General features: G+C 35.3%; 1 protein-coding gene across 1 annotated transcript; it reads left to right on the top strand.

Moving 5' to 3' along the window:
- Positions 1-31,006: 31,006 nt before the first annotated feature.
- Positions 31,007-31,981, top strand: LOC127126860 (ethylene-responsive transcription factor 1). The gene has a single exon (XM_051055864.1). It carries the CDS (start codon positions 31,078-31,080, stop codon positions 31,702-31,704), a length of 627 nt encoding a protein of 208 aa, XP_050911821.1. The 5' UTR covers positions 31,007-31,077; the 3' UTR covers positions 31,705-31,981.
- The last annotated feature ends 40,108 nt before the right edge of the window (positions 31,982-72,089 follow it).

The following is a 72,089-nucleotide window of genomic DNA, read 5'->3' as shown; positions in this document are numbered from 1 at the left end:
ATCTCTCCATATAGAGTCAGCCCCGTAAGCAGAAAATGTTGTCTTTTCTTCTGCAGTTCCCCACTGAGATATATCCTCGTGGATGACGGTTTCTTCCGTATCCTCCCAACACATATATTGGGATGGATTTTCCTATTTGAGTTATATCCTCATTAGGACGTGTCTTTATTCAGTCTGTCTTTTCGGATCATTCCCGAATCGGCTATTTGTCAGATATCTTGTGATTCCCAGTGGGTTGTTCCCCAGCGGAATGTTTTTGGGCCTCTGCCTACAAACAGGTAGTTATAAGTCCTACTTTTCCTGGCTTTCTTGACAGAATTTGTGGTTATACACCTTTTATTCTCCAGCCAGAGTTTTTGGTTTTCTACCTCATGCCCGGTAGTTGTAAATCCTATTTTTCCTGCTCTTCAGCGGTTTGTGGTTTGTTATGACCCTATTTTGGTTTCCCGTGCGGATTTGTGATTTGTTCTGTCCCCACGCGGAGTTTTTGGTCTTCTACCCCGTATTTCGGTAGATGTAAACCCTAATTTTGTGGTTATCTTCATCTAGTCTTTGATGATGATTTTCCTTTCGCTTGTATAAGTTGCTCAGATCAGCACTTATATCCCTAGCAAGTCTTTTGTGGATAACTGCCGTATGCTAGCAATTTTATCCCCAGTGGGTCTTTTCACCGTATGCTAGTGATTGGTTCCCCGGATCATTGTTTGTTTATCAATGTATCCCCAGCTAGTCTTCTGTCGATAATTGCCGGATGCTTGCAATTTATCCTCAGCAGTTCGCCTTTCATTTACCCTTTCTGTCGGTAATGTCTGTTGCTCTTTTTGATTGGTCATCATTATATACCTAATTTGGTATCCCGATGCCTTTCTGTTCGGTTGATTTATCCTTTGTAAACCCAGTAACCGGTTGTGGATAATCTTCCATGCTAGTATATTATTCACGGTCTGCCGGTAATGAATAGTATATCTCATGCACTCTTCAGTCGAAGCCTTTTTTGTGTTTCCCCGGTCGAGTAAGATTCGTTATTTCCCTTTGTGGAGTTGAATATTCTTGTTGACGGATAATTGCCAGATGCTTGCAATTTATCCCTTTGAGTTGTCTTTCGTTTACCCGTATGCTTGGTATCGATTGTCTCTCTTTTTGGTTAGTCACCTATTATATACCCAGTAACCGGTATCTCTGGTGTCTTTTCCTTTCGAGTGTATTATTCACGGTCTGCCGGTAATGAATAATATATCTCATGCGCTCTTTGGTTGGAATCCTTTGCTGATTCTCCCCAACTGAGCAAGATTCGTATTCTTTGTAGAATCGAATAACCATCCTTTAACCAGTTTGTGTTTTGGATGATGAGTGTCTTGGAAGTGAAAACCAATTCACGTTTTCGGTAGATCACCTATTATATACCCAGTAACCGGTATCTCTGGTGTTTCTTACCATGCGAGTTTATTATCTACGTTCTGACGGTAATAGATAATATATCTCATGCGAGTATCTTATCCACGGTCTGCCGGTAATGGATATCATATCTCATGCACTCTTTGGGTTTGTTTCCCCAATTGAGTAAGATTCGTTTTCCCGTTGTGGATTCGAATGTCCATCCTGTAAGTCGATTTGCTTTTTCAAGCCCTCCTTTCGGATGATGAGTGTTTTGGAAGTGAAAACCAATTCACGTCTTCGGACTTTATCCTATAAACAACCCAGTAACCGGTTCAGGATAATTTTTCCTTTCGAGTATATTATTCACGGTCTGCCGGTAATGAATAATATGTCTCATCTGAGTATTCTATCCACGTTCTGACGGTAATGGATATTATATCTCGTTCACTCTTGAGTCGATCTTTTGATTGTTTTCCCCTCAGAGTAAGATTCATTTTCTTTGTGGAATTGAATGTCCATCCTTTAAACAAGTCTGCTTTTCTAGCTCTCTTCAGGATGATGAGTGTTTTGGAAGTGGAATCCAATTCACGCTTTGGTTGGTCACCTATTATATACCCAGTAACCGGTATCCTTGGTGTTCCTTCCTGAGTTTGTTACCCGTATGCCTGGTAACGTCTCATTTTCTTGGTTGCCTTCCCCAGTGGAACTTTTTGTTGCTTCTCCTCAGGAGTCAGTTTGTGTTTCTCCAATGGATTTATTTTCTTTTGGAATTCTTTTCCCCAGTGTGAGTCCTTCACTCCCCAGTGAGTTCTCCAGTCTGTTTTTCTGTTTTCTAATCAGAGTCGTGTTTTAATCACGTTGTGTCAGTTTTGTTTTTTCCCCAGTTTAGAGTCGTGTATTGTCCACGCATTTCTTTTATTATCCCCATAGAGTCTTGTTAGAGTCTCTGTTCCTGGTGAGTGTACTACTCCGATGGATCGTCTTTTCTTCTGTGTGAATCATATTCCCCACAGAATTTGTGTCTTTTGCATACATACATCTGCATCATGAGGTCTCTTAGGGACCAAAATTTGTCTCATTACTGTTATTTAAGCCCATTCTACCGCGTCGAGATGAAGATTTCTAAACTTCACTTCTCCGGCTAGAATGACCTTAAATAGGGGCATCTGTAAGACCCCAATTTTGGGCCCTAAGATCCCTCATGGCCCATATCATTCATTTCATAACCTCAAGGATCATTGCATGCCTTTGCTTTCCTCTTAGTGGATAGATTGCCTTGTGGGTTTGTTTCTTGATCACCAAGCATACTTTGCATTTGTATATCTTTGCTTTCATATGTTTATCTTTCAAAAAGCACAAAAATATTGTCAGTCTAACCTTGTTGCTTGCAGTGGAAGCAATCATCAGCAATTAAGTCAAAGACAGTCATTGATCAGTCAAAGCAATGGATGATGGCCATTCTTGCAGAATTTGGGCATCATGATCATTAATCACAAGTTCGCACATCTTGAGACATCATTTGAAGTCAAGGTCTCAAGAAATTAGGGTTTGGAAATCATCAGAAGAAGTTCAATCAGTCCAAAACCCTAGAAAAAGTCAACAGAAAGTCAAACTTGGTCAACAGTTGTTTTAATCAAGATTTGATGGATAGAATTGATTTGAAGGAGCTCATTCATGCTTGTATAAGCCTCATCTATCATGTTCAACCTCATCATGGAAGAAAATCAAGCCAATCAGAAAATTTTCCAGAAATAGAAAGTGGACCCGTAATTTCAACTGCCAAAAATGGAAACTTCTTGATCCTCAACTTGCATCATGATACAAGCTTCAAATGAATTTTTGTCCAACATGAAAGTTGAAGATCTTGTTCTCCCATTTTCAAAAAGTCCAAGAACATCAAAATCCCATGTGTGGTTGTCAAGATATGATCAAATCATTTTCACCAAATTTTGAACTTCAACTGAGCATAACTCTCAAACCATAAGGCCAAATTTGGTGGGGTTTTTTCCTACACATCACATTTTTCATCCTCTTTCCAAAAATATAAGTTTCATGACCTAAAACCTTACCATTCAAAATGGCATTTTTGGACCTTTTGCATTTAAAATCAAAGTTTGACCAAACTTTGACTTTTTGATTTATGGACTTTTTCATCATTTTGCCAATTGGGAAATGTTTTAAACCATATTTGAAACTTGCTCAAAGCTTAAAACCATCATCATATCATCATTTTCACATCATTTTGAATCAAAATGCAAGCTTGGCAATTTGTGCATTTGGCTTCATACAAGTAAATCAAGTACAGCAGTACATGTACAAATCACAAACAGCAATTTGGAAAGTCTTGTTCTGCTCATTTCAGGCCCATTCGACCAAGCCATCACACCCCTTCTTTCACTTATTGCAAAATGGACAAATATGCAAATGGCTTCAAAATAGTAAAACCAGTACAGCAGTACAGGTGCAGCCACAAAACAGCAAACATACAGTCTGTATGCAGCCTGTCCAGGCCCAGCTCATGGCAAACATACACCTCCATTTACTCACTTTTGTATAATTAGCAATTGGCATTTTGATTCATAAAATTAAACAGGGATTAGCATGGGGTAATGTGGGCTTAAACAGATGAATATAAGGACATTTTCTGACATTGGCCAACCCTAGAAACCAACTGCAGCCAAAAACATAACAGAAAAATTCTCTGCTCTCATTTTTCATTTTCTGCTCAATTTGGATACGTGCTGTTGAGTCCTCAAACCCTGGAGTTTCCTTTGTTTCTCTTCATCATCTATCACTATTGTGAGCCGCTTTTCAAGTGAAAGAACCCAGTTGGATGGCCATTTTCAAGCTCTGTTGTGCTAAGGATCTTCAATGGTGAAACAAGATTTGGAAGCTTCAAAGCCTCACTGAGCGCGTTTCCTTCAAGGTTCCATCAGTCCATAACAGTGTGAGCACCTGTCTGCATTTGAATCAACCAAAACAAAACTGCAGCATCAAGTTCTTCAAACCAAGTAAGATTTTCGATTTTCTTATTTGTCTAAAACATGCCATGTACCATGTAGGTCTTCTTGTGCTGATCATTTTGAGCTACGAGTTTGTAAAAATGGTTGTGTATTTTTGAAAATATGTTGATCTAAAGTTTAATGTGCATGTGTGTTTTTGCTCGAATCTTGGTTGTTTGTGTGTTTTGATGGAAATGGCTAATGGATTTATGATGTACCATGTTGATTGAGTGTGTTGCCATGCTTGATTATTGATGATTCTGTTCATGATTGTTTGTTCATGATTAATGGTTGAACATGAAAGTGGTGAAACGTGGATGTATCTCTTAAACCCTAGTCTGTTTCCAGTTTGTTTTTCCCTCAAAATCAGGCCTGTTGTTATTGGTATTTGTTTGAACATGTTGTCACTGTTATGCTGTTTAGCCATGCTGCAAATGGATGTTGATTTTGATGAACATGAATTTCAAACCCTGCTGCTGTTGCATAAACCATACTGCTGTGTTTAAACCCTATCATGTCCAGAAATTCCATTTGTTTTGTTGTTGGTTAATGATGATGCTATTACCATACTATGGAAACATTGATTGATTGTTGAATGTTAGTGATGATGTTGCTTCATGGCCGTGTTTTATTGTTGAGGCTGGATATGTTGGCCATTCATGGTTTAGTGTTTGATTGATGAGGTGATGATGTTTGTTGCTGCTGTTATTTGAACTAAACACCCTGTCCAGAAAATCCATGTGAAATATGTTGGTTTATTTGTTTGTTTGCTGTGTGAATGATGATGATTATTGTATGCTGGTCAAATGTTGCATGAACTTGGAAATGCCATGCATGCTGCAGTGTTGAGATCCCCTAAACATAATGAATGCTGTTGTTTCTCAAATCATAGAGCCATGCTACTACAATCCTGTTGCTGTTTTGAACATTGCCCTAAGATCTATGTGAAACATTTTGATGCCATTGTTGTTTGTATTTACTGTATGATGACAGTACCTCCTTGCCATGACCTCAATGTTGATAACATGAATCATGCTAGCTAAAATCCTGATACAGTTTTGGAATATGAATGTTGTTTTGTTGTATTGGTTTATGTTTGAATGATGATGAGCCATGCTGCTATGCTGTTGAACTTTGCTATTTTCCAGCTAAAACAGAAATTCCACATGCTTTGTGTTGATTTTGATTGGTTGTTTGCATGTTGATTGCATGATGTTGTTGATGATACAATGCTAAAACCATGCTGTTGTTCATGAAACCTAACATATTTTCCCAAAAAAATCCATATGTTTTGTGCTATTGTTTTGAAACATGATGATGATGAATACCATGATGTTAACAGTGCTGTTATGCTAAAACCTGCTGTTATGATGAACATGCCATTCTGCTGTATGCTACTACCATGTTGTTGCTGTTGTTGCTCAGAATTTTGCATGAAGATTGTGTGGTTATATGCTGCTAAATCCATGTTGTTGCCAAACCATGTTGCTGTTTGAGTTTTTAATGAGCATGAAGCTAACCCTGCTGCAGTTTGTTTCAAGCCTTAAACTGTCCAGGAATTCTACCTATTAGTTGGATAAATTGTTGCTGAATAATGTGTTGTGTGTTTTGGTCGAGCCATTTTGTGTTGCTGTTGGGAACTACATAAATGTGCCCTACTAATTAAACCTTGTCCTGTCCAGAATTTTGTTTGGATGTTGCATTGATATGTTGTTGAATGATGTTGCTACACCAATACAATGTTGTTGTGTGATACTTGGTCTAGTCTTGTTCTTGATGCTGTTCTTGATTAAGCCTGCTGCAGTGTTTGAAACTTTAGGCACATGCTCAGCAAAATCCATATGAAATATATATATTGCATGCTGTTACCATTGAAATGTGGTATGATGATGATTACATGATGATAATGAACATGAATGTGCTGCTATGCTGTATATGCTCTACTGCAATTTGTTTGTTTTTTCTTTTACCTTAGAACTGAACTAGATTTTGTTTTGTTCGAATATTTGAGGTTAGGTGTGCATGAGTGTGATTACATCAATGCCATGCTAGTTGTGTGTTATTGGTTCTTTGATTGATGAACATGTTGATGAACCACATGTTGTTGCCCTGCTGACAAAACCTTGCTGCTGTTATGCTTGAACCCCAAAGAATCATTAAATGTTAATACCTTGCTGCTGTTATGCGCTGTTTGGTTGTTTTGCTTGATTTAAATGAAACATGATTTTGATGCTACATGTGAACCATTGCCGTGCTGCTGTGCGCGTATGTTAGACTTGTTTGTAAAATCCACATGATTGATGTTTGGTTGTATTGGTCGTGGATGCTCGATTTGTGTATGCTTACATATGCTGCTACTTTAAAACTCTGCTGCTGTTTAAACCTGAGGTTCTATCCAATTAAGCCGTCATGATCATGTTGTTTTGGCTGTTAATGTTCATAGCCATGTTGCTGTTTGTTTTTGTTTTGTTTGATGATGATGAAGTGAACATGTTGCCTTGCTGATTACAAACCCTAACCGCATGAAATCCCCTGAACCTTGCAGCACGATTGGTCGTTTTTGCTTGTCCCTTCTTGCATGCTACTGTGGGATTGGAATTGACCAATCACAACATTCCCTGCATTTGCCTTAAACTGCACCGTTTTGTTTAATGAAAAAGAATATTACCACAAATGCCATTTGTTGACCTTGTTTGACCATGCTCTTGTTCATACTTGTTCCAATTATTCACTCAACTTAAACAATTCATTTCTCATTCAATTTTCACTCAAAAATTATGAAATTTTTTGCATGGTGATCACAAAGATGTCTACTATTTAATCATGATTTTTAATTAATTTTTGGTTGGCTGAATTTTAATTGATAATTGATTTCTTCACATGTGTGCATAAATGATACCCTTTGCCATTTCAATTGTGAAATTGTCATATTGCATCCAATGCCTTTGAGATTTTTTGTGGTGAAACTAGACACATTGATCTTCATTTCCATATAAAGTTTGTGGATTTCCCATTTGTGGTTTGATAGATATGAATTTTTGAATTAGGGTGTGACAATTTGTGTCACACCAATGATTTGCAAATGTATGATTTTTGTTCACATGCTTCCCCTTGTCCAAATCACTTGAAATTTTGCATGAGTGATCCTTCACATGTCTAGTTTGTATGTGAATTTCCTTGGAATTAATCTTGCTGTTTTCCATTTGATTGAGAATTTTCTTCCATATGTGGTCATTTGTTGACTTTTTGTGCTATACCTTGCCAAATCCTTTATGAAATTCTCAAACCTTATTGTATGATCATGAAATTTCATATGTGATAACTAGACATCTCAAGCTTTGCATTGGTGTTAATCTCATTCATTTCTCTTCTGTTTTCAAATTGATATGATTTTTTGAAGTTGACCCATGCTTGTTGACTTTCACCATGCTTACTTGAATTTGATTTGACTTCATGATTTTTGTTGACTGCCTTCCTCTCATCCAAATGCCATGAAATTTTGCATGTATGCCATGTTAGATGTTAGGATTGAGTGTGATTTATTTCATGATTTTTTTGAAAATGTTTGAGTTGACTTTTGAATGAAGTCTTTGCTGTTGACTTTTGTATGCTTCTCTTGCCATGCTTTGCATCCTTTTGCATATGAAATGACCTTGATGCATGATGTAAGTTTGAATCCAATTGTATTTGCTTCTCACATGATTGGAGTTGACTTTGATTGAATATTGCTTGCTGCCTCGGCCTTTTTCTTTCATCTTGGACCCTAGGCTAGTCCTAGTGGTCTTCTGAGCTTACAATTGAGCTATTTGTTTCAGGCTGAGCACCAATGCCCCAAAGACCTTCCAATTTTGATTGAGTTGGTTTGTTTATCATGTGCTAACACTTTGTTTTGTAGGTGACTCATACTTGAGTCTTTGTGCCTTGCACAATTGGTCCTTCTGTGTGACTATTGGTTCATTTTCTTTTGGTTTTGACTGTTGACTTGTTTGCTAATAAGTTTGACTTTTGCAGGTACTTTAGTTGCCTAAGTTCTTTGAACTTGATTGCTTGCTTTGCTTTATAGCATTTGCTTTGAGGTATAAACCCTTCTTCTTCATGTAGTCTGGAGACCCGGTCTGTTATTTGACCGGGCAAACTGTCTGAAGTCCTCCTTAAGAGGCAATGCCTGTGTTTGTTTATATTTGTCCTAAGCAGGAAAAGTCCTTCAAGTAAGGCAATTGGTGGAAGGTAGGGATAAGTAATCTATCCCCCACTATTCAGTGTGTCCTCTCTTTGCTCCCAGTACCTGGTTGAAGCAATGAGATAAATACCCAAGATCTAATCGAGTCAATAATGTGGAGAGAGTTCCTACTTTCTGAACTCCCACACTTTCTTTGATGCTCTCTCTGATATGAGATAGAAGCAATGAGGCATACTCCTCATCTCCTTTTCATCTGCTTCACCTGAGCCCCTCAATGGCCAGGTTAAGAGCGACACTTACCTATTACAGTGGACTTTTAAAGTCAACCCTCTTGTGTGAGCCCCCCATTGTTTGGCTATAGAGTGTGCTGTTTGCTATTCATCGATTGATTGATTGCTTCATGTGCACTTGCTTGCCTGTATGCTATGCATTTATCATCATCATCAATTGCCATTAATGCATGATCATCTCATCTGTTTTGTGATGCTATCATTGTTGTTTGCCCATTGAGGACAATTGTAAGTCCATTGCTTTGGCATTTGCTCCTGTGATATGGAAGGATAGAGTGTAAGACCTCATTGGTCACTCATATCTTCTGTTCATCTGTGTATGTGAGGATACAGTTATAAGTCCCTGTAGGTTGGCATCTGTTATCCTGTGATCATAATTTGATCTGTTTGATGTTGTATGTGAGGTTGCAGTTGTAAGTCCCTGTAAGTTGGCATCTGCTTTCCTGTGATCATAGTTTGTTCATCTGTTCGTATGAGAGGTTGCAATTATAAGTCCCTGTAAGTTGGCATCTGCATTCCTGTGATCATATTGTTGCTTTTGTTCTTGTATGTGAGGATCCATTGTAAGCCCCTGTGATGTGGCATTGGATTTCCTGTGAGCATACTGTGGAGTTAACCTAAGTCCAGATAGATTGGCAGTTAACTTCCATATTTCATCTTTGTTTTTCTTTTGAGGAGATCGGTGTAAGTCCATTGAGTGGCATCTGATATCCTGTTCTGTTTTAGGAGACTGGTGTAAATCCATCTATTGGTATCCGGTATCCGCTTTTATTTCTTTACCTGTGGAGATTAGTGTAAGACCATTGAGTGGCTTCTGATATCCCGTTCTGTTTTAGGAGATTGGTATAAGACCATTGATTGGCATCCGATATCCGCCTTTGCTTTGTTTGTTTGTTATTATTAACTGCCATTCCAAAGGACACACTTGAATCATCTGCTATATGACTTCAAGAAGTGAACCTTCTAAGAAGTTTTACTATCCATCCCTCATCCATTCATCATTCATTACGTCTTAGAACCTTTTCACACTATACTTTTTAAATTTTGACATAAGTGTTGTGCAAACATCTTCATGTTTTCTAACTAAAAACCTGGACTCAAGTCCTTGACTTTTTCAAACTCCATTTCATAATACTTACCTGAATTAATCCTAATCATACCTTGACCCCATTTTCATAATCATAATCAGTAATTCCACTCATTCACTTGTTTTGGCTTTGTCCATTATTAATGCTTTCATACATGAGCTATAGGTTTGATTTATCTTAGTGGTTGATGTTAATCTCACCTTCTGTCTTTAGTGATTGAATTGTAAGTCTTCCTCGCCTATTATAGGGATAACCCCTCCCTGGCCAGTTGAAGCTGTTCTCACATGGTGGACGTTGTTGTTTGTATAAGGTTGAGTTTTCTCCCGTGGATAACGTAAGACCTAGGGTTTGTGTTTAAAATTGAACCTAACCCACTTTTGGAAATCTTTTAGCCGAACTACGGCGTTCTGATCCTTACCTTTGATGGAAGGTACGTAGGCAACGGGTTCATCCGTTCGAACCCAATAACCCAATAATAATAAAATTGTATATTCTTTTCTCACCATCCCAATCATGTTTGCACAATATTTTGTCATAACAAATAATAATTTTTACAACAAGTGTGAAAAGGGCTCCCTAGGAGTACCTAGGACGTAGTGGGTGCCTAACACCTTCCCATTGCGTAATTTACCCCTTACCCAGAATCTCCGATCTTTTTATTAGTTTTCTACGTGTAAAACTTCTTAGGCTTTTGTTCGCTTTTTAGCCAGTCCTTTGGATAAATAAAAGTGCGGTGGCGACTCGAAATTTTTCATTGTATCCCTTGCTTATGGTTTAATCAATAGATCATATAGCGACGAATACACCGCTACAGTAGCTTGTTCAACAAGTTTCGGAAGAAGGTTGATCAACATCCGAGTTGAATAATCGAGATTGGATGGGAATCCACCTTCTTTTTGTGAAAGATTGTTAAGAGATGAAGAGAAATGGTTTCTAGGTCACAAAAGATCCTTAGAGTAATGCTGGAAAATATCTAAAAAAGTACAAAAGTATGGAAAGTAAGGTATGGCTCCAAAAAGTAGCCCTTGCTACTTATAGAGCTGCTACTGAGCTGTCATGCTCGCTAGGCGAGCAGAATGGCTCGTCTAGCGAGCCCCTAAATGAGGCACCTGCGCTCAGAGAAACAACCATTGCCAGACTGACATGTTCGCTTAGCGAACAAAACCTTCGCCTAGCGAAGGTCACGCTTCAACATTCGCTCCAGCGAGCTTGAGAGGTTTTGCTACTGGAATGCTCGCTGGGAGCTCGCTAAAGGCTCGCCTAGCGAGTGAGTGCTGGCTGCGCTTTTCACCAAGTCTGGACGTGTTCGCCACACACCTCGCTGGAAGCTCGCCTAGCGAGTGTGGTGATGTTTGCCACTGTAAAATACTGGAGCTTTTCGCTGGGCTCTCGCTGGACGCTCGCCTAGCGAGTCCTTCGCCATAGCCCTCGCCTAGCGAGTCAGCTGATGAATGCTTGTTTTATTTGATCCCTTTGCCAAATTTCTTGTGTCTTCATTTTCTATTATTTCATGCCTACTTCCTGCACAATAACACACAAATCAAAGGTACCAAGATCGTTTATCATTGTATTGCATTTCATCTAAAACAAAGGTGGTTTCGAACACTTTAGCAAGGAAATGGAGTGAAAGATACCCATATTTGATAGCTCAAATAAGCACTTTTGGGTTTCTAACAACTCTCCCTAACTAGATTCTTGCTTGTCCTCAAGCAAAGTATGCCTCTTGAAGGACAAGAGGATTTGCTTTAAGAGAAAGGTTTCTCCGAAGTTGGATAAAACGGCTCAAACACAAGCGAATCAGCAGATACAATTTTCCAACGGTTCGAATAAAATAATACACAAGAACTAAGACTTAGTAGCAATGCGAAATATGTATCTATCTACAATAATTTTATCTTGAATGAATCACCCTATCTCTCCTCTTCGAATAAGGATTGAAGACATTACGCGTTTGCAACCGCGGGAATAATCTCACTCTCTAACAAACAATGAAGAAATCAGTTCAATTCATACAATGTCTAACAATTACAAATGGTAATGTGGAAGCACGAAGATCACTAAGGGCTTTTCGGTTGAAGCTTGGTTAGGTTAACAAACAAGGGTCATTTCTAAGGCCATTGAAAACGAAATTGTCGATGCAAAAGAGACATTCACTGTACATTATTCACACATCTCAACTTCGTTCCATTTATTTCTCATTTGAAACCTTCACAACACTTATTTCACCACTCAATTTTTGTTTTTCACTATTTTTCTTCCAAGCAAGCATTCATTTTTATTTTCTCTATTTTTTTCTTTTCTTTCACATCATATTTACAAAACATATGTTTCTCTTTTCTATGTTATAGATATATATATATATATATATATATATATATATATATATATATATATATATATATATATATATATATATATATATATATATATATATATATATATATATATCTTTTTTTTTTATGCTTGCTCGGTTTTTCAAGAGTTGTGGCACTTACCGATTCTCATTTTCGTTCTTCCCAACTTATTTCTTACTCACCCTAAGTGAATGCTCTTGACTTTTTACGGCAAAAGAACAATTATCAAAATTTTCCGGGTTTCAAGAAAAAGATTTTTGAAATCTCGCTTTATTTCAAGCTAAGATTCAACTGTTTAAGCTCAAAGGGGTTAACGAATACTCTCTCTGCTCATAGGTAAGTTGTATTTGGAACTGGTTGTGCTCGATAGAAAACAAGTGCTTTGATCATTTCTAATTGCTTCCACATATTCACAATAATAAAAGACAAAGCATGAATCAAATGAATCAATAAAGCTTATTAGAATCCAACATTTAAGTGTAAAATGGAGGTTTCCTCACAATTTGTGGTTTTAAGTCCTAGATGAAACATTCATTCAATTATGTTGCAAAAAGACAATACTCAATTACAAAAAAGAGTAAAGTTCTTAGTGCATTCTAAAATTCTAGCCGGAGGTAACCATGTACCTTAGCCTTGTTCACTTGTTTATTTTTATCATTGCCATCCAAGCTCGGATGCACCTTCATTGGATACTTCTTTGAGGAGCAACCAATCTAGAAGGTTTGCCACTCAACCAACCAAAAATTTGTTAAAACAAACAAAATTTAAAACGTAAATAATAATATTAACTTCAAAATTTTAAAATTGTTCATGGGGGACAAAACACCCCAAAAGTACATAGCCAAAATCAAAATACATAATTCTGAAAATACAATTCAAATAAAACATAACATGAAAAATAAAATAACTTAGCCCTCCACGGACTCATAACCCTCATCAGTACCGGCCTCAGAACCGGTAGCCTCATCATCATCATCATCTCCATCAGCAGCAACACCAGAAGACGCACCAGCACCCGCCCCCTCTCCAAACACAAGTCTATCCACAGGCCAGTTAGCGTTAAGCAGAAACTGCTCACGCGTCATCAATGAGTGATCACCGGTGAGGTCACGTCCCTGCAGCTGTAACAGTTGCATAGAATCGTGCATATCGAGCATGGCACGCTGAGTTGCCGCTATCCAGTCCCAGTTGTAATTGCAGACAACCTGCTGGTAAGGATCGGGTCCGAGAGTAGAAGTACCAGGACCATCAGAAGCCCGGGTACCCTCAGCAGCTGAACTACCTCTAACATTCTTCACCCTGCAATACTTGGCCACGTAACGGTCATCAATGGGTGGCGGGATCCTTACTTGACCCCTAGAAGGTAGTCTCACCCTCGCTTGCATGCACAAACTCATGATTAGGCAAGGGAAAGCCAGAGGACAATTCACTCGTGCCCCCGCCTTCAGCCCGCTTTGAATCACGGATTTTAATTCCAAAGCAATTATCCTCGCCACATCGATCTGGACGTTAGTGAGGATACAGTGTACCAAGTGTGCCACTAGGATCGACACGGTAGATGTGTGGGACTTAGGTTTGATGTTTGTCAGAACCAACAGCAGGATCAGTTGAGCCAAGGGAGTCATGTCCTCCCTATGGTATCTCATGGGAACCCCAGATGGGTTCAGCTCAACTGATTTCCCTCTCAAAAGCAGGGCAGCAGAAATTGCATCCGTATCCCGATGAAGCCTTAATTCTGTGTGGTAGGTGTCTCTCTCCTCGGCTCCCAGTTGGAGCGGTTCACCAAGGACGCGGTTAATAGCATCCCGATCAAAAGCAACAGGACGACCGAACACTCTAGATGTCCATGTAAATGGCTCGTCATCATCCGGAAGTGCGTTCGCATAGAACTCACGCACCATTGCGATATCGTAATGCTCCAGGGGGGAAATTAACCGATCCCACTTTTTGGTGTCTATCAACCCGGCGAATGTTCGGTTCGTGCCTTCAGGGTTGATGATGAATCTCTTCTCCGGTAGAATTTTCCGCTTTTCCAAAGCAACGTATCTTGCGGCTTGCTTCGGGCCGACAAACTTGTCGGTGTCAAATTGTATTGTTACGGGACGGGAAGTGTTCCCTCCCTTTCTCTTCTTTGAAGCTCCTGATCTGGATTCCATCTGCAAAACATAGAGAGGAAACCAACACAGCACAAAAACAGATTAGAAAGCAACACAGAATTTAAACTACTGCCATGCTCGCTGCTGCTTCGCCTAGCGAAGTGGCAGCGAATGCTCGCTACTGGTTCGCCTAGCGAGGTGCTAGCGAACCTTACGGGTTTTTGGGTTCTGCAGTATTTTCAGTGAAATTTTCCCAAAACCCAAGTCTCTCATGGTGTCAATTTCAGAACAAAAGGATCTATCAATAAAAGAATCGTTCTATGCTATATGTAATTACAAATCCACATGCAAAACCTAAAATTCCCACATGCAAAACCTAAAGTTCCCCACATGCAAAACCTAAAGTTTCCCACACCACAACTTCATCTTAAATGTCTCATGTTCAGAAATTTCAAGCAATTTTGGAAACAGAAAGAAACAGAAAGTAATGAAGAAGAGGCAAACCTGATTTTGAGATCGTTTGAATTTGAAATGCACAAGAGGTTAGGGATGCAATGTTAGGGTTTAAAGTTTAAGTGAGATGAAAAAATGATAGAGTGCTTGAATGTTCGTGAGAGCAGAGTTGTTAAAAAGAAATTTTGTTTGGGCCCAAAATGCATGGCCTGCTGAGATTTTCAATTAGTGCTGTCACGCAGCGCTCGCTGCTGCTTCGCCTAGCGAGCAGCTAGCGAATCTGCTCGCTACTGCTTCGCCTAGCGAGCATCAAGCGAGCATGGCATCATTTGGCTTTTCAAAGACAGCATTCCAGGTACATTTCAGCAAGGTTTTACAAATTGGAATCCCACTACAACAGAACAGAAAAACTTTAAATACTTACAATGTTGGGGTGCCTCCCAACAAGCGCTTGTTTAACGTCGGCTAAGCTCGACGGTGTGATGCTCACAGAGGAGCATCCAAAGGAATAGCACAACTCTCGCGATCCACATGACCGCCAAGATAAACCTTCAAACGTTGGCCATTAACGGTCCAACTGTCCTTCTTTTCCAGGTCCTCAATGACAATAGCTCCGTACTCCTTAACTTCTTTGACCCGAAATGGCCCGGACCATTTTGATTTCAACTTTCCGGGGAATAACTTCAACCTGGAATTGAACAAGAGGACCAACTGTCCCGGCACAAATTCTTTCTTTCGGAGCTTTTACCTTCTCTTTGTCCAACCAGCTTGAGTGGTATGCGGCATTGCGCATATCTTCCAACTCAAGCAGTTGCACCTTCCTTTTTTCACCGGCCAAATCATTTTCAAAATTTAAAAATTTCAGAGCCCACAAGGCTTTGTGCTCCAATTCAACCGGCAAATGGCAAGTTTTACCAAACACCAATTGAAAAGGAGTTAGGCCAATTGGAGCTTTAAAGGCGGTACGGTATGCCCATAACACTTCATCCAATTTTTGTGACCACTCTTTTTTCGAATTTGACACAGTTTTTTCGAGGATTCTCTTAATCTCACGATTAGAGACCTCAGCTTGCCCATTAGCTTGTGGGTGATACGGAGTTGCCACTCTGTGTGATACACCGTAATGTTTTAAAATGCTTTCCAACGGTGCATTACAAAAGTGTGACCCTCCGTCACTTATCAACACTCGGGGGGTTGCGAAACGGGAAAATATGTTTTTCTTCAAAAAATTTATCACCGTTTTCGCATCCGCCCGAGGTGAGGCAATCGCCTCAACCCACTTAGAAACGTAATCAACTGCGACAAGCATATACTCGTTACCATAAGAGGGTGGGAATGGTCCTACAAAATCAATGCCCCAACAATAAAATACTTCGACCTCTTGGATGTTTTGGAGAGGCATCTCGTCTCTCTTACCAATCCCACCGCTTCTTTGGCAACTACCACAACTTTGCGCATGGGTATGTGCGTCTTTGAAAATAGTGGGCCAATAAAATCCTGACTGAAGGATTTTAGTGGCCGTTCTCACCCCATTATAGTGTCCGCCGTAAGGCGAGTTGTGACAATGCCAAAGGATGCTCTGCGCTTCATCGCCAGTAACGCATCTCCTTAAAAGGTTATCACTACCCAACTTAAACAAGTACGGGTCATCCCATACGTAATACTTGGCATCCGAAAGAAACTTCCTTTTTTGGTTCGAAGTTAGGTCAGGAGGCACAAAACCACTAGCCTTGTGGTTCGCAAAGTCTGCAAACCACGACCTAACTTGAACTTTGAAAAGTTTTTCATCAGGAAATTCTTCCCGGATTTCCTTCTCTGACGCGGTAACCTCCACATTCACTAAGCGGGATAAATGATCCGCCACCAAATTTTCCGATCCCTTCTTGTCTTTGATTTCAACATCAAATTCTTGCAACAAGAGGATCCAACGGATGAGCCTTTGCTTCGAATCCGGTTTGGTGAGCAAATATTTAATCGCCGCGTGGTCGATATACACTACGACTTTAGACCCTATAAGATAAGATCTAAACTTTTCAAGCGCATACACTATCGCAAGTAATTCTTTTTCAGTTGTGGCATAGTTAATTTGAGCCTCATTAAGAACTTTACTTGCGTAATGTATCGCATGAAAAATTTTCTCTTTTCTTTGGCCAAGTACCGCTCCAATTGCATAGTCGCTAGCATCACACATTAGCTCAAAATTTAAATTCCAATTTGGAGCGACTATAATTGGAGCGGTAACCAATTTTTCTTTTAAAGTTTCAAAAGCTTGCAAACATTCATCGGTTAAGAGAAATACCTGGTCCTTAGCTAGCAAATTACTCAAAGGCTTAGCCACCTTTGAGAAGTCTTTGATAAAGCGCCGATAGAACCCGACGTGCCCCAAAAAGCTTCGGATTCCCTTCACATTCATCGGAGGAGGTAACTTTTCAATCACTTCAACCTTAGCACGATCAACTTCAAGCCCTCTTGAAGAGACTTTATGGCCAAGCACTATCCCCTCGGTCACCATGAAGTGACACTTCTCCCAATTAAGCACCAGGTTGGTCTTCACACATCTTTCGAGCACTATTTTCAAATTTGCCAAGCATAGACTAAAGGACCCACCAAATACCGAGAAGTCATCCATGAAGACTTCCATTGTTTTCTCAATAAGGTCGGCAAAAATGGCTTGCACACATCTTTGGAAAGTCGCCGGTGCATTGCACAATCCAAAGGGCATTTTTCGGTATGCGAAAACTCCAAACGGACATGTGAAAGCCGTCTTTTCATGATCAGCCGGGTCAACCGCAATTTGGTTATACCCGGAATAGCCATCCAAGAAACAATAGTATTTTTGCCCCGAGAGTCTTTCGAGCATTTGATCCATGAACGGGAGTGGAAAATGATCTTTTCGAGTTGCGGTATTCAACCGCCTATAATCAATACACATTCGCCACCCCGTTGCAACTTTAGTAGGGATCAACTCATCCTTGTCATTTCGGATCACGGTAATTCCACCTTTCTTCGGAACAACATGCACGAGACTAACCCATGGACTATCCGAAATCGGGTAAATCATTCTCGCATCCAACAACTTTACAACTTCTTTTCTTACAACCTCCTTCATGGTAGGATTTAAGCGGCGTTGTGGTTGAGCTACCGGCTTAAAATCCTCTTCCATCAAGATCTTGTGCATGCAATACGAAGGGCTAATTCCTTTTAGATCGGAAAGAGTCCAACCCATGGCTTCTTGATTTTTTTTAGCACATTGATCAAGCGGGCTTCTTCATCATTTGACAAAAGGTTGCTTATGATGACCGACTTTGATTCGGTCTCATCTAGGAATACATACTTCAAAGTAGAAGGTAATATTTTCAATTCAATAGGCGCTTTTTCGTCATTAACCTCCTTCTTCAAGTCTTCCTCCTCAACTTCCCACGGTTGTAGTTCGTCTAAACCATCAAGTTCCCTTAAGCATTCCTCCAGAGCTTGCTCTTCTTCAGCTGTGAAAACTTCCAATGAGTCGTCAAGAGCTAACTCCATAGGAGATATCTCATGAATATGCTTAGAAACCTCCAAAATTGCCTCTTCGATCACATCGACGCGAAAGCTATCATTTCTATCTTTTGAATGCTTCATTGCTTCGAATAGATCGAATGTAACTTTCTCATTTTGGACTCTCACCTTCATTAAACCGTCATCAACGTCTATCATCATTCACGCGGTTTTCATGAACGGTCGGCCCAAGATGAGAGGAGCATCATCATCTTCTTCCATATCAATAACAATAAAATCGACCGGGAAAAAGAATTTGTCGACTTTAACCAAAACATCTTGGGCTACGCCATGAGGATGGGTAGTCGACTTATCTGCCAATTGCAACGTCATTCGGATGGACTTAATTTCAATGTTGCCAAGCCTCTTTATAATAGACAAAGGTATAAGATTAATGCTTGACCCCAAGTCAATTAGTCCTTTCCCGACATAGATATCACCGATTTTAACTGGCAAAGTAACTCTTCCCGGATCAACCTCTTTTTTTGGAAGCGTCCTTTGAATAATGGCACTACGGCTCGCATCTAGGACGATGGTCTCCGGTTCCGTATACCTCCGTTTTTTTGTAAGTATGTCCTTCATGAATTTGGCATACTTGGGCATTTGCTCCAAGGCTTCGGCAAACGGAATGTTGATTTGCAATTGTTTAAAAATATCCATGAACCGGGCGTAATGCCGTTCATTCTCCGTTTTGGACGGGGCATGAGGATAAGGAAGGTTTTGGATTGGAGTAGTGCTCACTGCCTCCTTTCCCTTTGCAACTCTAGAACTCCTCCATCTAGGCTTTTTCACTTCCCCCCCCCCCCCCCTTATTTCATCACTTTTATTTTTCTCAATTTCCACACTTTTTTTCTTTTCAACTTCACCATTATTTTCGTTCTTTTCAACTTCTTCCTCCTCACTCCACTCCCCCACTTCACCATCAATATTTCCTCCTCATTTTCTTTCTCATCTCCTTTTTTATTCTCACTGATCAACTCCCTCCCACTTCTCGTCATGATCGCTTTACAATGTTCCTTAGGATTTATTTGCGTGTTTGCCGAAAAGGAAGGACCGGGTTGTTGTTCCGCGAGTTGCTTAGCAAGTTGCCCAACTTGAGTCTCGAGATTTTTTATGGCCGCGTCATTGCTCTTTTGGTTAGCCATTGACATTTGCATGAATTGTGTCAATGTCTCTTCCAACTTAGAAGTTACGACCGACGGTTGATGAGGTTGATAAGGATTTTGGGGAGGGTTTTGACAGCTAGAAGAACCACCTCCATAACCTTGGTTATGGTAATAGTTACTCCTAGGTTGGAACCCTTGGTTCCCTTGGAAATGTTGTTGTTGATTTTGAGGGTGTGGTTGATAAGGTTGTTGTTGTTGTTGTCTCGGTTGGTAGTCCCTTTGGTTTGCCATGTAGTTTACATCTTCGAACCCCGGAGGTGGACAGAATCCGGTGTCATGCTCACCTTTGCAAAGCTCACAACAAGCTATTTGTTTAGCTTTAGAAGGTTCTCTCAACTCTTTTATTTGCTGCGTTAAGAGTTCCACTTGTTGTGAGATGAGTTTGTTTTGGGCAAGGATGGCATCGTTCGTCCCAAGTTCAAGCACTCCCGGCTTTTTCAAAGAGTTGCCTCGACTTTGACTATGAAGATCATTTAGAGCCATTCGATTTATGATATTTGTAGCTTCTTCGGCACTTTTAGACAATAAAGAGCCACCCGAGGTAGCATCCAACAACGTCTTGCAATTTGGTTGAAGTCCATTTTTGAAAATATGGATTTGAGTCAATTCATCAAATCCATGCCCTTTACATTTCCGAAGCATGGATTTGAATCTTTCCCACACTTCATTTAAGGATTCATTGATTCCTTGTGCAAACACTGAGATGGCCGTCTTGGATTCCATGAACCGGTTACGGGAGAAGAATCTTTCGATGAACTTCTCTTCTAACACGTTCCAGTCAGTCATGACGGCCGATGTTTGATCTAAGTACCAATCTTTTGCTTTGCCGAGCAAAGCGTGGGGAAATAATCTTCTGAATAACGGTAGCTCCTGAACCTGATCCACTCCGGCCGCCAATGCTATCTCATAAAATTTTGTGAGGAAAGCAAAGGGATCTTCATGGTCCATTCCGGTGAATGGACTTCCATATAATAAATTGAGATTTCCCGTTTTCATCTCAGCTTGCCTTCCCGTGTGGTTGGCAAACTGAGCAGTGTTTCTTGGACTGTTTATGCATGGAGTGGAAATGGGCGGTGGTGGTGGTTCCATGGTAGGTATGAACGGTGGTGGATGTGTGGTAGAAGAACTTTCTCCTTGTTCTTGACGTTGTCTAGCCTGCTGCCTCCTTCGTCTCGTTTTGCTATTAAGCCTCCTTGCGGTTCTCTCGATCTCGGGATCAAAAAGAAGTTCGTCCACAGGGATTTGCCCTCGCATAAAACGTAAGTTGCACACTAAACCAAACAAATTACAAGCACAAGTCAAAAATTCGAAAGCTAAAACTTAAACAACTATTGCGATGCTCGCAATATCAATTCACAATCCCCGGAAACGGCGCCATTTTGTTGAATGTAATTTTAAGTGTCGGGTTTTTGTTATCGTCTCCACAGGGATTGTGAGATATCACCGCCTTTCGACAGTTGTTTTAATTCTTAGCTTAAGGTAACAATGGGGTTTGGTGTTTGTCACGGTATCTTGCATAAAAGTGTAATAAAATACGGTAAAAGTTTTGGTTTGAATATTTGAGAAATATTGCCAAAGTTAGGATTCGACGATCACTTTGCATGTATATGTTCGATCAACAAAATTTATAAACTCCTTTAGATGATAAACTATTTCACAAAGTCCTCCCAATGTGTTTATCTCTAACACACATTGTGAGTTTTCCCATTTTGACCCATTATTTATCTCTAACACAATCTATCAAAATGACAACTTTTTGGTTCAACCTTATGGTGAACAAAATCATTCATTACTATCTCTAGCTAACAAACAAGATTGGATGAAAACTTAGGTTAAGAGTTGGTAAACATCTCTCGATCATAAACCAACACAAAGAGTTTTCAATAAGAACAAAGTTTTCACCATATATTCACCATTAAAGAGTTTACAAATGAAGATCCTTACATTTACACACAAAGCTAATGATCATTTACATCTAACCTTGACAAAATGAAGGACTTAGCTACTTATTTTCATGGTAGCTTGTTCAACAAGTTTCGGAAGAAGGTTGATCAACATCCAAGTCGAATAATCGAGATTGGATGGGAATCCACCTTCTTTTTGTGAAAGATTGTTAAGAGATGAAGAGAAATGGTTTCTAGGTCACAAAAGATCCTTAGAGCAATGCTGGAAAATATCTAAAAAAGTACAAAAGTATGGAAAGTAAGGTATGGCTCCAAAAAGTAGCCCTTGCTACTTATAGAGCTGCTACTGAGCTGTCATGCTCGCTAGGCGAGCAGAATGGCTCGCCTAGCGAGCCCCTAAATGAGGCACCTGCGCTCAGAGAAACAACCATTGCCAGACTGACATGTTCGCTTAGCGAACAAAACCTTCGCCTAGCGAAGGTCACGCTTCAACATTCGCTCCAGCGAGCTTGAGAGGTTTTGCTACTGGAATGCTCGCTGGGAGCTCGCTAAAGGCTCGCCTAACGAGTGAGTGCTGGCTGCGCTTTTCACCAAGTCTGGACGTGTTCGCCACACACCTCGCTGGAAGCTCGCCTAGCGAGTGTTGTGATGTTTGCCACTGTAAAATACTGGAGCTTTTTGCTGGGCTCTCGCTGGACGCTCGCCTAGCGAGTCCTTCGCCACAGCCCTCGCCTAGCGAGCCAGCTGATGAATGCTTGTTTTATTTGATCCCTTTGCCAAATTTCTTGTGTCTTCATTTTCTATTATTTCATGCCCACTTCCTGCACAATAACACACAAATCAAAGGTACCAAGATCGTTTATCATTGTATTGCATTTCATCTAAAACAAAGGTGGTTTCGAACACTTTAGCAAGGAAATGGAGTGAAAGATACCCATATTTGATAGCTCAAATAAGCACTTTTGGGTATCTAACAGAATGCTGGAAAATTTGGGTTTGATTGGTATTTTTGATGAATCTTAGAGCTACAATCAATTTGTTATCTATGTCAATCGATTGTAGGGGATGAATTTCTAGAATTCTACCCAGAAGCAATTGATTGCTTCTTTGAGTCAGTCAGTTCATCCTTTGAATTTTTTTGGGAAGAATGTACCCATCAATCGATTGCTCCTCTAAGTCAACCGATTGATCCTTTGAAAACTTTTGGATAACCCTGGCCCTAAAATCGCCTGTTTTATCAGTAAAATCAATTATTCTTCTATTTGTGCGTGACTTTCTGGGTTAATAGACCCTACAATGGATTGCACCAAAACAACAATTGATTTCACACCCTGTAACCACCATAAATGAGTTTCGTAACTCCGTTTGGGGCATGGTAGGATGCGTTGGAAAGATAGTTCAATGATTTACCCTATGGTGCTGTAAAGAATGCTTGTATGCCTTAGTTTCTGGTAGGAATTTTGAATTTCATGAACCCTAGTTGGTTTTATTGATGTTGTGATAATATGCTTGAATGATTTATCATGATTAGTTGTGATTGAGTAGCTTATGTAAGTAAATATGCTAGTTGGTCATCCAATGAAATTGGAAAAACCCTAGTTGGTTACTAATGAATGAGTGAAATATAATTATGCTAGATAATCGTATGCAAACCCGTGTTGATTTGAGTGGTTGTCTATATCTCTCAAATCAGGTTGATTAATCGCAATACCCTAGTCAGTAAATAGTTATGTGCGGATACGTTTACCTAAAAGATATTACCTTGTAAGTGGAAGATCTTTCACTTAAAAGATATTACTTATGGAAAGATGTTATTTAATCCTTTCTTATGTGTTTCTACTTACCTAAAAGATGTTACTCGGTGAATAGAGATACATAAGATCGCGTTTGTTGGAATATCATATTGGTCAAGAGTTGAGTATGATTAGGTATGTAAGTCCCCAAGGTGGGCATTTCCAGGTCTCTAGGGGGTAGGTGGGCTTAGTAAATCGCTTCGTTCAAAGAGACTAATCGTTGCTTAACATGTCCATTGAACGTGTAGTTAGGAGTCAACGTTCGTTTGTTGTGAAGCAATAAGAGCCCCATTCTTTTGTGTTGTTTACTGTGAGTACTTAAATAGTTGTAATAAGAATTATGTTCTCTGATGCATTGTGAGAATTGAATGTGGAAAGGCGGTCGTATGATAGTGCATTGCGAGAACTTAAAGGTTTCGGTTTCTTTGTTTATCCACCTAATACAAGTGTGCAGTATTAGGTTATTGAGTAGTAATATGCACCTTTAGAGTCGAGTGGACCTATAAGATAGAAAACTCCACAAATATAAAGTTATCTTACCCCAATTATATTGTTGTTTTTCAAAAATTCTGAGGAAGGATTATGAAATGACAAGAAGACTTGGAGGCTTGAAGACCTAGTTATATTAAATATTTGTTGTATTGGTTCTTATATACTATTCCATATATTTGAATTAATATAATTTCGAATGTCATGGTGACTGTAGTCAATACCAAACTTTAATGTTTTAAGTAATGCGATTCTAGATGTGTATTTCTTGGATGTTAAACCTTTCGCATTCTCTTTCATTACAAAGTGGATCACAATAATTTTTATCATTTCATAGAATATAGTATGTTTGATTTAATAAAAATGCAAGCATATAGAAAGAGCCACCCTTGCATATAGAAAGAGTCACCCTTCAGGTGTGTAATCCTAAAAAGTTTCCAAATCATTTGTTAAATGGATTTTGAATTTTCAACACATATTGCATATTAATCATATAACTTACCCATGGTTGATTCGTCCATATAAATGATAATAACATATACTTCCAACAAGTAATTTGATCGAACCATGGGATTACATATTAGGATTAACCGGAATAATAACATAATAATGTTATATAAATAATCCATTTAGCATGATTGTCAAACAACACCGTTTTGATCATTGATGTATCCTATTTGTTCATATAGTTATACTAAATTTCGAACAATAGTAAAAATGATCAAAATATTTGATTTAACTAAATTATTCAATCTCTATTCAAACATAACACTAAATTAAATAATTTATCAACAATTAATATTTAATAATAATTGATCATAATACAATTAATTAATAATTAATTATATTAATTTACATTTAATTAATTAATTAAATAATTAATCTAATAGTTAGGACTCCTTTGTCTCATAAAATATGTTTAATTTTTTACAATTTCACATGTATTAAAAAATATTAATAAAAAGTTTTTATTTTATTCAATCATGTATATTAACTATTAATGAGTTTCTACTATTATAAATAATACGTGAATAATAATTTAAGAGCAAACATTAATGAAAATTAAAAGGGGTGAATAAAATAACTAATTGATATGTGTTAGTTTAATTAAATTAGTGTAATACACTCATTCGTGGTACTAATATTTATTTATATTTATGCATTGAAATAAACTAGATCTTCATATTTATAAATCAACTACTAAAAAAATATTAACATTAAAAGAAATATATAGTTAAAAAAAAAATTGAAAATGAAAAACAATAAACATTTTTTTTACAAATATTATAGAATATGGAAATAATTTAAAATTTTAGGTATGAGCAAAAAGTTTGTTATATGGGAAAGGTTGGTAAGTGGGAGGGTCAAACGTGAGTCTGAAAACTTAAGTGGAGAAGACCTTGTTTTTGTTAGAACAAGATTTGGTTCTGCATCTATATCTTGAGTTTTGATGATAATAATGTAAGAATTTGTGTGAGAATAATTTTGGTACCGTAATGGTTTGTTATTGTGTAGCTTTAACAGACAGTTTTATTTCTGAGTTTATGACGTGCAACGTCATCACTTTCTGAATATTTGTTTTGAATTTTGCTTTTGCGCTAATCACTCATGAGAAGTTCGGAAAGACGCCAGGTTGCTGCTGCAATGTTCTTTCTGCTTCTGCGGCTGATTCACTCCTGAGAAATTCTGGAAAGACGTTATATTGCTTCTGCAATATTCTCTCTGATTCTGCTTCTGGAAGTGACTCTGATTGTCAAGCTTCTGAAGAATGGCAAGCTTCTGAAGTTTCGTTACTTAGATGAAGATTATGAAGATCTCAAGCAAGACGCTAACATGGTCAAGGTTCTGACTAAAGATTTTGAAGATTCTGATTTCATCTTTGTGTTTCTTCTTTTCATACTTCATCAACTGTTTCTTAGAAGTCAATGAATTTGAAGATAATATCAAAATGGATACGTGATCAAATAGTACATGGTACAAATAAAATATCACTTCCGCTCTTGAATTTGTAGGCAAAGGACAATATTATACATCACACATGTTACTGAATTTGTGGGCGAATGACTGTACTATGTATCACTCCTGTCACCAATCCAACAGTGGACAACTGCTCTTTTGGTATCCCGATTTTTCCCTTCAACAATCCCTTTCTTATGCTATATAAGTAGGACTTAGAGACTTGGAGAAAGCTGAGCAACAACAATTTAAAAAATCTGTTTCTACGTGAAAAGCTATCAACTTTATGCACAATTTTTCTTTAAGTGTTTGTTTTTCATTTGTGTAAAATATACTTTTGTAGAAGTAACTTGTAACACAAAAGTTATACTCAAACTTGTTTATTTGGATTTCCTTAAGGAGACTAGGTTTTAGTTGGATCCTTGAGAAGACAAAGAAATTTGTTCTTTGTGATTTTTCCTTATGGAGACTAGGTTATAGCCGGATCCTTGAGAGGACAAAGAAAGTTGTTCTTTGTGATTGTCTATAATCTGTTTGATTATAGTGGATTAAGGCCTTGTGTATAAGGAGAAATCACCTAGGAGGATGGACTGGAGTAACTTTGATTTCAAGCGAACCAGGATAAAAATCCTAGTGTCTTTCTCTCTTTATTCTCTTGTTTGTGTGGAGTTTTTGAGTTGGTAAAAGGATTTTGTTTTTAAAATCCAATTCACCCCCCCATCTTATGTTTTTCACACCTTCAACTAGCATCAGAGTTCCAACTTTGATTGAGATGAATTTTTATCAACAGTTCACTGTGTTTAGTACCGATCCAGTTTGTATGTGAGAAACAATGGTCGCTGCTAACAACATCGAGAGAGATCACTACAATGCTAAACCACCCGTCTTTGATGATGAAAAGTTTGATGATTGGAAATATGGAATCGGAAGTTTATTTCTTAGATATGATGTTGATCTCTGGGATGTTGTAATTGATGGATACGTTCACTCAATAAATGCTGATGGAAACAATATAGCAAGAAGTGCTATGAGAGATCAACAAAAGAAATATTTCAAGAATCATCATAAGGCTATAACGATATTGCTTATTGTTATCTCTTATACTGAGTATGAGAAGATAACAAACAAAGATTCTGCTATGTCTATCTTTGATTTCTTGAAAATGACTCATGAATGGGATGATCAAGTTAAGAAGACAAATGCTTTGCCTTTAATCCAAAAGTATGAGGCATTCAAAATGGAAGACGATGAAATCGTTGAGACTATGTTCTCAAGATTTCAGACGCTTGTCGGAGGACTCAAGATTCTGGACAAAGGATATTCTACAGTTGACCATGTCAAGAAAATCATCAGAAGTCTCCCCAAAAAATGGAGACCTATTGGCCATTCTAATTCTTCTTTTGGAGAAAAGAAGTAAGGTTCTGGTAAAGAGGTTACCTACTATGAGTGCAAGGAGCCAGTCCACTACAAGAATGAGTGCCCTAAGCTGAAGAAGGACAAAAGGCCTAAGAAATGTTTTTTAAAGGCAATAAGGGACTTATGGCTATATGGAACGACTCAGAATTAGAAGAAGAAGATTCTGATGAGGAATAGACCAACTTTGCTTTGATGGAAACTACAGCTGATCCAGAAGATTCTGAAGAACCAGAAGACATGATATTGTCAGAATCAAAATCAGACTCCGATTCTGAAGAGACATCCTTAGCAGCTCAGTTGAGACACCAGTCATGATATCTGGACAGTGGATGCTCGCGGCACATGACGGGAAGAAGGAATATGTTCCAAGATTTGAAACTTAAGCTTGGAGGCTTCGTTGGTTTCGGAGGAAACCAGAAAGGGAGGATCATTGGGTCTGGAGCTATTGGTAATGGTAATCTCCCTTCTATTACTAATGTACTTTTGGTCGATGGTTTGATGAATAACTTATTGTCTATTAGTCAGCTTAGTGGCAATGGTTATGATATCATTTTTATCAAAAGTCATGTAAGGCTATTAGTCAGAAAGATGGCACATTCCTTTTTAATGGAAAGAGAAAGAACGACATTTATAAAATTAGACTTTATGATCTTAAGGATCAAAATGTAAAATGCTCACATCTTAAGGATCAAAATGTAAAATGCTCACATGTAAGGTTGTTAGTCAGAAATATGGCACAATCATTTTTCACATCTTCAGTTTTCACTACTATAAATAATACATTTTATGACAAAACTTTCACCTCACCCTACCAAAAATTAAGGTAAATGGTCAAGGCGCGTCATATTTTATATAATTTTTTAATAAATGCCACATATTCCCTCAATTTCTAAATAAAACCGAGGGGAAATATATTTCAGGACATGCTTCGAATCCCAACATCAGCAGTTTATGTTTTTATTTCTCTAAAAGTGGTGTCTTGCTTTTTATTTTATTTTTAGTTTTTAGTTAACGATTTATTCATTCGGTTATATTTAATAACAAAGGGATTAGATTATCATATTTTACTATAAAAATACTCGTTAATCAGATTTTACCATAAACCTAACTTATATGTAGTCGCTCCAAAATCTTACGCATCATTCTCTAGGATGGATTGTAAGACAGAAAAAATCTTCAATGCTCTTCAATATTGAATAAAACATTATTTTTTGCCCTTACAATCTATCTCACATAATGATGTTGATGTTGATGTTGTATTTTTGTAATAAACTTCCTATGATGTCAATCAAAGAAAATATTGAGAAATTTCTTTCTTTCTTCGGTTGACAATATTGAGAAATTTATTTCTAAAAATAATTATTCATTTCTCTTTCACGTTCTCTTTCATGTGAAAACACTTGCCATGAAAATATTTCCTCAACATAATGAGATCTCTCCGGGATGAATTGCAAGTACAAAAAAAAACTATTATTTACAACATATAACTTATCATAAATTTGAAAAGATAGGTTGTTCTTCAATAATCCATTGTCAAACTCTTCATTTCTTTAAACAATTTATTTTAATATTCTGTGTAAATAATATAAAAAAAATATAAAAAAATTCTCCATTTTTTAACAGAAATCGAGAGGTATGTGGCATTTGGGTTGAAACATATTTTATTATTTTTTATTTAAAATTAAACATATTTTACACCGGTTTTGAATAATAACCGAGGTAAAATATAAGCGTGTTTATTCAGTTTCTTCATCGTTCTTAAACAAATCTTTATCGTCCATTTTATGAGTATCAACGCTCAAAAAATTGTCATTAGTGATCCTCATGAAACCTAATTATAAAAATATTATGAATATTAAAATTTGATAGTAGTGAATCCACAAGAAACCCAAACGTTGTTGTGAAACCCTCTATGTTTAATCAAAACCCTGTGAGATTTTAAAAAGTAAACGTATCAATGTGATAGATTGCAAGAGTAAAAAAAATTAGATTAATTTAATATGTGATTGTTGAGAGTGTATTTACTTTGCCAAAGATTTATGTGATGAATTGTAAGGGTAAAAAAATTGGTTCAAGGTTTGTGTTCTAAGATAATCTCTTAACTGAATATTTAATTTATTTATCTAACCTTTTTTTATATCAGAAACAAATGAATGCAAAAGTCATAGAGAACACATTGCATCCAACATTTGATCTTCTCCAAAATTCAATGAAACGAGGATCCAACATTTGTTCTTCCCCAAAATATCCAACATTTGTTATATACTTTTACTTTAATATTTTATGTAACGAATGTAATGAGTATTTTAAAAAATAATATATATATATATATATATATATATATATATATATATATATATATATATATATATATATATATATATATATATATCAGTTTTGTTATTAAACCGAGAGGTATATGATGCTACTTTGAAAAATATAAAAAAAATTATTACTGAGGCTCGAACCCATGACCATTTAAACTAACCCCTCAGTTATTTTTTAATCGAGGGGTAAAGTTCCAACTTTTCATATCACCCTTCGTTACCTCGGCATTAAACCGAGGTAAAATCTATTTTGCGTCCGACATAACATATGTTATTTGTAGTAATGCTTTTTGAAAATGAACTAGTTTTGATTTTCTCTGGGTGATTAGGGACATTACCCCTTCCGTTCACCCCGATAAGTGGTGGTCGCGTCATTCTAAGAACATTTCTTACACTATGTCATATGCATATACTTTCCTCCTCTTTCGGGAGCTTCTTAGTGATCTTCATAACTCATATGTAGAGCGAGTTCTTCCTAGTATTTGGAGTAGCTAGGTCCCCTCCAAAGTAATTGTTTTCTTTTGGAAACTTCTTCAGTATTATATCCCTATTAAAGAGAACTTACATAAGAGGGAGATCCCACTGGTCTGGGAAGGTGTCCTCCCCATCTCTATTCTAGGGATATTGAGTAGTCTTCTAATCTTTTTGTGTCCTCCTCGTCTCTTTTTCAGATGTCCTTTTTGCTTGATAGTTTGTCAAGGATTAGGTGGTTGTCTTATGATTTGACATTGATGTAACTTGCTCGATTTAAAAATCTATGATATATTGTTCTTAGGTAAATTGGTGACTTTAAAGGACATGGAAGACATGAGCATCTTTTTGGTGTGGAAATTATATTTTGGTATATGTATGTGTAACTCATGTACTTTCTCGAGAATTCTATCCTACATCTGAGTCAATAATGATTTAATCCTCCATTTGATGTGTTCTTATTGCTCATGTAAAAATCAAGTCTTTCTTCTGATTGGTGTTTGGATGGGGAGCTCTTGATTTTGGACGTTTTCAATCTATCTTGTTATTAGAGTTTTGCTAATGACTAGGTTGTTAGAGTTTTGCTGATGACTAGGTACTTCTCATTTTCTCTTTTGTCTTGGTGTATTTTAATTTATATATTTTATTTGCTTTTAACATTTTTAAATGTTTCATGATTAAAAGATATTATCGGCATAATATTAAAATGGTGCATTATTTATGATTAATAAAAAAAATACCATACATTATTTTTCCATAAAATATTTAACCGTATAAAACAAATTAAGACCCACGTGCAATAACCAACCAAGAGAGAAGAGATTAAAAATATCAATAAAAGGGGTTTTATATATTCAATTGTTTTTTTCTTTCCATAAGCATTTATTCAATTGTTGAACAACCAAAAGTGACGACCATTTGCACAACTCAATAGCCTATCTCATGATGAAGTTTCACCGAAATGACCTTAAAAGGAATATTAATTAAAAAAATGGATAACACCACGCGGTTCAAATTGTCAGTTTTTGAATAAACAATTCAATCAACAAGAGTTGTTGCTTTATATATATATAAGTAAAGTTTGTAGTATATATATAGAACTATATTCTCAAGTCTCAGTTACTCTCTAAACGGTAATCTTTATTTAGATCCAAAACTTCACTGCACTCATCCAAAACATGGCTTCTACTACCAAAGATTCAGATTTTGCATATTTGGAACATGTTCAACAATACCTTCTTTTTGATGATTCCAGCTTTCTAACATCTTATCAACCTTTTTCAAGCCCTAAAAGTGACAGTGATTCAGACAAATCTGCAGGAGCTGGTGAGGTAACCGCACCTCCAGCGTCTTGGAAGCGATACAAGGGCGTGAGGCGAAGGCCGTGGGGGAAGTTTGCAGCCGAGATCAGAGATCCTAAAAAGAATGGCGCTAGGGTTTGGTTAGGAACTTATTTGACCGAGGAGGAAGCAGCTTTGGCTTACGACAAAGCTGCTTTCAAGATGCGTGGCCAAAAGGCCAAAGTTAATTTTCCCCACCTCATTGGCAACGACGTGTTTACGTCGGAGCCAGAGAGGGTGGTGATTTTGAAACAGGATTCGCCAGAACCTTCTTCGTCAGAGGGAAGTTGTGAGTCATCTTCACCTGGGTCGAAGAGGAGAAGGGGTATGGCTGATCTACTTAACAAAATAGCAAAGAATAGAAGTCAAGTTATGGTGGTTGAGAATGACAAGTCCTTAGAAGCAAATGATTTTGAGCAATGGGTGAATGAGTTGAATGATTGCACTATAATCTGGAGCTCCTAGAGTAGTTCTGTTAAGTTTATGTTTTCTTTTTATTTGTGCAGTTTCCTAATATTTTTGCATTACCTGTTGATATTAAACAGGTGATGTTTAAGCAAAACTATAACAATTAATGTTGTTATTTTTCCGAAAGAACTTTTCTTTTGGATTTGAGGTTATGATGAAAAAAAAAGAGCATATTAGAGATGCACAAATTCAGTTCAATTTATTTTTCTAACGAAATATTGATATGCGTGTAAACTGATACTCCTTCTGTCATGAATAATATCACTTTGAGTCACTTGTATTATTATCAAAAACTTATTGAAAAAAAAAAGTTTTGCTTCTATTTGACATGCGAGATAACAAACAATATCATAAAAGTTTGTCTGTTTTTTTCTCGGTTATAATTTTATCGAGAGAAAAATTGTATTGGTTATTAGTTCGATTCACAACAACATCACTTTTGTAATTTCAAAAATGGTATCGGTCATATACCTCTCAATTTCTATTATTATTCGAGGAAAAAAATTAATATTTACCTTGATTTGAAATAATAACTTATAAATAAAACATGTATTTTTGTCAATTATAATTGTTTTAAATTTTAATTTGACTTATATTTTTTTAGACAAAACCTATATAATTTTATGATAGAATCAAAATATTTCATTTTATAACCGAACAAAATCAAATATACACAATATCAAATTACATTGTTTACAAAATTTATAATAGTATTTAATTGTCGCATCTCGAAAAATACGATTCTTCGCGAAGTTGCGGAAAAAATGATTTGAACAGAGTCGTCACCGAACTTTATTTATTTCAATGAAGAAAAGAGAAAATATTGATTAAACCTTTTAAAAGAGAAAATGGTCGTCACAAACCATATTCGGGTTCGAGAGTCGATTATGCAAGGGGAATGTATTATCATCAATCACGTCTGTTGTACTCGACAGGAACCTTTTAGTTAAATTTGCGATTGAATATTAGCTTATGTTAATTATTCTTTTCTAATAATAAAATGAAAAAGGAAACAAAAAGGGGTCTCAAAAATATTTTTATTAAGGTGCTTGACGAGATTGCGGGTGTCGCTCCTACGTATCCTCTGGTACAATGAGGAACTCAAAACTTTGTAGTTCGAGGGAAAGTTACGATTTTTTGGTTTGTGTTTTTTAATGAAGTGTTTAGATCGCATTCTGACGGTTAAACATTGACTTGTTTGCTCGCGGTAGAGACTTAAATGATAGTTTATATTCGCATTAGAAGAGACTAAATAATTTTCTTTTACAAAAAAAGGGTTTGATCGCACGGGGGCGAGTAATTAGGTTTGATTTGTTTTGATCGCACGGGGGCGAGAAAAATAGGTTTGATTGGTTTCGATTGCACGGGGGTGAGAAAAGATATGTTTGATTGGCTGAATATCTTTTAGGCGGAAGACAATTATTCAAACAGGAAGCTCTACAATAGTGTTCAAATAATCGGAGATTGAGGAAGGTCTAAACCCAATCAATATTTTTTCTTCTCAAATATTATTAAATAATGTGTGGCAAATTAAGTCATGATTCATTAACAAAAAATGATTATTCGCACAGAGAGCCCTACAGCAGTGCCTAAATAATCGGAGGCTGATGAAAGTCTAAACTCAATAAATCTTTTTTCTTCTATAAGAGAACCAAACTTAATTTTAGTAATTAAAATATTTTAGAATGAAAGATGAATATTCAAACATAGACCATCTCCAGCGGCAAAGACGAACCCAACTTAAGCAAACAAAAGAAATATAGTAAAAAAGAAATAAGACAAAATATGGATGGGGGTGGGGGTGGGGGTGAAGCAAACTAGGCATAATTAGGAGCTCATTAGACCATCTCCAACGGTAGTTTCTTTGTAGTATTTCGCCAACTGGATGCAAACTTTACTAATTAAATATTCAAATTATCCGTAAATTATCGGCCACGTAATAGTGTTGTTGCATTGTGAAGCAACGGTACAATGAATAAAATAATAATAAATTTTGTAATTGTTGTAAGTTGGTTGTTTTTTTTTTACAATTCATTTGCTTATGAATGAGACTAATTAAAAAATTTATCTGAATCTTGCAACAAGACTACAAAGAAGAGCAAGTTTTTGTGAAAAAAAAATTCATCGTCAAATTCAAGGAGATCTTGTAAAATGTATTTGGGAACATTTTGGACACGAGGATGGCAAAATTTAAATTTGACTAATTATGTGATGTTATTTATTTTTATTATTTTTAATTATATGTCATGTATTTGAAATTAACTTAAATTATTATTTTAAATTTTAAGTTGAATTTGAATTTTATTTATTTTATATTAATTTTAATTTTAATAATTTAAATATTAACATATAAAGGAAAGTTGTGGGATCCAATATGAGTTCTTTAGAGTTGCATCATTGGAGTGAAAATTGGATGAGTTGCTTTAATATGACGTGGTTTAATGAGTCTCACAAAGAATCCAAAAATGGATTGCACCATTGGAGATGATCTTAGCGCTAGTCACATAGTGTCACGTGAAGCGCTCAACATTTATAAAAAAAAAAGATGAATGGATGATGTGATTAATTCTCGGTTTCTTCAAGAACAACAACAACATGCATCCCTATTTTCGCTATAACTTGCTCAATTCGTTATAAAATTAAGAAAACTAATAATAAAAATTCATCTATTCGATCTCACGAACAACATGGAATGCTCAAAATTAAAAAATAAGCCAAAAAAAAAATTAAATCTCATTTAATCAATTTTTCTCATGGAGGTTTAAGAACACTTTAAACTCTTGATTTTGAATCAATGGAGTTTCCATGCAAAATGGTGATGATTAAGATATTAATTAAGTGCAGCAAGAATAATAATACAAAGAAAAATAAATAAAGGAAAATTAATTCACGTTTAATCACTTTTACTCATGGAGGTTCAAAAACACTTTAAACTATTGATTTTGAACCAATGGAGTTTCCATGCAAAATGGTGATGATTAAGGTACTAAATAAATGAAGCAAGCATAAAAATACAATTTAATTAAATAAATGACAAGCATAAGAGCCTACATAAAATAAAATTCAATAAAGAAAGAAAAAAATGACTTGAAGAAAAATGAAGAGAGTTTTGGCTTAATTTTTGTGAATGATTAGTGGTGTCATTTGTGAATGAAATGAGGTTGATTTATAGGCTATAGAATTAGGTTAAGGGGTGATTTATGAATTATACAAATAGTGTGGGTTCCTTCTAGAAACTTATTTAATTAAATAGTGAATAATTATGTAATATAGGCACGAAATAATGATGTAATATATGCATGAAGTATTGATATAATAAATGAGAGATATTTTGGACCTTCTAGAAACATTAATTTTTGTTTTATGATGCATGAAAATGATTAATAAATTTCAAATGGATATTTTGATGATAAATCAAATGATCATGAATTTATTTTTTAAAATGCATAATGAAAAAAAATGCAATTTTAGTCAATTTCTTCAACATGTAAAATATTGACTTTATGTTGACTTTTTTACTATATATGCATGTATGCATGATTATGGTGACTTTATTTGATGATAAAAATGCATATGACTAAAAATATAAAACTTGACAAATGGATATGTATCAGATAAATTTAAAATGTTCAGACAAAATTGGGGTATGACACTAATATACACATACAGAAAATGGTACACGAATAAAACCTATATACATATTCGAAAACATAATCATAATGAAAAAATCAAATACATGTGTAATAGAAAACATATACACAATGTTTAGAACAACCAAGAAAAACTAGTGCTATTGAGATTCATAAAAAAAATATGAATCAATCGGCCAAACGTGATCAGATATCATTTATCTCTTCTTGTGGGAATGGTGTTGGATCGTTAAATATCTATAATTTGAACAAAAATTAAATTATGATAACCTAACAACAACAATAACATTAAAGATTCAATCTCCATAAAAACAACAACATAAACTTTTTAACATAAACTTTTTTACTAGCTCACAACAACAACATTAACCTAACAACTATAAATAAATTACATGCATATGGATAAATTTAATGCGATAAACCATGAATAACTAATGTCTCTGGAGACAAGTCTAACATATGTTTCATAACATAGTATCCACATGAATATCTATTGGGTTGTTTCCGCGTCTATAAATAATTTTTATATAGTTATTAGTACACACAAAGCATAAGTAATACATTATCAAAAATAAGAGAATGTCAAAAATCACAAGTAATAGTTACTTTTGGAAAAAAGAACTTTGACTTTTTATCTCTTACTTTACGAGACATAATTGTATTCCTCCATAACTCTACATGTTGGTAACAATTAAACATGAATAAAAACTATTTAAAACTAAAGGTAAAATTTGAGCGTTACAAATAATACCACTTACACATTCAAAACGCTTGCATCGTTGAATCAAGATCACAGTGTAGCAAGCATAATATAGTTACACTATTTTCTTGGGAAATATAATTATTAGTTGCCAATATGAATTGCATTAACATCCAAAATAATTAATAATGTGTATAAAATTGATTTATAAATGAAAATACAAATTCATATTACTTATGCATGGTAAAACGGTCCTATATAACAATCTTTTTTCCTCATGAATCAACTTATTTTGTATGTACGTCTGGATAGTATATGGTCTATATTGTTTAAATGAAATATCGAACGTGTCTAAGAAATAATACTTTGTTAAGTCCTTTTCAACACACATCTCATAAATGTACCTAAAAGTTAATGCAAAGTCAAATCTTGATGTGAATCTTAATATTAGAAGTATTTTAAAATAATGAATATAAATTGAAATTACCATAAAAAATGTACTTATGTGAATCATAATTGTAGTATGATTATGTCCAACCAATTATCTCCCTTCCAAATATCCAAAACACAAATCTTTCCAAATATATCAATTTGACTTTGTTCATATTTTAATGTCATCACGAAGGTGTATAACATCTCTTGTACCATCCTTGACAGTCTTAGCATGTTATCTGACTAAGGTATTGTGGTGTCAATATTGTGTTGTGCTGGAAAAACAACTATCTTTCATGCTTACACAACCCAAAACAACTTTATCAACTATGTATAATTAATTTAAATTTGGATGGATGAGTGCATCCATTTATTTAACTTCTACATCATAAACACAACAACAACAACACAATACATAAATTTAAAGTGCATCCAGCAAATTCTATAACACAAATAAAAGTTCATCTTTACCAAATTCAATCAACTAAAATAAGTAATGTTGAAAAAAATTATCTACTTGCAATCTTATCCACAACTTCACGTGTATGAACTCGCATCCTAATCTTTTTACGTGCTCTCTTCCATTTCTCATGGCGTTATGATGGAGATGGGTTGCGATCAAGGCTTCTAGAAGGATCACCTAGATCTAGTTCTCTTTGTTTTATTTTTTCTTTAATTATTATCTATTCCACTTTATCATATCTTCCACGAGATAATCTATGTGGATAGACATTTCTTGCCATATTCACCTTTCCTTTTGACTCTTAGCCAAGAATTCAGGAGTGTTGCGAGACTTAACAAACTTATCCCAAGTGTCATTTCCAATAAATTTATACATCAAATATGGAGGCTCTAATTTAAGTTTTGGATGTCTAATATAATCACTTATGAGTTATGTCTTAAAGCTCTTCCAACACCTACCAGCATATACAATCCACACTACTAGGAAAAATACCTTTAACCTCAGTTGGATATGATGTGTTACTTTGGTTTCATATGCGAGGTAAAAAAGGGTGTTACTAAAAATGCGTCAATTTACCTCTCATTTGGAATTCCATTAACAAGAAAGGTGTAATGGTATGGGTTCGATCCCCAACGATAACTTTTTGTAATTTTTAAATGGCGAAAACACATTTCTCCCCGGTTTTGTAATTTAACCGACGAGTAATATACTATTGAGTTTATTATATCTAATGTGAATTGCTTATTTTACCAAACCCTAATTGAACATATAACCTTTCAAATTGGTTTACAAAATAATTGTATGAAAAATTATGTTATATTTAAAGAACAACTTACAATAATCAATTATTTTCGAGCATTTTGTAACACATTATTAATCCTCCGTTCTTTAACAGTTAGAATTTAGTTCAATATTTCAAGTTCTTCAATCAACACTTCCTTATCTACTAATTCATTCTTCAATGCATAAAATTGGATACTTTGCAAAACAAACAAGTATAGAAGAAAGTTGAACAAAAACTAGAAGCATTGAGTGAAATTATAATCATTAAAGAACGAGAGATGAATAATGAGTTAATGAATGCTCAAAAAATATTGATTAGTGTAAGATGTTTTTCAAATACAACATAAATTTTTATATTATAATTTTAGAAATCAATTTAATAAGTTATATGTTCAAAGAAAGGTTAGTGAAATAAACAATCAACATTAGATATAACAAACTCAACTGTATATTTTGTCACTTTAATATCCTCTTGAAATGTTCGGTTGAACAAGATGAGAGCCGCACAAAGAATCACAAAAAATAATATCGCAATCTCAATCTCAATCTCAAACTGAATAACAATAACCAAACAATAACATATAGCTTTCAAAACTTTGCTAAGCAGAACAACTAAACAACAACAACAATAATAACCTCATCAACTAAAAAACAACAATAAATAACAACAACAACAACAATAACAACAAAATTAATATTTAATCTCAATCTAAACAACAACAACAACAACAACAATAATATTAAACAACAACTAAAAAAACAATATCAATCTCAACAAAACTACATCAACATCAATAATAAACATATTACGTACTTTTCTCAACAAAAAGATAAGTACTTAATCTTTATCGTAAAATGTAATATTTGTATTAGTGTCATTTCTTTTTCAGCTTATCATCGTCTGGAAAAATAAACACTTCTTATATTTACATAAAATAGTTGATATTAGTTTAAACCAAAAAAATAAATGGTCACATATAATTGTAAAACAAATTATGAAATTTAAAATAAATTATGAAATAAAATAGTTGATATTAGTTTTGTCAATAACAACACTAAAGAGGAAAACTCATTTTTATCAACATAATCCGAATAACTTCTCTCAACATAATACATAGGCATTAAGCAATCCACAATAACAAAAACTAACATTTTTAAGTTATGTGCATGGGTAAAGTGAGTTATGTACAAAAAATGTGATAATGAAGCTTTGTTCGAGTTTAGTTGGAAGAGTTGATAGAATATGAGTTTAAGGAGTTTTCATGAAGATGAAAATCGCATAGGTTTTTTTTAAGAGAATGAAGATGAAAATAGTATTGAAAGGTAAATAAAAAGTTAGAGTCTAGTTCAGTGAATTATACATGCAAAAGGACTTTCATGTCGAGTATCAGGGCCAACCGAGGAAATATATTAATTTAAAATTTAAAAATAGAAAAGTGTTATTTTATGGGAATTTCGTGCAAATAATATTTCCCTTCGGTTGGGAAAAATAATCGAGGGAAACGACAAATTTAAAAAGAAAAATAATTAATAGAAAAATAAGTGTCATTTGAAACAATGCAACATTTAAGTAAGTAATTTAACGAAACCAATATTTTTTATTGTAAACAATTAATTTAATTTTTTTTGTATCAAGTATTTCTTTTTCATCCAAAAAATACCATTTTCTTAATTCAAAAGGGAAAGATGCTAACTGAAATAATGTAATGCTTGGTCCCTAAGCCAACTAAAAAATAAACATAAAACAAAATATGTAGTAACTAGGATTCAAAACAAGGTCCCTGATAGATATATTCCCCTGTTGTTTAATAAAATTGATGGAATAAGTTGTATTTAAAAAACAATTAAACATGGTGTACCCAGGAAATATATCTCAGTTATTTATTGGATGAGGTGAAAGCTTTGTTATAAAATATGTTATTTGTACTAGTGTTGAATACTTATATTGTTGAACTATAAGAGGAGAAGAATAACTACAAATAAATAGAATTTTGTATTATCACTTTGATACCATATATTTATATTTCTAAATACACGTCCGCCTATTGTACTCTTGATGGTAAGTATCCAATAGGTAAGTTGAGCACAAAAACTACAGGGAGAGAAAAGTTTGTAGAAGAAGAAGGATGGAAGTTAGTAGCAAGACAAAACTGCAAACGGGAAGGCATACATCAATGGTATCGAGAAGGCAAGACGCAATAAGACACAAAAAGAAGAAAGGGAAAAAATGGGGAGAGACGTCATGGTCTCAACTTTATTTGAGTTCCTATAAAATTAGTAAGAAAAGGAGATGCATGAAATATTTTTGGATTATGGAGAGGTTAATGAAGTAGTTATTCCACCAAAGAAAGTTAAACATGTGAAAAGATATGGAGTTTTAAGCACTACTGCAAATAAGTGATTTTTCCTCAGTTGGAATAAGGGTTTTATCTCGATTTGGTGGATAATGTAAAGAAGGGTGTCATGAAAGTGCACCATTTTTTCCCTCGGTTAAACTGTCGTTAAAGGGTAAATTTTGTACTGGTCATGGATTCGATCCCTAAAAATGACATTTTTGTATTTTCAAAACAAAAAAGCGCATGCCACTTTTTCTCTAGGTTGGTTTTAGTATCTGAGGTGAAAGGTAGATATTCACCTCAGATATCTCTCTTTGAAAAAATAGATAACCTTTCTCATAGGAAAGAAGAGATAACATGAATTTCAAATTTAGCAGTCAAGATCTCCCTTCAAATACTAGTGGCCTCAAAAATCAAATACCACTACCATTTATCTAGAAGATTTAAGATATCTAAGTGGAGGTTTTACACTCTAAGACCACCACTCTTTTTAGGTTTAAAAACATCCTAACATCTAACCCAAGAGATCTTGTCATTACTCATCCCCACGATAACCTTGCTTGAAGGTTACCAATTCTCTTTCACACCTTAACATATATTTTGAGGAAAGAAAGGAAAAACAGGAATCACATTCATAATTGAATTGAGAATAGTCTCTCTACCCGAAGCTAACATATCTATGATTCTAAAAGAGCAAGTGAATAGAAAGAAAAGTAGTAAGAGGTTCCCAGGTATCCTTTGAAGGTGAGAAAAATACACAAGAAAGGGGAGGTTGAATTGTATATTCCTAAAAATCTTTTTTCACTTCTAATTCTTGGAACATTAGATTCTGAATCACGTTCAAAGTCTGATACCAGAGTGAGTATGAGAAGTGAGAAGTTTACTTCCTTTTCTTCAACTCTGTTTTAGTACCTAACGTTTCAAGCTTAGATTCTGATACGAGTAAGAGGTTGAATCAGAACTGAGTCTGACTTGAGAGTTTGTTTGCACAACAGAATATAAATGCATAAGTAAATAAAGAGACACACAACATATCATGATTCCTCTCAAATCAAGATTAGTCCAGTCCCCTTGCAACACAAGATCTTTTAACTATAATCGGACTTATTACAATTGCTTAAGCCAACAACTCAAGACTTCCTACTCAATCACACCTGATCGAGACTTCCTTGCCTAAACACCATGTTCAAGACTTCCTTGCCTTAAGCTCGTGTTAAGGACATTCTGCTCAGTCATCCTAACTAACACTTCTTGCTCTGCCCACGAGCATGAGACTTCAATGCCAAGCACCCAACTCGAGACTTCCTACTCTGCCCACAAGCATGAGACTTCAATGCTTAAGGATCCAACTCGAGACTTAATGCTCTTCCCTTAAGCATGAGACTTCAATGCCTAAACAATCTGTTCAGGACTTTCCTACCTTGAGATTATGTTAAGAAGTTTTTCTTAATCACATAGAAAGAGAATTCTTTGCCTAATTAATCAAATTAGGACTTTAATCTGAGCATAACTTCTAGAGTCTTCATATTCTCTTAACCAAAAGAGTTTGGCATTAACCTTGTGTTCATTTTAGTGCTTCTTGATAAGAAGATGCAAAAAGGTTTACACTCTTGAGAAGAATGTGAGTTGTTTGCTCCTTAGCATAGAAGAATGAAATGGTCATTCTTCTTCTCTCCTTGCACATACTTTCTTCTTGTTGTGTCTTTCTGTTCTGATAATCTTCCTTGATCATTTTCACTCTGCTCTCACACACTTAAACCTTGTGGTTATATTTTCTATTTAATGTGTGTTTATTATATCTATGTTTTTCTGAATAAAACACAGTCTCTCTCTCTCAACCAATACTGTGAACTGGTATCATATCTTTGTGAATACAGTCACATATTCTTCAACTCACAGTCATCATGGTCAAGCTAGGCTATTTGAATGTTTTCAATATTTGTCTGTAAATAGATTCTAAGAATAGACTCGTTGAAGATTGAAACTACCAAAGGTAAAAGTAGCCGTTGAAGGTCTTTAGTTGTTGTACAATAGAGTGATCCAAAACTCGGCTAGCATAAAGACGTTTGGAGAATAGAGTAGAGTTTTGAGCAGTTTGAGAGATAAGATCCTAACAACATAGATTTATACTGATTAGATATAAAGTACTATATTGTTATCATGTGATCTTCTTTTGATAACTTCAGACTTGAAATCTTCTTGTAGACGTTTGTTGAAGCATGTTCAGAGTCACTCCTATCCTTTTACTTAACTTCTTGATTCATAATCTTTTTATAGAATTAGTTAAAGCTTGATCAAAAGTTGAAGTATGTCTTTAGAACTTGGTTGGAGTGAGACTTCAGAGTCTAGAGTTCACAAGTTCTAAGCTTATCTTTATCAGAGTCTGGATCAGAACTAGTCTGGATAAACACTTGTAGATTTGATGACTTGATATAGACAAATTCCTTTAAAGAAGATCCTTCAGAAGTGTTTATTAAGCACGTTCAAAATTTGCAGGGTCATTCCTTGTGACAGTGACGACTTGCTTCAAATGATTCCAGTCTTCAAAGCTTTGTTGATCTTTACGTATCAAGTAAGCTTAGGTTCAACATCTAAAAGAATTGAATAGACCTATCAGAGTCTGGAAGCTTGGTATGTTCCTTCATATTCATAAAAGATTTTCTTACTTTAATGGTTCTTCTTAGTGATTAACTTGATTTATATCAAGGTTAATGTCTTTTGATCCTGCACACAGGAATATCCATTAGTAAACCATATTGTTCTTTAAATATGTTGTTACCATCAAAACCTTTTAGGAGCTTGAATAAATCTTGCTCTAACAAATCTGATCAGTCTTCCTTTTAAATAAGCAAATCAAGATTAAACCTGATTCCAGCAACAAGCACATTTACTTTTAAGGATTAAGAAATCTTTTCTTACTCACAAGGCAAATGACTCAAGGCAGAAAAGGTTTCTTGATTTCTCCAACAAGCATACTTGTCCCACGAGTCAGTCTTAAAGATTAAAAAACCTTTCATACTCACAAAACAAGTGACTTAGAGAAGAAAAAAGTTTCTTGATATCCTTCAGCTCAACTTTCTTTTCCTTATCTAGTTTACATTTTATAACAAATGAAGAACACTTCAAGGAAAGATGAGTCGTTACTTGATTAGATTTTTCTCACCGGATCTTTTTTGTTTCACTGTCAAGTGAAATAAGCACAGTCGGGTTCTGATACGAACTAAAGGTGAGAAAAATACACAAGAAGGGGGGGATTGAATTTTGTATTCCAAAAAATCTCTTTTCCCTTTTGATTCTTGGAACATCAAATTCTGAATCACGTTCAGAATTTGATACCAAAGTGAGTATCAATAGTGAAAAGTTTACTTCCTTTTCTTCAACTCTGTTTCAGAACCTAAGGTTTTAAGCTCAGATTTTGATACGAGTAAGAGGTTGAATCATAACTAAGTCTAACTTTATAGTTTGTTTTCACAGCGGAATATAAATGCATAAGTAAATAAATATACACACAATATATCATGGTTCCTCTCAAACCGAGAGCAGTCCAGTCCCCTAGCAGCATAAGAGCTTTTAACTATAATCATACTGATTACATTTTCTTAAGCCAACAAATCAGGATTTTTTGCTCAATCACACCTTGTTAGACGGTGTGGCTAGTGATCGAGAGGGGGGGTGAATAGATCACCTCTTTTAAATTTAACGGATTTGAAATTTTATCAGAGTTTTCAAAGTTGGCGGAAAAATCAGTCCCGAATCGACTTCCGTCTATTCTGAACCGCTACTAGAAAGCCGGACACACAAGTTTAATTGCTGGATTTTAATGAGAATGACAGAACCAATTCACACCAGAATTTTAACTAATTGAATGCACTTATCATTAAAGTCTATTTCCAATGAATAGAATCTAGCTAACCGTTTTATCAAACAGTTGGTGTGTATGTGATCGATGATAAACAGCAATGGAGTTTGATTAAAGTTTTCTTGCCACTGCTGTCTTGAAAAAGAAACAATCACTACACACTAACTGAAATTGCGAAAACAGTTAAAAAAAACATAAAGAGGAGTAAGGTAAGAGTACGATACGCAGAGATTTGGTAAGGAAGTTCCCCACGTCGTCCTCGCGTGTGGGTACGTCTCCCTCTCAATTTCAAATGAAATTGAGAACTTTGATTATCAATTATTGCCGAATCCGTTGATACAAGGTTATGATACAAAGACAGAATTCTAAACTCTAAGAACCTCTTCTTGTATAAACCTTCACTTGATCTGAGCACGATCAAGATTTTCCTGCACAAAGTTGCAAACAATTCACCGGTTCCACGACCTGCTTGCGAAATCCCCCGATCTCCAAACGCAACGCTGCGGCTGAATATGTTCTGCAAATGTGACTCCCAAACCCTCAAGAACACTCCAGTTCTTGAAGGACAAACCAGTAGGTTTTTCCTAGAAACCCCCTTCAATCTTCGACTCAGCTAGATCCTCGATCGTTCCACTGCAAACCACAGCTAGATCCTTGATCGTACCACTGAACGTTATCTCGATGCTTCTTTAATCAAAAGAACAAGAATGGTTATGTGTAAATGTTCTTGAAGAAAAGTGATTGAGAAGATGAAGAAGATGAAGTCTCTTTCAGGTTTCTAAATGCTCTCAAAACAATTGCTCCAACACTGCTTTTGATCTTGTGTTCAATTGTTTTCCCTCAATGAATTCGTGTTTTTTACACTTCTGTTGTAACCTGTCTTTTATATGCTGCAAGACAGTTGCTGTTATAACATGAAACAGTTTTATGTATTGATGCATAAGGGTGTGTATCGATGCATACTGTAAGTTGTGTGAATTTTTGGTGAAATTTATTAATCATGTATCGATGCATAATTCGTGTGTATCGATGCATGTGATTATCTCACTGGTATGTATCGATGCCTAATGCGCATGTATTGATACACAGGCTGTTTCAATTGGTCATGTATCGATGCAGGGATCGTGTGTATCGATGCATAGAGTATTTTGTCTTCCATGTATTGATGCATGACTCGTATGCATCGATGCATACTGAACAGAGAGGTTTTGTGATTTATCACATGTTGTATGTATCGATGCAGAGGCTTTATGTATCGATGCTTACTGACATAAGATGCATTTTAATTGTTATTTAAAGGTAAGTATCAATGTAGGTTTATATGTACAGTTATGCAACAATAGAGTGGGATGAAAAACATAATAAAACACACATGTATCATGTAATGCAATGCACAACCAACATTTGGATGATGATCACACAATTTGCTATCATTAAAAATTAATTCAAGGTAAAGAATTCTCTCACACACCTGATCAATACTTCCTTGCCTAAACACCATGTTCATGACTTTCTTGCCTTAAGCTCATGTTAAGAACTTTCTGCTCAAACACCCTGACTGAGACTTCTTGCTCTACCCGCAAGCATTAGACTTCAATGCTCAAGCACCCAACTCGAAACTTCTTGTTCTATCCGCAAGCATGAGACTGCAATGCATAAGCACCCAGCTCGACACTTCTTGCTCTACCCGTAAGCATGAGACTTTAATGCCTAAACAACCCATTCATGACTTTCCTACCTTAAGCCCATGTTAAGGTGTTTTGCTCAATCACATAGAAAGAGACTTATTTGTCTAATTAATCAAATTAGGACTTTACTTTGAGCATAATTGCTAGAGTCTTCATTTCTTTTAACAAAAAAGTCTGACATTAACCTTATGTTCATTTGAGTAATTCTTGGATAAGCAGATAAGCAAAGGTTTACACTCTTGAGTAGAATGTGAGTTGTTTTCTCATGAGTGTGGAAGAATGAAGTGGTCATTCTTCCTCTCTCCTTGCATAAATATTCTTCTTGTTGTGCCTTTTTGTTCTGATGATCCTCCTTGATCATTTTCACTATGGTCTCACACACTTAACCCTTATGGTTGTGTTTTCTCTTTAGTGTGTGTTTCTTATACATGTGTTTTTCTGAATAAAACACAGTCTCTCTTAATGGTGTGAAAACACAAGAAATGGGGGTGGGGTGGGGTGGGGTGGGGGGTTGAATTGAGTTTTTAAAAACAAAAGTGGAGAGAACGTTGCAACAATAACCTAACGTCTCTTCAGAAACTTCTCAGGAGTGAACCAATACATAAGCAGAAAGAACATTGCAGTAGCAACTTGATATCTTTTAGAACTTCTCATGATTAACGCATAAGCGGAATTTGGAACACAATATTCAGAAACTGATGATGTTGCACGTCATAAACTTAGAATCATAACTGCTTGTTAAAGATACATAATAACAAACCTTAAGTGGGTTCTACTTAGTAGGGACATTATTTTGGAGGAATTGTCAGAAAAAATCACCATTTTAAAAGAGACACAAATATCCCAAACGAGTGGGGGAGTCATTCTTTTCTAATTGTGCTAAATCTCACTAGGAGGACACGCTTAAGAAGGACAAAATAAGTTGAAGTTATAGTAAACACACCATCGTTATAGTGATGTCACCACCACCTATCTGAATATCGAGTGAGGGCCACTTCTTGGAAAACACATATAAATTAACAATCATCTCATACGGATAGACAAAAAGGGATCTCTTCCACTTTAAATCCCAAGATAATATCTCTTTCACGCACACCCCAACCCAACTAACTAACCAATCAAATTGATCCAAAATACTACAGAGCCTAGAAAACCTGATGCAAAGAGAAGTGACCCCTACCATGATATCCTTCCAGAATGAAGTAATAAGGCCAAAATCTATTTTCTTTCTTAGGCTCTCGTCAAATCAATAAAAGGAATCCTACGTGTTAAAACTAAGAAGGGACATGTTAATAAGTATGGTTGAACCCAATAAAGATAGAAACAAAAATAAGAGATGATTGAACTGTTTTGTATTGATTCAATAATAAGACGATTTGTTATAATGAATATGTGATGCATTTTATATAGTGATCATGATCAACTTAATATATCTTAACTAAATTGTAACAAAACTAACTAACTAATAACTACCTATAGCCAACTATAACAACTAACACAACTAACTCTAATACCTTCCCTCAAGTTGGAACATGAATTAACATTTCGAACTTGAAAAGAATAATACAAGACAAGAAAAAAGAAAATAACATGCATCTCATTAAAGAAAGTTACAACAAAAATATACAACTCAGAATCATATTGGCTAAAATAGAAAAGTTGATGTCGATAGTGATGGTGACAAAGGTGCCTAACTCATAGAAGTTTCGACCTATTTTGGGTTCTTTTGAAAATCTTCCAGTGTCTACTCGACACTAACTCCAATATATTAAAAAAGAAAAAAGTGATGTTGTTAAAGGTAGTTGCGGATATGCCTAAATCATAGAAGTCTTCGACCTACTTTGGGCTATTTAAAATCTTTGGATGTCTTCTTGATGCTCACTCCAATAGAATTAATAAACTCAATATTTAGTCTTCAAATTTCAAATTTGACTAACAATGCTTACTCATCATAGGATGAAAGTATAAAAAGAATATAAGATTTTAAGTGTCATATGGTATAACATATGGAGAAGAAAAATTGCTAAACTTTTATAGGATAGAAGTACAACTTATACTCTAATGTAGAAGCATATGGAGAAGAAAAATGTTATCTACTATTGATAAAAACATTAAAGAAAGCCATGAATGGCTAAAAAAAAAAATTAAAGAATCATACCATCAAAATAATTTAGGTGATGATAAACTTCAACAAATATACGATATTTCAAAGCATTTGATAAAAAAAACTTAATTATTATCATTATATAATATCTTAAAATTACCGCAGTCTCCTATAACACCGTCTTAGATGAACTTTCTTTGAATTTTAACAATCCTCTTCAAAATCTTGACAGAAGAATATAGAAATAGCATTCAACAAAGGTTGAAAAGAACCATCCTTCTACCCATGCCATATGTGATTTTATTTTATTTTGATAAAAGCATATGTTATGTGTTAAACACCTGGTAATGTAATTCTGATTTGTGAATCTCAAGGTCAACAATAATTTATTAAGAGATTTCGTTCACTAGGTAATATAAATCCGAATATTTCGTGTCGAACGTATAATATATATTCATTCATACGAGGCCAGGAGCAGGAGATCTAGTAGAGCTTAAACCCTACTTCCCATTCATGTTTCGATGTCTTAGATTGTTTTCTTACCTTTTTTTCCCTTAAGCCGAAATCTATGCTTTGGATTTACATTCACTTGGAATTCATATTATTCATTAATATAATTAAACTCAATATATAAATTTGTGTTTAATTTTTATACAAAGTCAATGTAAAAAAGGTTATATTGTTGATAGACCACAATGATTTATGTGTATAATTTAATATATAAAATGTGATAACATTCAAACTAGTTAAGTTAAACCCTATAAAATACTCCTATATAAGCACATGTAGTGTCTATAACCAGTATGCTACACATGATTTTCTTCCTCAAAGTCCGTGAAACTGAATTTAACAAAGGTGTGAAATCATCATTTAGATTACTCATTTTAAAAATAAAGGAAAATATTTTATAAACAATTGTAAATTCAATATATTAAAAATGAAATATTATTTTTTTACTAAATATTAATTAATTTATAATTTAAAAAAAATCCACATTACTCGTCAATAATTAAAAAATCCTTAATCATTTTACAGATATATATTAGAATACGCGTACATTATTCCGCTAGGAATAATTAAAAGACATACATTATTATTATACTGTATGATTTCAATTGGTTTCCTAATTAAACTAAAATAAAAATAATTGATTCCCATTTACATATACAAAAGTACAAAAAAAAGAGTGGACACCATGTGCTGTTGTGTATAATGTCATTGTCTCATTGTATACCGATCATCAATAACTAATCTATTTAAAATATAGTAGGTTACTTTATATAGTAAGTATAAAGACAAATTATTTTGGTTGATTAAATAATTAATATATTAATTATTCAATAAATCTATAAAAAATAATTTTATATATATATATATATATATATATATATATATATATATATATATATATATATATAATATATATATAAAATAATGAAGATGGTATTAAAATTCAGAGCTATGTGTTGTGGCATCGTTTTTCTATATCAATTACAATCGTATATAACGATAAATACTTAATTATGGTTTCAATTATTTAGTATTTTTTTAGTATTTCTTTATTCTTAATTTTTTTTAATAAATTATATCATATATTAGATGTCATGTCAATAAATAAAACCTATCAATCGGCTAAGAAAATAACATCTTTTAAATAGAAATAAAATTAATATTTAAAATATAATTATCAAATAAATATAAAATGGCCAAGATCACATAATAGTGATGCTTAGGGCCAAAGTTTCATGTATTTTTATCCTGTTGGTGATTGAAATTCGGTATACTAACCCAACTGCTCTAATCTTTATTGAATAATTAATTGCTAAGAACTTTTGCAATATCTGAATGATCCGAATGATACGATTTGATTCCTGATTAAATTAGCATAATGAGACAATTATCGAATAAGATTTACACTAGGAAACAAAGTTGTACTAAGATGTTAGTTTATTTAATATACCTCTCACTTTAGAAAAAAAAAAAAAAAAAGAATTGAAAAATTGTGCGGGGCAACCCACAAGGTCCGAAACTACATAATCTTAATAGTAGTGAAAGGCGATGTTTAATAGTAGTGAAAGACTTTGTTTAACGCAAAATAGATGAACATCTCGCAGATATTATTTTAGGAGTCTAGATCGATTTATAGATGACCGCATCTTGCGCCTCCTTACATGTATTCAATTACTAATCCATTCTCTTATTTTAAGAGGCGATCACGTCATTTTTTAAGTAATGAAATCATTTCTCATTCAAATTTTATTTTTCACCTTTTACTGACTTGTGTGTTAAATTGTTAACTTTGTAAGTCATTCTTCTCTCCACCACAACGGAAGTCTTGAACCATCGTAACAGACTTGGAAACCATCATCTCTGATCATCATCTAGTTCCATAGTGCAACCTTTGCGTTGCATGTGGGAATCGACTTCTGATTCCAACAATTGTTGGAATTAAACCCAAAACTTTGAGTAATTTCGAGTCAATCTTGATGAACAAGATTCAATCAACCGATCAAATTCCAACTTGCTCTTCACTCTTCACTCTAGTGAATCAACCAACCTTTGTTGCAAGATTGTATCGCATCACAATGACGATGAAAATAAGAAAAGAAAATTGAATAAGAAAGAAGATTAGGATTTGACGGAAATTGAGGAAGAAGATGATTTCTGCAGAGTCTCTCTCTGGCCACAGTCTGTGGAAAATCTCGTTAATTTTGCAACTGCAAGTGATTACAAGATTGTTATGAAAATAGGGGCTACTCCCTCTATTTATAATTGAGATAGCTTACTCCCTAAGCTAAAGCCTAAAAATTACAAAGGCCCAAAATACCTATTTTGGTCTAAGTCTAAATCATGTGTCAAGCAACCTGCTTCGACACTTCGACCTCTAATACAACTTGACGCACACTATATGTTTCGACACATCCTTATTTCTGTCGAGCACTACATGTTTCGACACAAGAAATTAAAATTCAACACACCAACTAATTCATTGTGTCTAAGCTATATACATTCATCATAGATCTTAACTTTTTAAACATTTCGACATGCACTCTTTTCGTCATGATATTTGCAATCTGATTCTCAGTTTTGCAGTGTTCCAAGTTTAGCTTTGCTTCTGCTACCTGCTCTCGAAGATAATGGAACCTCATTTCGATATGTTTACTTCGTCCATGCGCTATTAGATTCTTCTCCAGATTGATAGCGAATATGTTGTTGATCTTCATGGTAATGGCTCCATGATTCTTCCATGTAATCTCTTCGACCAGATTCACCATCCGCGTTGCTTGACATGCACAAAGAGAAACAACTATGTACTCTGCTTCACATGACGACAGTGCTACTACTGGTTCCTTTCTTGAACTCCAAGAAATTGGTGCACCACCTAGCATAAACACATATCCAGTTGTGGATTTTCTATCCTCAGCATCACTACACCAACTTGAGTCGGTGTATCCCACTATCTTCCATTCTTATCCTTCATCAGATGTAGGAAACAAAATATCGTAGTCGAGTGTTCCTTTCAGATACCTTAGTATCCTCTTCATCGCTTTTAGGTGTGATACCTTTGGCTTCTGCATGAATTTGCTCACCATACCCACACTGTATGCTAGACCAGGCCTTGTATGACAAAGGTATCAAAGTGTTCCAATTAGTCTTTTGTAATGCGTTGGATCAACATCATCTTCATCCGTTTCTTTCGACAGTTGCAATTTGGACTCAGCTAAAGTCGAAGTTGGATTATATTCTTGCATCTCAAATCTCTTGAGTATTTCGCCTGCATATCTTCTTTGATGCATCATCAAACCTCTACCACTCTTGTACAATTCGATGCCAAGGAAATATGAGAGATTTCCCAAGTCTGACATTTCAAACTCCTCACTTAGGTCATGTTTGAAATCTTCGATCTTCTTCTTATAACTTCCTGTTATTAACAGGTCATCGACATAGAGACATAGTATAAGTAATTCATTATTGCTTCTTCTTACGTATACTCCATGCTCAGTTGTGCACTTCACAAATTTCTTTTCCCTTAGAAAGCTATATATCTTCTTATTCCAAGCTCTTGGAGCTTACTTAAGTTCATACTGGGCTTTATGCAGCCTGTATACCTTGCTTTCTTCGCCATGTTTCACAAACTTAATTGGTTGTGCAACATAAACTTCTTCATCTAAGGGGCCATTCAAGAACGCACATTTCACATCCATCTTATATGTGTGCCAGTTGTTCATGTTTTCTAGACCAACAAACAACCTGGTTGTTTTTATCCTAGCAACAGGTGCAAAAACTTCATCGAAGTCGATTCCTTCCTTCTGAAGAAATCCTTTCACCACAAGTTTTGCCTTGTGTAGAGTTACTTCTCCTTTGGGATTTAACTTCACCTTGTATACCCACTTCACATCGATTTCCTTCTTTCCTTGAGACAATTAGACAAGTGACCAATTGTTGTTGACTTCGATGGACTTGAGTTCCTCATTCATCTCTTTCACCCACTTTGAATCCTTCAATGTCTCAGCTGCATTGATTGATTCGGCATCTGCATAGAAAGAATAGTGTACCAACTCACCTTCATCATCGATCATATCATCTGATGTAACCACACATTCTTGTAACCTTGCAAGCATGTGTCTTTTTCTCTGAGGTCTACTTCTGCTTGCTTGACCTCTGACTTCTTTTTGTCAAACTTCTCTTTCGACTTTAATTTCTTGTTCTTCACATAAGATTATCACTTAATCTTTCTTGACATTTTTATTTGAATCCCATTCCTTAAGCTCATATATAATCACGTCCATGTTGATCACTACTTGGTTGTTCACTAGGTCGAACAACTTGTAACCTCCAGTCGAATGATATCCTATTAGGATTATCTGACTTGACTTGTCATCAAGTTTTCTTCTCAGTTGATCTGGCACATGTCATGTGCTATAGATCCAAAATACCTTCATATGACTTAAGTTAGGCTTGACACCAGACCAACATTCTTCTGGTATAATTCCTTCTAGCTTCTTCATCGGACATCTGTTCAAAATATATGACGTTGTCGACATAGCTTCTCCCCATAATTCTTTAGGTAGATGCTTGCCTTTCAACATATTTCTCACCATGTTCATGATGGTTCTATTCTTCCTTTTTGTCGTTCCATTCTGCTATTGAGTGCAGGGTGGCACCACCTCATGCATGATCCCTTCTTTCTCACATAGTTTGTCGAAGTATTTTAACACATACTTTCCACCACCATCAGTCCTTGAAATCTTGAGCTTTCGACCACTTTGTCTTTTAACCATAGATTTAAACTTGGCAAATACCTCGACCACTTCACTTTTCTTCTTGATCAGGTAAGTCCATAGTTTTCGACTGAAATCATCTATGAATGTGACAAAGTATATGTTACCTCCAATCGAATACACTTGGATAGGACCACACACATAATAGTATATGACTTCAAGAATTGCCTTCGACTTGCTTCTTGCATCCTTGTTGAAGTTGTTCTTGTGCTGCTTCGCCTGCACACATTATTCACACACTTCATTTGGAATGTCCATTTATTGTAACCCTGAAACCATATTCCTTTTCTTTAGATCTCTGATGTCTTTGAAATTAAGATGGCCAAGTCTATAGTGTCATATCCATTCATCCCTGCTAGCTGCAGTTGCAAGGCACTTGTGCTCCATCACATTAAGTTTAATCATGAATGTTCTATTATGAGACATTGGTGCCTTCAATATTAACCTTCCACCTGAGTCGAGAACTCTCATCATATTATCTTCGATCGACACTTTGTATTTATTTTCAACCAACTACCTTATGCTGAGAAAATTACTTTGCATGCCTGGTATGTACAGTACATTGGAAATTACTGACCTTTTTTCCATCTTTCCTCATAATCAAAACATCACCAACATCTTCAGCTGCTAGAGTATTATCATTTGCAAATTTTACCATGTTCTTCATTGAGGGTTTCATGTTGACAAACAAATCTTTCCTACCAGTCATGTGTGATGAGCATCCTGAGTCCAAGTACAACTGGTCTTGGAATTTTTCTTCATCTCTTGTTGTGACCATCAACAATATCTCCTCTTCTTCATGCTTTGCAAACTTTGCATCAGTTTCTTGATTCTTCTGTTTTTCAGGACAATCACTTGAGTAGTGACCATACTTCTAACAATGCAAACACTAAATGTGACTTTTGTTAGGTTTTCGACCACCACCTCTTCCTCTACCTGTACCACCACCTCTTTGGTTACTTTGGTATGAGGGTCTTTTCTAGTTCGGCCAATCTCTTTCTTTCTGATTTTGACCAGCCGAATTGTTGTAGCCTCATTTACCTTTATTGTCGACCCACTTCCCTTTGCCCTTATTTTCTCTTGCTGATTACGCCTACAAATCCACATTACTCTTCAACTTGCATGCAACTCTTTCAACCATTTTGTGTTCATGAGATTCAAGTGTCCCTTGAAGCTCTTCCTTTGTCAATGTTGACAAATCATTCGACTCTTCTATGGTTACTACCACGTTGTCAAACTTTGGATACAATAACCTCAAGATCTTTGAAATAACTGACCTTAATGTCAACACTTCTCCATATACCTTGATTTAATTCACCAGTTTTGTAAATCTAGTGAAAAAAATCAATTATGATTTCATTGTCTTCCATATGAAACAATTCATACGTTCTTTAGTGAGTTTCTAACCTCACCTCTTTCACCTTCTCTCTGCCTCCAAATGATTTTTTTCAGAATCTTCCATTCTTCTTTCGCTGATTCAACATCACTAACCTTTTCAAATTATCAGAATCAACATATTGATGGATTATAAAGAGAGATTTATAATCTTTCTTCTTCAATTCTTTGTGTGCAGCTTTTTCTTCATTAGTCACGTTTGCTGCAAGCGGTGTCACTCCCCCCTTCACAAGATCCCAAAGATCTTGATAACAAAAGACAACCTTTATCTGCTTACACCAATTCTCGTAATTCTAATTCTTTAAAATTGGGAGACTCTCCGTAAAATTCCCATTCGGATGATTCATCACCATTGTGTTTTGCTTCCCACGAATCATTCAGCCAATGCTCTAGATACCAGATGTTGGAATTAAACACAAAACTTTGAGTAATTCCGAGTCAATCTTGATGAACAAGATCCAATCAACCGATCAAATTCCAACTTGTTCTTCACTCTTCACTTGAGTGAATCAACCACCTTAGTTGCAAGATTGTATCATTGCACAGTGATGATGATAATAAGAAAAGAAAATTGAATAAGAAAGAATATTATGGTTTGACGGAAATTGGGGAAGAAGATGATTTATGCAGATTCTCTCTCTGCCCACAGCTTGTGGAAAATCTTGTTAATTTTACAACTGTAAGTGATTATAAGATTGCTATTAAAATAAGGGTTACTCCCTCTATTTATAATTGAGCTAGCTTGCTCCCTAAGATAAAGCCCAAAAATTACAAAGGCGCAAAATACCTATTTTGGTCTAAGTCGAAATCCTGTGTCAAGCAATCTGATTTGACACTTAGACATCTAATATAACTCGACGCACACTACATGTTTTGACACATCCTTGTTTCTGTCGAGCACTAATTGCTTCGACACAAGGGATTACAATTCAACAACGATCTCTTTGATCTAACATTTCTCAATTCAACCGAACCGCTTTTAATAGAAATCCAGATCTCCATGTCTTGATCAATTACATAAAATTCAAAGTCGAACTTTTTTCCATTAGATCCGTGTAACGATGAAAACTTTCAAATTTACTCACTATGTCATGCAACAGAAAGCCGCTGAAGCGGCTAGGAATCCTTAGCCTCTTCCTCAAGGAACAAACAATCAAGTCTTAACAATGACTCCTTTCATTCGTGTGCCGCAGAATCATGTCTAACCTAGGGAAGATCAAGGAGCTCCTAATCTTCCTCCATTACTCGGATCTATACCGCCTTTTTACCTATGCGAACCTTTATTCAGACCTCTGATACCCCCGACAATGACCAGAAAAGAAGTGGTTTCTAGATTTCATCTCTTGCAAGCTAATCTTGATATGCAAGGAAGAAATAAACTTGGCGCAGAGGCCAACTCAAATTGAAGAGAGTTTACACAATGCCAATTCGAGGAACAATGTCGTTCAAGAGGCGACATCACACAAAACAACCATTCTTGAGCAAAGGAGGAATCCATAAGAGGTAAAGAAATCTCCAAGTCGTCGATGACATATGCATTATACTTCTTCCCCTGATCCTGAAGGAAGAGAAGATAGTCACACTCCTTCAGAAGTTTTTTATTTTATGAGGAAGTAAAGGTATGAAGAAAATGCTCGTATCCATCCGCGAAAGAAGAACCATTCGTCTTCCCGCATCTTGGAGAGTCAGATCTCAAAATCACTAGAGAAAGATCATGAAGCTCTAGAGTTATAACAAGACTAGAGATCCAAATGAACATGTTGAGCACGTGGATGAATGGCTTGACTACTATAATTCCGACTAAGAAGCTAAGTGCAAGCTCTTTGCACTAACCCTAACTAATTTAGTCCAAGCCTGGTACAAGTCCCTTCAAGACAGAATTATAGATTATTGGTCGGACCTGTGTGAGGCTTTGATCACCACTAGGAAGAGACCCAACCACCATTCGCCCTGCATGGACATATTAATCGTTTCACAAAGGTCATAGTAGCTATTGAAGGCTCATATGAGCGCCTAAAGTGTTGGATTTTTTAGAAGGGCCTCAGACTGAGCTGTGCATTTTGGAAGAAGTTAGGGCAACAAAAGGCTCAAAATCTGATGGATTTGTTGAGTAGGATGTAACTCTACATTCACTATAAATAAAATATGCTATTAGATGAAGGTAGCCTGGTAACGGTGGATCTAGATGGGAATCATAAAAAGATTTTGCATTGTCCAAAGCGAAAAGTGAACCCAAACCCCACTTATGGTTTAATATATACACTCCCCTGAATAATTCACGAGAGAGGATCTTGAAGGAGTGCGTTAACACGGAGTTCAAGGAGGCTAGGATAAGGAACCCATATTCGATCAAGGAGTTTTCACGTACTTATAAGTCCAAATACTACCATTTCCATAAGATTCAGGGAAACAACACAAATAATTCATCGAACTCAAAGATGCAATTGAAGGGATAATAAAAAGGGAAAAATTGTTGGAGTATACCAAGGATGACAAAAGGGGACTAGAGAATTCTCCTAAGAAAGAACAATTCCCTAAGAAGACTGTTAAAGTTATGGTTGAGAGAAAAGGCAAAGAGGCGAGCAACAAAGAAGACGAAAGGAACAAGGGGAAGCGTCAATATATCACTTCTATAGTAGGAGGCACCCTTTAGGAAAACATTCCTTCCAAGAGTATGATGAATATAAATATTTTTGAGTTGATGGTTATTATTAAGAAGGAGGAATCACTTCAGCTGCGAGTCTAGAAAGGCAGATTCTAGATTCCACGATTGCGAAATGGTCGGGGGAATCCCGGATGAAAATCCCTTGGTGATAATGGCTTTTATTGCCATATTTGATGTTTCTAGAGTTCTGATTGATAACATCATCTGTTATGACCTCATGTACTCAGGTCTCTTCGAGAAGATGGGGTTGAAGAATGAGAAGTTATGGCCTTATGAAGGGTCCTATCTATAAGCCTTTAATGATATAGTGGCTCATCCTTGGGGTACATCGAATTAATGGTCCCCTTAGGAGAAGAGAGGGATACCAAGACCATCAATTCCCAATTCCTAAAAGTCTCGTACATGAGCGTATACAACTTCATCATAGGGTGACCCTTCACAACAACGTTAGACACTTTTGCCTCCCTGATCCATCTAAATTTCTAGTATAACAACATGCATGATAAGGTGGTGACGATAAATGTCGACCTTTATGGAGCGAAGAGAATTTATAAGACCATGCAATAGGACAATAAGGAGGACGCGGGTAAAGCTATGGAAATCTATATGGCCTCCTTAATAGAGAAGCTGAAGGACATGACTATTCGACCTACTACTAGTAAAATGCACTATCCTAGCCAGACAAGTAGAAATGGTTGATCCGAGGGAATCCAAGAATAATTGCAACAAACCCTATGGTCAACAAGCGATGGCGTGACTGTCATACCCCAATTTTGTCCTACAGAATTTCGTTACATTTTCTTTTTTAATTTATTTTCATCTACATCAACATGACCATTGCATCTGGTAATGTATTATCATCGGTTTAAAAAATCATTCGTCTTCATATCATGTTGGTTATTTGAGTCCTATGAGCATTCATCAGTCATTCTTGGTCTTAGCAGAAGTATGCATAATATCATTGGTCATTTGATCTCTTTTTCATACAAAAGTCCAAGTCAACAAGGGATTAAAAGTCAATAATAGACTCTTAAGACTATGTCACTGATTTTACTCCATTTCATTCCATCATTCATTCATCGTATTTTGAAAGAAAAAAAGAATCACAAGCCCAATTATGTCCTTTAAACTGCATTACTTCATTTTTACATATATTTCATTTCCATTTTAACAAAATTGTATTTTTTTCATTTCATCTTTATTTTAATAATTATCCCATTTGTCTTTTTTATAATAACCATTTTCATCTTATTTTTTATTTCATTTTGTAGAATTATGTCATCCCTATTTTAATAATGATCTCATGTGTATTTAATTAAAAAAAAATATTCCATCCTTATAATAATCATTTTTTATCTCATTTTTCAAAACTATTTCACCATTATTTTAAATAATTATTTCATTTTTATCTAACTATTTTTATCTCGTTTTAATTTCAATTTTTATTAATAACCATTTTTTTTCTTTTTTAAATATGGGCCATTTTATTTTTAATTAGGACTTTTTTATCTCATTGTAATTTCAGTCTTTATCACATCTCAATTTCTTTTTTATTTTAGTAATAACCAATTATATCAGAAAATAACCCCAATTTTCACTAGTAACAACTTGAATCAGTGTAAATTATTCATACTTGCATCAATAGAATAATGACCCAAATTGATCGGTAAGAAGGGAGAGAAGGAAAACTCGCATCTTGTGATAACCAACACATCACGTTCACATTCAATAACTCAACCAATTTCATTCCAAATTAAGTTTTATCATAATCAAAAATTACAAAATAAGAGCATCATGTGCCTTTGCAATTATACGGTTACTCATATCTCACGAAATCAGGAAATTCACTCTTTTTCTCTAATAGAATTGAACAACTCATATTCCACCTCATTCCTTCACACGTTTCATCTCACAAAATATCTTCAACCACACTACCTCACATGAATTTTTTCACTCTCCTTCACACACTTTAAATCCTCACATGCTCACCAAATTATAACCTAAAATCAACCTATATAAACACTACACTATCATAGTAGAAAGCAACACAAAAATTCCACTCTTGAGCATCAATTCACCAGAGCCAAATTCCACCTAACTTATCACTTAGAGCTCTCCCTAGTGACCATTATGGCTTAATTTCAAAACTCTGATTGGTTTGATCTTAGCCTCTACTTCATCGCTATAACCCCTGCGTCCTCAACAATACAACCGCGCAGACGCAAACAAGAAGAAACAATTTAAAAATAGGGAAATATAATTAGAAGGAAGAAAGGAGAAGAGGGTGAAACAAAAAGAAATGAGGAAAGAACCATACCTGGATAATGTTGTAGCAAAATAGAAAATGATTGAGAGTTGTGAACAACGTTTCAAGGCGTTTTTAGTCTCGGATCGGAGACGGCCGATTCGGCCAATTGGTGGTGTGCTTGAAAAAAAACAAGGCCACATTTAGAACATACATCAAATTTTAAGGGGGGTTGGCTGATGACTTCTCGGTAAGTGTATTGATAGTGTCAATGTAATAAAAAGATTGAATCCACAAGGACTGCTTTTAACAAGATAAAATGTATGCAATGTATAGAAAATAGTAAATGGGGAGTTTCGAGTTTGCAATGCTAAAAGTAAATGAGATTTTAAACAAAATTACGAAAACGACCAGGTTGTGTTTAGAATCTCCTATTTGTCTATTGTTAATGTTTGATGCCTTATATGAACGATTTTATCACTATAAACTCATAGTAAATTAACAAAGTCGCTATAACCGATCCCTCACGAAATAACTCACTAATCACAACTCGGAGCTTCATATTCCTACTCCACCAGCATAAGCAGGATTAGGTGATGCACAAAACATTAATTCCCTATGCCACTATTCGGGGTCTCTTATTCTTATTCAACCAACATAAGTACAATAATTGCCCTAGGTCCAACACATAGACTAATGAACTATATTCCCTATGTGCCCAAAATTAATTTAAAAGAGTATCTCACATAAAAGTATTACAAATAATAAGAAATTGAATAGGATTATAGATCAAAAGGTTCATATAAATTCAAATCAACATATTACCCGACAATGTTGAAATAAGTTCATCATAACACAACCTAACCCATATGAGCTTAGCTACTCATAATTCACATTATAATACCAAAAACATTAGATGATAATAGAATGTGAATTCCCTTAAAGTAATTTCCTCCAATGACTTCCAATGCCCTCAAAATCATCCTTGATGCTGTAAAAATTGTACTTTGCTCTCTAAAATTTGTAACCCTTGCAAAAGTGCAGAATTTCCCCTTAAAAAGACCTCAGAATGGATCACATGCATCAGAAAAATCCAAAAAAAAAGAGTCATCGCACGCGATACAGTTTTGATGATATTGTCGCACGTGCGATGCTACTCGATGATGCGTGTGATTTTTCCCGTGGTTGCACTCTTTTGCTCTCTTTTTCACCTAAATTTTCAATAAGCCCAATTTATTACACTTAGCTATTTTCCTCATTCTTTATTTCTTCGTCTTCATTTTAGCTCATCTTTCACTTGTTTTGATCCATTTCTTCGACTAAATTCATACAATAACGGACTGTCATCACAACTCCAAACTTGAATTGTTGCTTGTCCTCAAGTAACTCGCCTACAACTGCATATTTCAACATAAAAGAAGTTGCACAATAACAATTGAACATTACAAAATAAATTTTTCTTTTACCTAGCCATCGTACTAGCTTCCAACTTTTATCCAAAAAAATTCAGAAAACGTCCTTAAACATTGACGAATACTCAACCTGTCTCTCAACTTACTTTGACTCACTCAACGGATAAGGTTATCTCTTAATCAACATGCAAAATCAATTATGCTTAGCTTGATTATATTCTAATATAATTCATCACATAAATCATAACACACACATTTAAGGTCTTTGTAGGTGGTATCCTAGTTTATGTTCGGGTAGGATATTTTTGGGAAAGTGGGTTTAAACCTTTGGAGTTAGGTTCCTAGTTCTCTTTCTACCATCATACCCATTTGTTCCTTTTTGACGGTACTAGAGATCTTTGGTTCTTCTTATACTTACGTTCTTTTTTTATTGAAGAAATGTCTTTTTCCACTTCTTATTTCCTCATAATTTTTGAAATTTTTGCCAATTTTCTCTAGTACCCTAACCCCAAACTTTAAACTTTTCTCAATTCCAAGAGAAACCCCAAAATTAATCTTTTTCACACACTTTAGGAACTAAATTTCTACCTAACTCCAAAGAGAGATTGGAAAGAAAATATCTTTCAAGTCATACGGCTAAGAATTTTAGGCTATGTCACTGAAAGAAAGCCTAAGCTCAAAGTGGTTAGCAATGAATATACCTATTACTACATGGTGGTTTAAAAAGGCTCAAAGTTATACACAAAAAACTGCATCAATGTGTGCCAGTCAAACAAGATGAGCTTAATCGAATATAGATCAAACCAAATAACATAATAATGCATGGATACACTCAAAAAGAAAGAAAAGTGAACAACGAAATTTATTTTTCTAAAACCTTACTAGTTGAGGTATCTGTATGTTTAGTACAAGTCCTTTTATTCTTTTATCATCCTTTGCCTTCAAGTTGCAAGTTTTTATTCTAATGATCAAGTTTCTTTTGGATCATTTGTTCAATGGTAAAATGCTAAACTTTCAAATCTAAAAAAAAACTACAAACTTGTTCATTAAAGACATTTAACTAATTAGTATAAAAGGGGAAGAGCACTTATAGTGGCGATTACTCATCTCTAGGTTACGTTTAAAAATAAAAATAAAATCACTTAAAAAAATTAAAAACAAACTACATGTATTTTCACATGTCATTCTTACGGAAAAGATCATGCATATCACTCATTGTATTGTGGAATTCATTATTCTGCCTCGTCCATTTTGCGCATATATGGGCTCTCCTCCTTGCTTTCACTTATCTTGGTTGGTGAAGTAGTTCTCCATCTCTTCAGCTGATGCAAATTGGGCTCTTAAACTCTGAGCCGACATATGGTCTTTTTGTTGATTATAGAAGTCTCTAAACACATGAGAGAATCTTGAAGTTCAACATACAAATTGGGTAAAACTTCCGTTATCCACCTGGTAACCCCCGTTGTGTCAGCTTTCATTCTTATTTGAAACTCTCATGTATATTTCGTTGCATTTATTGTTGTTGTTGTACTTGCGGTTGGTCGGATCCTTCATCATTTCCAACTTGATTGTCTTGTTGACCATTTTGAGCAGCTTCTCCTTGATCCATGTTTTGTAACCTCCTTATGGTCGAAGCTTTGATGGGTGATTTTGGACTAATCATCTCATCATTGGGGTAAACAAACACACCTTATCTCCTACACAATTCATTTATAACACAAAAATACCCAGAAGCCTTTTATGCAGCGTTACCCATATATTTGATATTTTCAGCAATTAACAGCCCCAAGTTAATAGGTTCCCCCCCTTAAAAGAGCTAATAGACCTAAACACCGCTTCACAGAGAATTGTGATTGATTAGATGCAGCCTCTAAAGTTTGCATAAAAAATGAGCTCCAAGCCCTCGGAATTTGGCGGAATTCCGTGGTTTTGAGACGTAGTGTTAAACCACGCTCTATCACCCACTTCGCCTATGGCCAATAAAAAGTATCTAACATTACCTGAGCAATTTCCTCGTTTATGAATTTGTGCTCTTGTCTATAATTCATGAGAGCACGCACATGAGGAGGTTGCAAATTTACAAGAGAATTTATAGTAGAATGAGAATAGTCAATATACTTCCCTCGCACATAAGAGGTGTATGAGTCTGCCTCGCCAATGCCGCATTCACGTAAAATTCTAGGGAGATGTTTTTATTTGTATTATGAATCATGTTTTTGAAACTTACCCAACGCCTTTGTTGCAATGATTCATCGATTTCACCAAAACCTTACAAATCTTCCAAAGCGAATGATCTTCCTCTTACAATGTGGTAATCCACTAACTTAAGATATTTTTATACATGAGCCTCGGAGATAAATTTGAGATTTGGGAAGGTAGGAGCATTAGGTGTTGAAGCAGCCCTTGATGATGAGCCTCTTGACACGTGTCCTTTCTTGGAAGCCATGATGCCTACATAGCACAAAAACAATACCACACAGAAAAAAAGAAGAAAAAAATGTGCAGAACTTTGGCTCAAATGAATGAGTAAAAAGCAGAGGAGTAGAGGAAGAATTGTGAGAAAAACATTTGCATCCAAATACTATTTATAGGCCAAGCGATTATTTCTCATCACGTGTATTATACATCCATCGCGTGCAACGGAAGCAATATTCTTCAGCATCTCTCTCTAACATTAATATCGTGCACGATGCTAACGGTCTATAGATTCTCCCCTAACGTCTCTATCAGATGCGCGATGGAGTCCTATCACGTCTGTGATAGCGTGTGTGATTATTCCAGGGTATGAAGCCTTTTCATCACTCTCTTTTTCCCCCTCTTTTCTTCTCCTTTACCTTTTCTTTCTTTTCTTCTTTTACCCACTTTCTCTTCCAACAAAATAACACACAATTAAACATGGTTAAAAATAAAATTCAATGCAAAATAAAAATAAATTCTTACTGATGGGTTGCCTCCCATCAAGCGCTTCTTTTCCGTCATTAGCTTGACGGTCCATGCCTAAGGCACGTTAGGCTCAAGGGATACCCTCAAGTCGGTCAACTTACTAGTTCTTTTTGCTTTGTCCACCTTACTACCTTTTCCTTCTGATGGTAGAAAGTCTCCAAGTCCACCATATATAGTGTCCAATCATACACCTTAAAAACCATTTTTTTCTTTATTGACTTTCTAGACAAGTTCACTTGTTTCTACATCTACCTTTGCTTTTCCAATTGCCAAGAATGGTCGTCTGAGAATAACATACCCTCTTGAATACCCTTTTGTATCAAGCACTAAATTTTTTGCAAGAAATACCAATCCATCGAGATGTACTAACATATCTTGTAAGATACTAGGTGGTTGAGTAACATATGAATCAGCTAGAGTGGGAGTCATGTTACTTGGTCTGATCTCACCCATTTTCAATTCTTTAACCTTTTTTAGCGGCATGACATTTATTCTAGATCCTAAATCACATCGAGCATGTGAGATCTTCACTCCACCAATATTACAAGAAATAGTAAACCTACCTGGGTCTTTTAGCTTAGGTGGCAAGTTTGAGGCATTACCATATCAACCTTCTCGGTCATGTTTACATGTTCCTTGACCACTTTCTCTTTCGTCCCCTTTAGTAATACCTTCATAAATTAGAAAACTTAGGCATTAGTTCTAAAATTTCATGGAACCAAATACTTACTTGGATTCTAGATAACATTTCCTTGAACTTTGCAAACATCCCTTCCTCATCATCCTGAACCGGCTTCTTTTTAATTTTGGGATATGGTGGTTTGATGTAATATGGTAATTTGGGATTTGGATCATTCAAGATCTACTTCTTTGTTCTTCTCCAAAGGGACTTTTTATATATCAGTTGATTAAGGGTGAATCCTCTTTCCTCTTGGTCACCTTGATTGTTACTCTCCTCTTTTTCAATCACATCTTCTTCTTTCTCAATGACATTGTAAGACCCCAATTTTGACCCTAAGATCCCTCATGCAATTTCATCATATGCATTAGCATTGGGATCATACCTTGGCATCCTCCTTACTCCTCTTTCATTAGGTTTGTTTGGGTAGAGATCACCAAGCACTATGTGATTGTATCATACTTGTATATTATCATTTTACTAACCAAAATACCAAAAATATGTCTTTTGCATTTGCCTAACTCTTTTGTAGGTAGGGCATGATCACCATTGATTTACCAAGTTCATATCTAGGGTTTGAGACCCTCATGACAAAGAGCACAACCATTGAATTTATCCAATAATATTTATGAGCATCATATATGAGTTCTATTGATTACTACATGTTATATTGATCAAATTTTCTTCAAGAGTTTGAGGGTGATTTGCCTTGGAAACCCTAGTTTGACTAGGTATCTTAAGTAACTTCTCCAACAAGCCATCTCACCAATTGATCAAATTTCTCAAGGGAAACTTAAAAATTCATCATCTTATTCATATATGATCTACCATGAGCCAATAAAGTCAAGAGAATTAAAGGTTAGCAAGTTGGTTGATCGTGGTTGGCCAGATGAATTCATCTGATCAAAATTGGGTCTCCCTAGACCCTATCTCCTACAATTTTCACCATATGAAACTGATTCAAAAAGAAAAGTTACTCTAAATGACATTCCAAACAACTTTCATGTTGATACCTAGATCTAGTTTTTCTTGGAAAATCCTTTTCTATGTTGAAACATTATAGGTCATTTTGTCTAAACCCTAATTTGAAAGTCAACTTCCCAAGGCCATAACTTGCTCAATTTTTATGATATTAAATATTTACTTGTAAAATCAAATTCAAGATATCTACTTTAACTTTGATGTTTGGAGTGAGAGCTAATTCAACTTTTATGAGCATGTGATATGAGGTTACATTATAGGTCATTTTTTACCTATACCATTGAACAAGTGATTTTTCCAAACTTCAAAAATGAATAACTCTATCATTACAAATCCAAATGACATGAAATTGGTGACCATTTTGAAGGTCTTTGAAAGAGCTACAACTTTGATAAAGTCACATTTCCCATTTGAAGCTCACATAAAAAGTTAAGTAAGGTGGAATATTGAGATATATGGTTTGACACTTAGAAACATTTTCAACATGTTGAAATTTCCAAACTTCCCCCTAAAAATTCTCCATGTTCCAAGCTCCAAATGAAAAACTGTTGATCATCAAACTTGTTCCCCTTGATCCAAGCTTTCCAAAGAACCCAAGTTCATGCATTTTGGATGAGGTTTGCTAGGTCTGCGCATGGTTTTAACAGGGCTGCATCATTGGAAAGAATCAATTGCATATACTTCAGTTCACAATGCCTTGCCATTCAAGCTTCATTCAGACCTCAATTGGAATCATTTTGGACCTTTTTGCATTGCATCATAGGCCTATACATTCCCATGCACTCGTGCCATCAACATTGCTAATTTTGGACAGAATTTTAAAGTGTGCAAATATCATTCATTCATGCTATAAATACATGACCTTTGTGCTTATTTGAATCACACCTTGCGCGCTAACATTGCCCTCCATTGAAACCCTCACATTCTAAAGCAAAACCTGAGAAATTTCAATTTGAAATTTGAGTTTGAATCTCAACTGTTGGAGATTCAAGAACTCCAGGATCCAAAGCCTTGCAACCTCTCTAATCAGTTCCTGCTAGCTTCTCAAGTGTGATCATATCGTGTTTGGAGCAAGCAACATCAAGAACTGCATATCATTAAAGGTAATTTTCAGAAAACTTCATCTCTTCGATTCTCACTCAATTCTACTCAATTCTCTTGGTTCTTTGGTTGTTTGAAGTCCTACCAATGTAGGTGATCGCGACTTTATGAGTCTATTTTGGGGTACAAACTGCAAGTGCACAGTTCTATCGCGTAGTTTTAAAAGATATCGATCCCACAGGGACTTATGAATCAATATACTGTTATCTAAGGTTACTTCGTAAAGCTAAGGCGGATGAAACTTTGATTGTTCGGGGGAAAAGTTAAAACTAAAATAAGATCAATAAAGCGGATATCGGTATGTAGTTCGTCGTAATTAGGGAATCAAATCTTCGTTGGTTTCTTGGTTTTTTAAAATAAATCTTTTCAGTAAATACTATTGATTAAAAGTCTTTTCTCAAACTCTCGATCTGTTGAATAGACTATGACTTTATATTAACGCAGCTGTCACTTATTGGTTAAGTCCAAAATCACCTTTTGAAAACAACAGAATCTATAGAAACTCTTTTTAAGAAAACACTAATCGTTTAAACACCCTCGTCTCAAACTCTCGCTCTGTTGACTTAGATTATATAATTAAATTCAAATGCTTAACTCTCGTCCTCACATTTAACTTTTAAAAATACTTTTTGAAAAAGATTAGAATTTAATTAACTCTAAAAATTGCTTTCGCCCTGATTTAGAATTAATGCTCAATTTACTATGTCCAGTTAAAAACTCAAACTCTCATTCTATTGAATTTAACTTCTTTATGTCTTTTACTCTCGTACAAAAACTTTGTTATTAAACCTGTAAATTGAGACCATAAAAAAAGTGACTTTATTTTTAAACGTAATTTAACCAACTTAGTTTCGATTCCTTCATTCCGCTTACTTTACATACCGATACCTAAATAAATTAGCCAGACATGCTAAACAAATCTAAACAATTATTTCGCTTAATTAAAGCCATATCAGGCAAACAATATAGATAAACAGCAGTGCAGAGCATATATAAATTAAAATAATAAATTAAAGAACCTGTAAAATTAATAGAAATCTTGATTGTTCTCTAACTTCGATGCTTGAACACTCCACCACAGACCGGTTGGATTTGTTCTTCACAATCTTCGATCAGACAGTAAAATAAAGGCGAAGGAATAAAATACTATGATCTAACGTAAGGTTAGATCTAGTTAAAGTTACACAATAGTTTCCGGTGTAGAAACTATTGTGAGAAAATTAATTGAATGCCTAAAAAATTAAACTAACAAAGGAAATAAATTGCTGAAGAAAAATATGGAATGCTGAAAAAAATATAATGCTGTAAAAATAATGGCAACAGAAACAAGGTTGCTGAAAAAGAAAAAAATGCTAAAAGCTAGAAAGCTGAAAACTAAATTGCAGAGCGTAAAAAATGTAAAAGTAGGTCGTCCCCAATTTTTCCCATTTGTGTCCTTTATATAGTGTTCATTTGGTCTTAGTGGTTGAGAAAATCAAGGGAGACTTGGTTTTGGTGGTTGAGAAAATCAAGGGAGACTTGGTTTTGAATGAGGGATCCGTGGAGAAAAGTTTGTTGGAGCAAAATTTGGCACGTTTGGCTGACTGCTTCAAAGCGTACTTCGTGGATGCGTCAAAGTCAAAAATATAGGAGTGGGGTGTGACGTCCGTCACACCATGTGTTACGCTCGTAACACAGAGTAGCAAGGCGTGACGCTCGTCACACCATGCGTGGCGCTCGTCACAGCCTCTCAGCGCATCTCCTTTGTAGTTGTGGGTTGGGCTTTAGTGGAATGCTCTTTCATCCTCTTTTTGCACCTCCGTTTCTTCCTTTTTCACTTAAGCTTCAAATAAGTTACCTGAGACAAATAGAAGGGAAAACACCACGTAATATCGAATAATATGAAATAAATTGAAACAAATAATAATATAATTTAATTAAATCGAGTCCAAAAATGTGATATTATTTCATGTTATCAGTAGGCAAGAAGATTGAGTTGCTTAGAGGTCAAATGAAGAAACTCAGTTGACACACCTCAAAATTCAACTCCTCATATCTTTCTATATATGTGGAGTTAGTTAAAATTGAGGTCAGATTCGTGCTCTACGCCATTTTTTCATTTAGATCATGTCCTCTTTTTTCATTTATGTTATGGTGATGACCGAACCAGTCCGGTGAGCCTCGCCTGAGAAGGTGACCGGAGGTCCAACGTCGATGGTGTGCTGGACAGGTTCTGAGCCACATGATCATTCCAAAATGTTTTAATCTCACACGTCTATTGTGATTACCATCCCTGCAGCGCGCTGACTCGTGTGTTTGGTGGAACGCGCGTTTTAGGCCACTTGATCTGCCACCTCAAATAATGAGGGAGATCAAGTGACTCACGTTTTTTCACATTTTCTTATTTTTTTTATTCCTTTTATTTTTATTAATTTATATTAATTTTAATATTGATCCAAAAAATATGAGAGTTTCACCAAAAAATTTCAAATAAATTCTTCTTTCATATTCCGAATTAAAATTATTTTTTGGACATTATTAATATTTTTCATGATTTAATTGATTTTATGATTATTTTTAATTGTTTAAAAATACTTTTAAGTCTTTAAAAATTCTGAATTTTTTTCTCCAAGGTCCTTTGACCTTGTTTGACCTATGATAAATCTCATGGCCATTTCTTTGGTGTTTTGATGAGGTATTAGGAATTTAACAAACCTTATTTAATTTAAATGTCTTATTTTAGTATTTTTAATTTGAATAAATGTCAATTAATTGTGTTGACCAATTGTGATGACTTGTTTGAGTTTGACTCTTGTTGTTGGGCCTTGGTCAAGGTTGATTTGACTTTGTCAAGTTAATATCATTGGATTTAGGGGATTGATGGAATGTACATTCCATCTCCCAAAATGAATGGATGATATTAATTTGGTAAAAGCCCTTCTTTGACCAATTTGAGTTTTGATCCATTCCCCTCCCTCTTCATCTCATTCCCTTTCTTTATGCATCAATCTCATTTGGCCTATGATATCTCAAAGTCCTAAGGCTAGTTGATTGAAAAATCAACATAAGTATGGATGAGATTAGGTCACCTTTTTTGCATTCTTTTTGTGTGTGGTATGTTTCATGAGCATAGTCCAGTATACTATGTCTCTAACATGTATTAACACCAAAATTCTATTGCCCGGCCTCAAATAGTTGTGACTTCTACATAAGTCCAATTACGATTGCTTAACATAACACTAAATTTGTGACATAAAAGGCATAACATTCTAGTTAGTGAGATTGTAAGTCTCCCCTTTTTATGGTATTGTGTGGAAACTTGGCCTTTTTTCCTTCCTTTGGAAGATGTCTTGGCTCAAGGATCCATGCTTGTGATACGTGGGTTGAGTGTTCTCCAAAGAATGTCTTAAAATGAAAAGCAAAAGCAAAACAATACTAACTTCTAACTCATTAACAACTAACTTTTAATTTCAAGCCATTTACTCTAATGCCATTTAACTTTAGTCTTTATTCATTTGCCATTATTCATACCATTCTAATTGTTTATGTTAATGCAATTTTCACTTTGTCTACTTGGACCATATTGTGTGATATATCTTGTTTGTGTATATTTTTCTTGTTTGTGTGGTGTTTAACCATTAATGTACATAATAACAACAAAAACCCTAAAAAACTTTTGTGTGGACTGTTGGCTTGATCTTGGATAAATGGACTTAGAACTTAGGCAACATTCCTATGCTAAAGGACTTGGCCAATGCCAACTTTCTGTGAAACCAAGTGCTTGCAATTTAAAACTTCATCTGATACATCATTCAAGATCCCTCTGAGTTCATCTGCAACATTATCATTGTGAAGATGTAATTTTGAACCTGTGACTTGTGGAATTCCTCTGTTACATGGGTTAATTTGAAGAAGATCATGGAGTGGCTAAAGCTTGGATGTGGATATCTTTATTTGATGCATTGCTCTTCAATATAATATAATTGTGCATTTGTGTGTTGCTTGATTCTAAATGTCCAAGGGAATTCTGGGTTTCTGTTGACATTCTTGTCTATTGGATTGCTACCCATTGGTCAGATCTTTTCAACTCTTAACTTTTAATTTTGTGCATAGGATTAGTCTTTTCATCTTCTCCCCATTTCTTTAATTTCAAAATATCTCCCCCTTTTCAAAATCTTCTTTGATTGAACTTATTTTGTTCTAAACTTTGACCACTTTGCAAAGAGATAGAAACTTTGGCCTTATGCCATTGCATTTTCAAACTTCTTTTGTTAAATCAAATTTGTAAATAAACTTAACTATACTTGACTTAAAATTTCAGAAAAGCCAAAAACGAACTAACTCATTCAAACCATTTTCAGGCCTTTTGTGCCTTTCAAACTTAATTATTGTTAAAAGCAATGCATCCACTTTGAAATTTGTATCACGAACTACGAGGTTTTGATCCCTCATTTTTATGTTGGTACGTAGACACAAGTACGAAGGTCTTGTCAAACACAAAAATATAATTAATTGAATTCTTTTCTCATCCCCACATTCTATTTGTTTGTAAACATCATTTTTGTACCAAGTACATATGCATACAAAAAGGGCTCCATAGGAGTACCTAGGACACTTTGGGTGCTAACACCTTCCCTCTGTGTAACCAACCCCCTTACCTGTAATCTCTGACATTTTATTAGTTTTGATTTGAAAACTTCTTACTTTTGGGTTTTGTTCGTACTTTTCCCCTTTTCCCTTGGAAACAATAAAAACGCGGTGGCGACTCTTGTTATTTGATCTCTAGCTTATCCATAGCTTGATGATCATGAATTTACCGCTACAAAATTAAGTGGTGACTCTGTTGGGGAGTAGTCTCCAGTGGGTTTAGCCTACTTTTTGTATGTATATATTTGTATATATGTATGTGTGATATAATCTGCTTGTTGTGCTTGGTGATCTCTGAGTGGTGAGATAAGTTCTAGCCCGAACTTGAATGCAATTAAGATAGGAGGATGGTATAGTCATGTTCGACTTGTGCGGAGTAGTCCTTAACAAGTTGGCTTGAGATCTATCTACTCAGTGGAGACTCTTTTGGATTTGGAAATGTCACACAAGTATTTGTGGTTAGGCATTGCTATCTCTAATTTGGGTCCGAGAAGCTGAGGACCATAGAACATTTACCCCCCCTAGCCTATTTAGGACGTAGTGCGAAAACTGTTCAAGTGTAGACTTGATAACAGTTGTTACGTGATACTACACTCAGATGAGTTTCTCTTGAGAATATTATGGGTCGATGAGACAGTCATCTTAACTTGTAATATCTGATAGATGGAATTAAGACTCTGGGAACTTTTTAGAACATTATCTATAGGTTTTTATCCTTAGTTCACTCCTTTGGGATGGTTCTTACCCATAATCCATGCTCGTGACTTACAACAAACCCTTGATTCTTGGTTGATCCAATCAAGTCTTGTCAATATCAATGGAACTTGGGTGTTGATAAGGTGTAAACCATAATCCACCAAAATGGATGATTGATCTTGACAATGACATGATTCATCCCTTGACCTTTGTTTGCCTTGTGTGTGATCCCTTATTTGTGATTTTTGCATTCATGCATTCATGCGCATCATAACATTCATCACACGAAAATTTCAAGGAACTGAGGTATTATTTGCAAATATTTTCAGACCATGGATTGTG

The sequence above is a fragment of the Lathyrus oleraceus genome, chromosome 3 (genome assembly GCF_024323335.1).
Source record: "Lathyrus oleraceus cultivar Zhongwan6 chromosome 3, CAAS_Psat_ZW6_1.0, whole genome shotgun sequence".
In the NCBI taxonomy this organism is placed as follows: Eukaryota; Viridiplantae; Streptophyta; class Magnoliopsida; order Fabales; family Fabaceae; genus Lathyrus; species Lathyrus oleraceus.
Note: the sequence above shows the minus strand (reverse complement) of the source record. Positions and strands in the feature narration are given on the sequence as shown.

Bases quoted from the DNA above. Each gene is read 5' to 3' on its own strand.
- LOC127126860 (XM_051055864.1), top strand. From the start codon at position 31,078: ATGGCTTCTACTACCAAAGATTCAGATTTTGCATATTTGGAACATGTT.